This window comes from Salvelinus alpinus, chromosome 6, assembly GCF_045679555.1.
Source record: "Salvelinus alpinus chromosome 6, SLU_Salpinus.1, whole genome shotgun sequence".
In the NCBI taxonomy this organism is placed as follows: domain Eukaryota; kingdom Metazoa; phylum Chordata; class Actinopteri; order Salmoniformes; family Salmonidae; genus Salvelinus; species Salvelinus alpinus.
In genome coordinates this window covers 46172876-46244964 of record NC_092091.1, presented here as the reverse complement: position 1 = coordinate 46244964, position 72089 = coordinate 46172876, and the positions used below count along the sequence as shown (strand labels likewise).

The 72089-nt window shown below is 42.1% G+C and overlaps 1 protein-coding gene and 2 pseudogenes across 1 annotated transcript; 2 read left to right on the top strand and 1 right to left on the bottom strand.

The window, feature by feature from the left end:
• Positions 1 to 15450: 15450 nt before the first annotated feature.
• Positions 15451 to 29365, bottom strand: LOC139579697 (ceramide kinase-like; annotated as a pseudogene).
• Positions 29366 to 50317: 20952 nt separating this feature from the next.
• Positions 50318 to 51782, top strand: LOC139579696 (zinc finger BED domain-containing protein 4-like; annotated as a pseudogene).
• A 6940-nt stretch (positions 51783 to 58722) lies between these two features.
• Positions 58723 to 60912, top strand: LOC139579695 (general transcription factor II-I repeat domain-containing protein 2B-like). Its single transcript, XM_071408532.1, has 2 exons — positions 58723 to 60775; positions 60906 to 60912. Exons 1-2 carry the CDS (start codon positions 58959 to 58961, stop codon positions 60910 to 60912), a joined length of 1824 nt encoding a protein of 607 aa, XP_071264633.1. The 5' UTR covers positions 58723 to 58958.
• Positions 60913 to 72089: the final 11177 nt, after the last annotated feature.

Genomic DNA, 72089 nt, shown 5'->3' with positions numbered 1-72089 from the left:
CAGTGCAGATGAGAAGGATCCGCCAATCGTGAAGAAGAAACATTTCTTCAGGAAACTGGAAGACATGAAGAATGAAATGTTTGGAAAAATGAGAGTTGGAGGAGAGGATGATAAAGATGGGTTTGATCCAAGATGGCGTAGCAGTGTAGACGTGTCTGTTTAGTCCTATTTAGTCCTCTCGTGTACATTTTTTTCCGTATTTCTTGTATATATATATATATTTTTTTTAAATTCTATCTCTTTTTGATTTTTAATTCAATTATACCTTCCGGTAACCTACCTCACCCAATGTGATACGGAATCGCTATTATTTTTTAACTTTGGAACACATTCAAGAACCCCCAGTAGCTAACCAGCTAATCAGCTACAAGCTACTTAACCATTTTTAACCGCTGAAGATATGAGAAAAAGAGGACTGATACTGCAATTGTCAAACCAACCAAAGAGGTTGAGAAGGATCAGCCAATCGTGAAGAAGAAACATTTCTCAGATTAGAGAAGATATGAGAAAAAGAGGACTGTGATACTGCAATTGTCAAAACAACCAAAAAGGTTGAGAAGGAAAACAGTGCAGATGAGAAGGATCCGCCAATCGTGAAGAAGAAACATTTCTTCAGGAAACTGGAAGACATGAAGAATGAAATGTTTGGAAAAATGAGAGAGTTGGAGGAGAGGATGATAAAGATGGGTTCGATCCAAGATGGCGTAGCAGTGTAGACGTGTCTGTTTAGTCCTATTTAGTCCTCTCGTGTACATTTTTTTCCGTATTTCTTGTATATATATATATATATATTTTTTTTTAATTCTATCTCTTTTCGATTTTTAATTCAATTATACCTTCCGGTAACCTACCTCACCCAATGTGATACGGAATCGCTATTATTTTTTAACTTTGGAACACATTCAAGAACCCCCAGTAGCTAACCAGCTACAAGCTACTTAGCCATTTTTAACCGCTGAAGATATGAGAAAAAGAGGACTGATACTGCAATTGTCAAACCAACCAAAGAGGTTGAGAAGGATCAGCCAATCGTGAAGAAGAAACATTTCTCAGATTAGAGAAGATATGAGAAAAAGAGGACTGTGATACTGCAATTGTCAAAACAACCAAAAAGGTTGAGAAGGAAAACAGTGCAGATGAGAAGGATCCGCCAATCGTGAAGAAGAAACATTTCTTCAGGAAACTGGAAGACATGAAGAATGAAATGTTTGGAAAAATGAGAGAGTTGGAGGAGAGGATGATAAAGATGGGTTCGATCCAAGATGGCGTAGCAGTGTAGACGTGTCTGTTTAGTCCTATTTAGTCCTCTTGTGTACATTTTTTTCCGTATTTCTTGTATATATATATATATATATTTTTTTTTAATTCTATCTCTTTTTGATTTTTAATTCAATTATACCTTCCGGTAACCTACCTCACCCAATGTGATACGGAATCGCTATTATTTTTTAACTTTGGAACACATTCAAGAACCCCCAGTAGCTAACCAGCTACAAGCTACTTAGCCATTTTTAACCGCTGAAGATATGAGAAAAAGAGGACTGATACTGCAATTGTCAAAACAACCAAAAAGGTTGAGAAGGAAAACAGTGCAGATGAGAAGGATCCGCCAATCGTGAAGAAGAAACATTTCTCAGATTAGAGAAGATATGAGAAAAAGAGGACTGTGATACTGCAATTGTCAAAACAACCAAAAAGGTTGAGAAGGAAAACAGTGCAGATGAGAAGGATCCGCCAATCGTGAAGAAGAAACATTTCTTCAGGAAACTGGAAGACATGAAGAATGAAATGTTTGGAAAAATGAGAGAGTTGGAGGAGAGGATGATAAAGATGGGTTCGATCCAAGATGGCGTAGCAGTGTAGACGTGTCTGTTTAGTCCTATTTAGTCCTCTTGTGTACATTTTTTTCCGTATTTCTTGTATATATATATATATATATATTTTTTTTTTAATTCTATCTCTTTTTGATTTTTAATTCAATTATACCTTCCGGTAACCTACCTCACCCAATGTGATACGGAATCGCTATTATTTTTTAACTTTGGAACACATTCAAGAACCCCCAGTAGCTAACCAGCTACAAGCTACTTAGCCATTTTTAACCGCTGAAGATATGAGAAAAAGAGGACTGATACTGCAATTGTCAAACCAACCAAAGAGGTTGAGAAGGATCAGCCAATCGTGAAGAAGAAACATTTCTCAGATTAGAGAAGATATGAGAAAAAGAGGACTGTGATACTGCAATTGTCAAAACAACCAAAAAGGTTGAGAAGGAAAACAGTGCAGATGAGAAGGATCCGCCAATCGTGAAGAAGAAACATTTCTTCAGGAAACTGGAAGACATGAAGAATGAAATGTTTGGAAAAATGAGAGTTGGAGGAGAGGATGATAAAGATGGGTTTGATCCAAGATGGCGTAGCAGTGTAGACGTGTCTGTTTAGTCCTATTTAGTCCTCTCGTGTACATTTTTTTCCGTATTTCTTGTATATATATATATTTTTTTTTAATTCTATCTCTTTTTGATTTTTAATTCAATTATACCTTCCGGTAACCTACCTCACCCAATGTGATACGGAATCGCTATTATTTTTTAACTTTGGAACACATTCAAGAACCCCCAGTAGCTAACCAGCTACAAGCTACTTAGCCATTTTTAACCGCTGCTAGCAGCTTTTACCTTCACAGGTAGGTAAAAGATAGAAAAGAGGACTGTGATACTGCAATTGTCAAACCAACCAAAAAGGTTGAGAAGGAAAACAGTGCAGATGAGAAGGATCAGCCAATCGTGAAGAAGAAACATTTCTCAGATTAGAGAAGATATGAGAAAAAGAGGACTGTGATACTGCAATTGTCAAAACAACCAAAAAGGTTGAGAAGGAAAACAGTGCAGATGAGAAGGATCCGCCAATCGTGAAGAAGAAACATTTCTTCAGGAAACTGGAAGACATGAAGAATGAATTGTTTGGAAAAATGAGAGTTGGAGGAGAGGATGATAAAGATGGGTTCGATCCAAGATGGCGTAGCAGTGTAGACGTGTCTGTTTAGTCCTATTTAGTCCTCTCGTGTACATTTTTTTCGTATTTCTTGTATATATATATATATATATATTTTTTTTTATTCTATCTCTTTTCGATTTTTAATTCAATTATACCTTCCGGTAACCTACCTCACCCAATGTGATACGGAATCGCTATTATTTTTTAACTTTGGAACACATTCAAGTACCCCCAGTAGCTAACCAGCTACAAGCTACTTAGACATTTTTAACCGCTGCTAGCAGCTTTTACCTTCTGCACAGGTAGGTAAAAGATATGAGAAAAAGAGGACTGTGATACTGCAATTGTCAAAACAACCGAAGAGGTTGAGAAGGAAAACAGTGCAGATGAGAAGGATCCGCCAATCGTGAAGAAGAAACATTTCTCAGATTAGAGAAGATATGAGAAAAAGAGGACTGTGATACTGCAATTGTCAAAACAACCAAAAAGGTTGAGAAGGAAAACAGTGCAGATGAGAAGGATCCGCCAATCGTGAAGAAGAAACATTTCTCAGATTAGAGAAGATATGAGAAAAAGAGGACTGTGATACTGCAATTGTCAAAACAACCGAAGAGGTTGAGAAGGAAAACAGTGCAGATGAGAAGGATCCGCCAATCGTGAAGAAGAAACATTTCTCAGATTAGAGAAGATATGAGAAAAAGAGGACTGTGATACTACAATTGTCAAAACAACCAAAAAGGTTGAGAAGGAAAACAGTGCAGATGAGAAGGATCCGCCAATCGTGAAGAAGAAACATTTCTCAGATTAGAGAAGATATGAGAAAAAGAGGACTGTGATACTACAATTGTCAAAACAACCAAAAAGGTTGAGAAGGAAAACAGTGCAGATGAGAAGGATCCGCCAATCGTGAAGAAGAAACATTTCTTCAGGAAACTGGAAGACATGAAGAATGAAATGTTTGGAAAAATGAGAGTTGGAGGAGAGGATGATAAAGATGGGTTCGATCCAAGATGGCGTAGCAGTGTAGACGTGTCTGTTTAGTCCTATTTAGTCCTCTCGTGTACATTTTTTTCCGTATTTCTTGTATATATATATATATATATATATATATATTTTTTTTTATTCTATCTCTTTTTGATTTTTAATTCAATTATACCTTCCGGTAACCTACCTCACCCAATGTGATACGGAATCGCTATTATTTTTTAACTTTGGAACACATTCAAGAACCCCCAGTAGCTAACCAGCTAATCAGCTACAAGCTACTTAGCCATTTTTAACCGCTGCTAGCAGCTTTTACCTTCTGCACAGGTAGGTAAAAGATATGAGAAAAAGAGGACTGTGATACTGCAATTGTCAAAACAACCAAAAAGGTTGAGAAGGAAAACAGTGCAGATGAGAAGGATCAGCCAATCGTGAAGAAGAAACATTTCTCAGATTAGAGAAGATATGAGAAAAAGAGGACTGTGATACTGCAATTGTCAAAACAACCAAAAAGGTTGAGAAGGAAAACAGTGCAGATGAGAAGGATCCGCCAATCGTGAAGAAGAAACATTTCTTCAGGAAACTGGAAGACATGAAGAATGAATTGTTTGGAAAAATGAGAGTTGGAGGAGAGGATGATAAAGATGGGTTCGATCCAAGATGGCGTAGCAGTGTAGACGTGTCTGTTTAGTCCTATTTAGTCCTCTCGTGTACATTTTTTTCGTATTTCTTGTATATATATATATATATATATTTTTTTTTATTCTATCTCTTTTCGATTTTTAATTCAATTATACCTTCCGGTAACCTACCTCACCCAATGTGATACGGAATCGCTATTATTTTTTAACTTTGGAACACATTCAAGTACCCCCAGTAGCTAACCAGCTACAAGCTACTTAGCCATTTTTAACCGCTGCTAGCAGCTTTTACCTTCTGCACAGGTAGGTAAAAGATATGAGAAAAAGAGGACTGTGATACTGCAATTGTCAAAACAACCGAAGAGGTTGAGAAGGAAAACAGTGCAGATGAGAAGGATCCGCCAATCGTGAAGAAGAAACATTTCTCAGATTAGAGAAGATATGAGAAAAAGAGGACTGTGATACTGCAATTGTCAAAACAACCAAAAAGGTTGAGAAGGAAAACAGTGCAGATGAGAAGGATCCGCCAATCGTGAAGAAGAAACATTTCTCAGATTAGAGAAGATATGAGAAAAAGAGGACTGTGATACTGCAATTGTCAAAACAACCGAAGAGGTTGAGAAGGAAAACAGTGCAGATGAGAAGGATCCGCCAATCGTGAAGAAGAAACATTTCTCAGATTAGAGAAGATATGAGAAAAAGAGGACTGTGATACTACAATTGTCAAAACAACCAAAAAGGTTGAGAAGGAAAACAGTGCAGATGAGAAGGATCCGCCAATCGTGAAGAAGAAACATTTCTTCAGGAAACTGGAAGACATGAAGAATGAAATGTTTGGAAAAATGAGAGTTGGAGGAGAGGATGATAAAGATGGGTTCGATCCAAGATGGCGTAGCAGTGTAGACGTGTCTGTTTAGTCCTATTTAGTCCTCTCGTGTACATTTTTTTCGTATTTCTTGTATATATATATATATTTTTTTTTAAATTCTATCTCTTTTCGATTTTTAATTCAATTATACCTTCCGGTAACCTACCTCACCCAATGTGATACGGAATCGCTATTATTTTTAAACTTTGGAACACATTCAAGAACCCCCAATAGCTAACCAGCTACAAGCTACTTAGCCATTTTTAACCGCTGCTAGCAGCTTTTACCTTCTGCACAGGTAGGTAAAAGATATGAGAAAAAGAGGACTGTGATACTGCAATTGTCAAAACAACCGAAGAGGTTGAGAAGGAAAACAGTGCAGATGAGAAGGATCCGCCAATCGTGAAGAAGAAACATTTCTCAGATTAGAGAAGATATGAGAAAAAGAGGACTGTGATACTGCAATTGTCAAAACAACCGAAGAGGTTGAGAAGGAAAACAGTGCAGATGAGAAGGATCCGCCAATCGTGAAGAAGAAACATTTCTCAGATTAGAGAAGATATGAGAAAAAGAGGACTGTGATACTGCAATTGTCAAAACAACCAAAAAGGTTGAGAAGGAAAACAGTGCAGATGAGAAGGATCCGCCAATCGTGAAGAAGAAACATTTCTTCAGGAAACTGGAAGACATGAAGAATGAAATGTTTGGAAAAACGAGACTCTCTCTTTTCGATTTTTAATTCGATTATACCTTCCGGTAACCTACCTCACCCAATGTGATACGGGATCGCTATTATTTTTTAACTTTGGAACACATTCAAGAACCCCCAGTAGCTAACCAGCTAATCAGCTACAAGCTACTTAGCCATTTTTTAACCGCTGCTAGCAGCTTTTACCTTCTGCACAGACACCAGCCCTGTTATTAGCCTGGATATTACTCACCGATTTACCAGCATCGGACTGTCTCTCGACAACAACGCCGGATTCCTGCCGTAATCTTTGAGCCACTACTTCTGATCCTCACAGCTAGCCTGCAGCTAGCGCAGCTAGCGCCACTGCCAGGAAGCTAGCATTAGTTAGCAAACACAATTCTACAATCACAACCTCTCTTTCACCATCGCCATCCGGCTTGGATTCTCTGTCGACACGACCACGTCTGGTCTGCAGACGTATACCCCATCCGCTGTGCCCTCAACCGGCCTCCGTCTGAGCAGACCCCCTCCGTCTGAGCAGACCACCCCCCCGGGCTACTAACTTTAAACACCGCGTGCTAGCTTAGTGGCGGCTTCCCTGCTCCATCTACAGCTGCCCCCTGGACACTATGATCACTTGGCTACATAGCTGATGCCTGCCGGACTGTCCATTAATTCACGGTACTCCATTCTGTTTATTTGTGTTTTATCTGTCGGCTCTGTGTTTTAACTCAGGCTCTGTGTGTAGTTAACCCGACCCTCTCTGCCTAGTCGTCGCCATTTTTACCTGCTGTTGCTGTGTTAGCTGACTAGCTACTGTTATCTCGCCTGTTGTTTTAGCTAGCTCTCCCAATCAAGACCTGCAATCACTTTATGCCTTACTGTATGTCTCTCTCAAATATCAATATGCCTTGTATACTGTTGTTCAGGCTAGTTATCATTGTTTTGGTTTGCAATGGACCCCGTAGTTCAACTCTCCGTACCTCTGATACCTCCTTTGTCCCACCTCCCTCACATGCGGTGACCTCACCCATTGAGACCAGCATGTCCAGAGATACAACCTCTCTTATCACCCAGTGCCTGGGCTTGCCTCCGCTGTACCCGTGCCCCACCATACCCGTCTGCACATTATGCCCAGAATCTATTCTACCACGGCCATAAATCTGCTCCTTTTATTCCTTGTCCCCAACGCTCTAGGCGACCAGTTTTGATAGCCTTTAGCCGCACCCTCATCCTACTACTCCTCTGTTCCTCGGGTGATGTGGAGGTAAACCCAGGCCCTGCATGTCCCCAGGCACCCTCATTTGTTGACTTCTGTGATCGAAAAAGCCTTGGCCTCATGCATGTCAACATCAGAAGCCTCCTCCCTAAGTTTGTCTTACTCACCGCTTTAGCACACTCTGCCAACCCTGATGTCCTTGCCGTGTCTGAATCCTGGCTTAGGAAGGCCACCAAAAATTCTGAGATTTCCATACCCAACTATAACACTTTCCGTCAAGATAGAACTGCCAAAGGGGGAGGAGTTGCAATCTACTGCAGAGATAGCCTGCAAAGTTCTGTCATACTTTCCAGGTCTATGCCCAAACAGTTCGAACTTCTAATTTTAAAAATTAATCTCTCCAGAAATAAGTCTCTCACTGTTGCCGCATGCTACCGACCCCCCTCAGCTCCCAGCTGTGCCCTGGACACCATCTGTGAATTGATCGCTCCCCATCTAGCTTCAGAGTTTGTTCTGTTAGGTGACCTAAACTGGGATATGCTTAACACCCCGGCAGTCCTACAATCTAAGCTAGATGCCCTCAATCTCACACAAATCATCAAGGAACCCACCAGGTACAACCCTAAATCCGTAAACATGGGCACCCTAATAGACATTATCCTGACCAACTTGCCCTCCAAATACACCTCTGCTGTCTTCAATCAAGATCTCAGCGATCACTGCCTCATTGCCTGTATCCGCGGTCAAACGACCACCCCTCATCACTGTCAAACGCTCCCTAAAACACTTCTGCGAGCAGGCCTTTCTAATCGACCTGGCCCGGGTACCCTGGAAGGATATTGACCTCATCCCGTCAGTTGAGGATGCCTGGTCATTCTTTAAAAGTTACTTCCTCACCATATTAGACAAGCATGCTCCGTTCAAAAAATGCAGAACTAAGAACAGATATAGCCCTTGGTTCACTCCAGACCTGACTGCCCTCGACCAGCACAAAAACATCCTGTGGTGAACTGCAATAGCATCGAAGAGCCCCCGCGATATGCAACTGTTCAGGGAAGTCAGGAACCAATACACGCAGTCAGTCAGGAACCAATACACGCAGTCAGTCAGGAAAGCAAAGGCCAGCTTTTTCAAGCAGAAATTTGCATCCTGTAGCTCTAACTCCAAAAAGTTCTGGGATACTGTAAAGTCCATGGAGAACAAGAGCACCTCCTCCCAGCTGCTCACTGCACTGAGGCTAGGTAACACGGTCACCACCGATAAATCCGTGATAATCGAAGACTTCAACAAGCATTTCTCAATGGCTGGCCATGCCTTCCTCCTGGCGACTCCAACCTTGGCCAACAGCCCCGCCCCCCCCGCTGCTACTCGCCCAAGCCTTCCCAGCTTCTCCTTTACCCAAATCCAGATAGCTGATGTTCTGAAAGAGCTGGAAAACCTGGACCCATACAAATCAGCTGGGCTTGACAAACTGGACCCCCTATTTCTGAAACTGTCCGCCACCATTGTCGCACCCCCTATTACCAGCCTGTTCAACCTCTCCTTCGTATCATCTGAGATCCCCAAGGATTGGAAAGCTGCCGCGGTCATCCCCCTCTTCCAAGGGGGAGACACCCTGGACCCAAACTGTTACAGACCTATATCCATCCTGCCCTGCCTATCTAAGGTCTTCGAAAGCCAAGTCAACAAACAGATCACTGACCATCTCGAATCCCACCGTACCTTCTCCGCTGTGCAATCCGGTTTCCGAGCCGGTCACGGGTGCACCTCAGCCACGCTCAAGGTACTAAACGATATCATAACCGGCATCGATAAAAGACAGTACTGTGCAGCCGTCTTCACCGACCTGGCCAAGGCTTTCGACTCTGTCAATCACCATATTCTTATCGGCAGACTCAGTAGCCTCGGTTTTTCTAACGACTGCCTTGCCTGGTTCACCAACTACTTTGCAGACAGAGTTCAGTGTGTCAAATCGGAAGGCATGTTGTCCGGTCCTCTGGCAGTCTCTAGACTCTACCACAGGGTTCAATTCTCGGGCCGACTCTTTTCTCTGTATATATCAATGATGTTGCTCTTGCTGCGGGCGATTCCCTGATCCACCTCTACGCAGAGGACACCATTCTGTATACTTCTGGCCCTTCCTTGGACACTGTGCTATCTAACCTCCAAACGAGCTTCAATGCCATACAACACTCCTTCCGTGGCCTCCAACTGCTCTTAAACGCTAGTAAAACCAAATGCATGATCTTCAACCGTTCGCTGCCTGCACCCGCACGCCCGACTAGCATCACCACCCTGGACGGTTCCGACCTAGAATATGTAGACATCTATAAGTACCTAGGTGTCTGGCTAGACTGCAAACTCTCCTTCCAGACTCATATCAAACATCTCCAATCCAAAATCAAATCTAGAGTCGGCTTTTTATTTCGCAACAAAGCCTCCTTCACTCACGCCGCCAAACTTACCCTAGTAAAACTGACTATCCTACCGATCCTCGACTTCGGCGATGTCATCTACAAAATAGCTTCCAATACTCTACTCAGCAAACTGGATGCAGTTTATCACAGTGCCATCCGTTTTGTTACTAAAGCACCTTATACGACCCACCACTGCGACCTGTATGCCCTAGTCGGCTGGCCCTCGCTACATGTTCGTCGTCAGACCCACTGGCTCCAGGTCATCTACAAGGCTATGCTAGGTAAAGTGCCGCCTTATCTCAGTTCACTGGTCACGATGGCTACACCCACCCGTAGCACGCGCTCCAGCAGGTGTATCTCACTGATCATCCCTAAAGCCAAAACCTCATTTGGACGCCTTTCCTTCCAGTTCTCTGCTGCCTGCGACTGGAACGAATTGCAAAAATCTCTGAAGTTGGAGACTTTTATCTCCCTCAACAACTTTAAACATCTGCTATCTGAGCAGCTAACCGATCGCTGCAGCTGTACATAGTCCATCGGTATATAGCCCACCCAATTTACCTACCTCACCCCCCCCATACTGCTTTTATTTATTTACTTTTCTGCTCTTTTGCACACCAGTATCTCTACTTGCACATGATCATTTGATGATTTATCACTCCAGTGTTAATCTGCTAAATTGTAATTATTCGATTTATTGCCTACCTCCTCATGCCTTTTGCACACATTGTATATAGATTCAATTTTTTCCCCTACCATGTTATTGACTTGTTTATTGTTTACTCCATGTGTAACTCTGTGTTGTTGTCTGTTCACACTGCTATGCTTTATCTTGACCAGGTTGCAGTTGCAAATGAGAACTTGTTCTCAACTAGCCTACCTGGTTAAATAAAGGTGAAATAAAAAAATAAATAAATGGAAAGACAGCATGCAGAGAAGACCACGATGGAGGAGGAGAAGGAGGAAAGAAAGAGGGTGGAAGACACAGTGAGGATGAAAGAGCTAAAAAAAGACAGCCTTGGATGTTTGGGAATTTCACTTTGGAAGTCATAAATGTCCGAAGACTGACGATAGCAAAAATGGACATAAAAATATGCTTGTTGAGGAGAAGGTAGCTACAAATTACTGTCAGAATGATCAACCAGCAAAAGTCAAAGTTCAAAACGACCTGGCAGGTGATATAGACTGGTCAGAGAGTGACTACAGCGAGATTGAGGAAATAATCGACAGTGACACTGAGGACATTAGTGAAGAAATAAAGGAAACGGATGAGGAGGAGGAGGTTGAAGAAAAGACAGATATTGAGAGTGATGAGAGAACAGGAAGAAATGTGATAAGAAGTGAATGTGATGATGATAAGAGTGGGAAACCAAACATTAAGGCATGGTTGACAAAGACAATACGGACAACAACATTGAGAAAGACAAAACAACCCAAAGAGAGAGGAGGGTGAGAGAAAAGAGGGTCAAAGCCAAGACACAGAGACATACAAAACCAATGGAGCGACAGAATCTGACGATTAAGTTAGGTTGGTGCGTAAAACCTGTAAATTCAAATAAGTAAAACAGTGCGATGGTCTGCACTCGAAAAGATGTCACATAAAGCTTACGTCATTTTTTGATTTAAAAAATATATATTTTAACTGCATCAGGGATGGCGTACACAGATGTTTCGGCTTTGCAGCCTTCTTCAGGGTGGTTTAGCATCACATTGTACTCAGACGATGCCATCTTAATCCAAATGGGGAGGCTAATAAAACTATTACATTTAAGTAACAGCAGTGTATCTCACTAAGGTACTGAGTTATGTGTGACTGCAGTTTATTAACACAGTACTCCTCTAGTGCATTGAAACAGCTTATAGGCCTTAACTATACTTGTATTGCTGTGTGTTATTGTCCTATCAAATCTCCATTCATGTATATTCCTTTCTGTTCTTAGATTACTCTATTTTCACTGCATCGGGGCTAAAGAGCAAGGACCCGCATGATCAACAGCCAGTAAAATGCAAAGGTAAAACATGAAGGGGGATAGAGAGGGACAGACTTTTCACAAAATATTTGATGGCACAGTGAGGTACAGGTAAAAAGGATGAGAGATATAGAGAGAGGGAGACAAAAAATGAAAAGAGAGAGACACAGAGAGAGGCAGACAGACAGAGCAAGACATACAGACAGAGAGAGAGAGAGAGAGCCAGAGAGAGAGAGAGAGAGACCACACAAGCACACTATAGGCTCTGGTACTCAATTGGAATAGAACTGTTTTTCTTTTTTTCTTTGTGGGGTGGATCAGCTTAATATTGCGGAAAGAATGTTGCTTCCAATGTAATTGTCTGCATCATTTCCAATCCCCCATATTTTTTGGGGTAAATATATATATCCATACACGCATGCATACATATACACATATATACATACACATACCTATATAGACATACATACTTTTTTAAAGAATATACCTTTATTATTATTCCCCGCAACCCTACCACCGCTCCCCAATTGGAGTAAACTAATAAACACTTCTGCTTTTACCTTCAATTTATACATCTTATACCCATTTTACAGACACAGTCTACTTTATAATAGTTCTCTCTTGTTTGTTCTTAGTCCTTCCTCTATTTCTGTTGTCCATCCAATTTTATTTCCACTTGTAACTGTGCTATTTCACAAAAGCTCCGCACCTATACACATTTCACAGATCCCGTATGCCCTACATTGTTTCTCTTGTTATTAGTCCCACCCTTCAGTTCCACTCAACCCTTCCCATCTATCTTCCAACATCATCCATTTCGGATTTTTATTTGCCATATATTTTTCAACTGTGCTGTGATGCTTCACAAAAGATTTGAACCTTCCTATTCTCATAGCTTCTACAGATTGTAAATTAAAAATAAACATTTTTGCTAAAATAATTATTATATTATTGATTGATTGACTATGGCTTTTCAAATCCCCCAGTATTGCTATCTGTAGCGTTAGTTCTAGGCAAATGTTGCAATTCTTCAGCCATTCCTGGACCTGTGACCAAAAACGAGCTACATATGGACAATACCAAAATAAATGATCTAATGACTCTGCCTCCTCACAACAGAATCTGCAGAGCTGGGAAGAATGTATACCCCATATATATAACATTCTATTAGTTGCAAGAATTTTGTACAGTAATTTAAATTGAAAAATTCGAAGTTTTGAATCCGGCGTTGTTTTGCGTATCAATTCATAAACCATGTGCCATGGAATGGGTACATCGAAAATCTCTTCCCAACTATTTTGCAATTTATATGGCACAGCTGTCAGTTTTTTGGTCCTTAAATGAAATTGGTATATGTTTTTATTTATCACACTTTTCTTTAACCATTAATGTTCTTTAATACAGGGCCGACATACAAGTTCCTTACTTTTTCCCCTTCTACTTGCCTCTTCCATTTTTGTGGTAATGCTGCAATTAATTGGTTGTAATTTTGGGTAGAGCAGACATTTCCATATGTCTGTGTTAGCTGCATGTGTGACATAACTCCACCAGTCCTATTTATGATATCATTCACAAAAATTATACCTTTTTTTAAAATTTCTTCGATAAATACAGTTTTTTTATCAATTACTATATTTGAATTTAACCACAGAGACCACACAAGCACACTATAGGATCTGGTACTCAATTGGAATAGAACTGTTTGATGTTTACTCAAGTCTATTTTAGGAAACATGGCTGATGTTTGTTCTGGATCATTTTCTTTCTTTCTATATATATATATCTCTCACTCTGTCTCTCTCTTACACGCGTATGTGACAGGTTAAAGGAAATACTAATAGCCTGTTATGCATTAAAAAGTATTAGTAAGTTCATAGTATGTGAGGATCTTAAAACATCTAAGGTTAAGAAGATCATGCATTCAGTATTAGTTGAAAGAGATTGATAACATTCACATAATTGTGTTAAAATCCGTCAAGCGTACAAAGGGTACGAATTGTGAGAGGAATGTGTAAATGTTATGTTGATTACTTTATTTTGTCGTGGGTAAAAGTGTTAATCTGTGATCTACTAAATGCTCTTAATCTATGAGCCTGAGATCGATTGCTCTGGTCTCCACTGAAGGTCCCAGAGAAATCGCGGTCTTTTTCTCATTGCACTAAAGTTTTCATTGAAGAAACAATTCCGTATCACATTTCATTTCTCCCCTTTTTCAGGTACGTTATTGATGATAAAAAAGAGTAATTTAAATGTAATAACTCGCTAACATGTCAAGAGTGTTTAAGGTGTGTCTTAGTAACATATTGAGGAAGTTAGTTAAGTTTGCAGAGAGTAATATGAGCCCTGCTCGGTTGCAGCGAAGAATAGCTTCATACTGCTACGTAGCTGCCATTTAATGTCGATTGTGACTGGACATGTGCGTTGTTAATAAGATATTTTGCGGTGTTATTTGTGTAATGGTTTTTCAAACGCTTTATTGCCTGTTGATAAATTGAGTTATGGTTTACTGAGTTAAAGCTTTGTGCTTGACAGTTATATTGAAAATAGTATTTGTTTCAGTGATATACAGTGTATACTGTTGTGACTTGAATAAGCCTTGTACCCTACAAAACTATCTATTTCCTGTAGATCTGTTATTCTGTAAAATGAGTTACTTATGTAAAGATTGCACTAAACTTTTCATTGAAGAAACAATTCCGTATCACACTCGTGATAATTTCTCCCATTTTTCAGGGGCGTAACAGGTACGCATGCACACACGTTCACTCTGTTTCTCTCTCTCTCTCTCAGATTACTCCATCTTCTCTGTGGGCCAACAGGGGGTTGCACAGTCCCCTCCAGCCCAGCAGAATAAGACAACCTCCCCCTGCAAAGGTAATAACAAGAGCAGTTTGATTCATTGCCTCATCAATAAGAATGTATAAGAGCAACCAGTTTTAATAATCTTCAAAAACCCCAGTCTATTCCCCCTTATCCCCCGTCTCTCTCTCAATTCAATTAAAATGGATTTATTGGCATGGGAAACATAAGCAAGTGAAATAGATAATAAACAAAAGTGAAATAAACAATAAAAAATGAACAGTAAACATTACGTTCACAACAGTTTCAAAGGAATAGAGACATTTAAAATGTCATATTATGGCTATGTACAGTGTTATAAGTACAAAAGGGAAAATAAATAAACATAAATATGAGTTGTATTTACAATGGTGTTTGTTTTTCACTGGTTGCCCTTTTCTTGTGGCAACAGGCCATATATATTGCTGCTGTGATGGCACGCTGTGGTATTTCACCAAAATAGATATGGGAGTTTATCAAAATTTGATTTGTTTTCGAATTCTTTGTGGGTCTGTGTAATATGAGGGAAATATGTGTCTCTAATATGGTCATACATTTTTCAGGAGGTTAGGAAGTGCAGCTCAGTTTCCACCTCATTTTGTGGGCATTGTGCACATAGCTTGTCTTCTCTTGAGAGCCAGGTCTGCCTACGGCGGTCTTTCTCAATAGCAAGGCTATGCTCACTTAGTCTGTACATAGCCAATGCTAATCTCTCTCTCTCAGATGTCTCTATATTTGCAGCTGGGAAAAATCGTTTGGCTAAAGTCTTGAAACCCCTTATATGCAAAAAAATGAAGGCAGAATGCATAGGTAAGAGAGGAGAATGTTAAAACTGATAAGTGAAGTTTATTTGACACAGTATTACATGATTCTAACAGTGATACTTGTTTTGTCTTTTTTCAGTTCCTGACGTTTTCCTTGCGAAGAAGTGACCTCTGCAATTTGACAAATATTTTCTGAAATTCATTTTCATTCTTTCCCTTGTTTTCTATATACATTTTTAAATTCTTCAAGCATTATAAAATAATAAAATCATTTTAGCATCAATGGTTTGTGTGTGCACATTGTTTTTAAGGGTCAGGTCAAGACCAATTTTGTGTTGTGTGTTTTGCTAGAGAGAAACAGTACGGATATTAGCCCAGATTCCTAACCACTAGGGTTTGCAAAGTCTTTAAAAAAAACATTCACCAGCCTTAGATTCTCCACAACTTTTGTCACATTAGACTTGAAAGATATGCTAACAGAATTGAGCGTGCCAGAGAAAATGGCCTCTAATGGTCTCTAATGTACCCACAGTTTTGTACTCAAAGCATTCGTTCTCTCTTTAGATTGTCACAGATGGTTGTGGCCATAGAGCTTGCCAGTTTGTAGTCCTAAAAACTGGAAATGAAACCTTGTGGTACAGATAGGGGTCTACCTGTGCCTGAGCACCTTAGTTTAAATATCAACAGTACTGCCCCAGCAGCATACCATTTGATTAACACTTGATTTACATCATCATCAATTCTCGGTCTGGTTGGACTACATGCAGCAGAGAGGCAGAAAGACATAGAGAGGAGCGGTTGCATCTCCGACCCATGTCCACCCCTTCTTCAGTCGGGAGTTGCACATGTGTGTCAGGGCAGCAGCAACACAGGTAGTCTACACTCTAGCAAACCATCATATACTAACATATCTCATAGTAAGAGAACCACATCAGACTCATCCTTTCATCTCCTAGTGAGAGAACCACACCAGACTCATCCTTTCATCTCCTAGTGAGAGAACCACATCAGACTCATCCTTTCATCTCCTAGTGAGAGAACCACACCAGACTCATCCTTTCATCTCCTAGTGAGAGCACCACACCAGATTCATCAAGCATTTCTCAGCCTTGACGTACAGGTCATGCTCCAACAGTCACCCAAGTACCTTGCGCACCAGAGACACATGCGCGGCGCGTGTAGTGGAATAGACCAGAATGTCATGATATAAACCACCACACCTGCCCGTGCAGGTCCCTGAGAATCTCGTCTACAAAAGATTGCTGGAGCATTCTTCAACCCGTACGGCATGACGAGGTACTCATAATGGCCGGATGTGGTACTAAACGCTGTCTTCCACTCATCTCCCTCCCGGATACGTTATACGCGCTCCTGAGATCCAGTTTTGTGAAAAAGCATGTCCCGTGAAATGACTCAATCACCATGGCAATGAGAGGTAGCGGGTAACTGTACCCCACCGTGATGGAATTTAGACCTCTATAGTCAATGCACGGACGCAAACCTCCCTCCTTCTTTGGCGATAGCCAAATTGGCATATTCTGAGAGAATGCGCACGGTGGAGATTTGATCTGGACTTCCCACCGTCGTTGCACCGATGGAAACACCTACACACCTGCCTGAGCACTCCTCTGACTACCCCTTTCTGACCACCCCTTTTTTTTTTTTATCCCGCACAAACCTAGACAGGCAACAGGGTAAATATCTACACACAGAAATGAAGGCAAATGAAACCAGGTGTGAAATAACCAAAGACTAAACTAACAGAAAAGGAAAAAAGGATCGGTGATGGCTAGTAGGCCGGCGACGCCGACCACCGCCCGAACAGGGAGAGGAACTACCTACGGTGGAAGTCGTGACAGCTGCGCCACTCGGGAGCCCCTTGTTGTTGGCATTTCCTGCTTAAGTTTGCCCACTTTGCCAATGAAATAATAATTAAAATGATTGGCAACATCAAATGGTTTTGTGATGAATAAGCCATCTGATTCGATGAAAGATGGAGTTGAATTTGTCTTTCTGCCCATAATTTCATTTAAAGTACTCTAAAGTTTTTTCCCTACATTATTTATATTATTGAACTTAGCTTCATAATACGGTTTCTGATTCTTTTTGTTGAGTTTAGTCTCATAATTTCTACATTTGCAGGAAGTCAGCCAATCAGATGTGCAGCCAGACTTATTAGCCACTCCTTTTGCCCCATCTCTTTCAACCATACAGTTTTTAAATTCCTCATCAATCCATGGAGCCTTAACAGTTCTAACAGTCAGTTTCTTAACAGGTGCATGTTTATCAATAATTGGAAGAAGCAATGTCATAAATTCATCAAGTGCAGCATCTGTATGCCCCTTACTGTTCACATCAAACCAACAAATATTTTTAACATTATCCACATAAGAATCACAGCAAAAGATTTTGTATGATCTCTTATACACTATTTTAGGCCCAGAAATTGGAATGTTGTCTTTCCTGGATATAGCCACTATATTGTGATCACTGCATCTAAATGTGTATGGATACCGCTATAGAACAAATATAGAACAAAGAGTGCTGTGTACAGTTGAAGTCGGAAGTTTACATACACCTTAACTGAATTTAAATGTATTTGGCTTTCACAATTCCTGACATTTAATCCGAGTAACAATTCCCTGTTTTAGGTCAGTTAGGATCAACACTATTTTAAGAATGTGAAATGTCAGAATAATAGTAGAGAGAATGATTTATTTCAGCTTTTATTTCTCTTTACATATACTCAATTAGTATTTGGTAGCAATGCCTTTCAATTGTTTAACTTGGGTCAAACGTTTTGGGTAGCCTTCCACCAGCTTCCCACAATAAGTTGGGTGAATTTTGGCCCATTCCTCCTGACAGAGCTCGTGTAACTGTGCGAGCAAGGAGGTTTGTAGTCCTCCTTGCTCGCACACGCTTTTTCAGTTCTGACCACAAATCTTCGAAGGGATTGAGGTCAGGGCTTTGTGATGGCCACTCCAATACCTTGACTTTGTTGTCCTTAAGCCATTTTGCCACAACTTTGGAAGTATGCTTGGGGTCGTTGTCCATCTGGGAGACCCATTTGCGACCAAGCTTTAACTTCCTGACTGATGTCTTGAGATGTTGCTTCTGTATATCCACATAATATTCCTTCCTCGTGATGCCATCTATTTTGTGAGGTCCACCAGTCCCTCCTGCAGCAAAGCACCCCCACAACATGATGCTGCCACCCCCGTGCCTCACGGTTGGGATGGTGTTCTTCGGCTTGCAAGCTTCCCCCTTTTTTCTCCAAACATAACGATGGTAGTTATGGCCAAACAGTTCTATTTTTGTTTCATCAGACCAGAGAACATTTCTCCAAAAAGTACGATCTTTGTCCCCATGTGCAGTTGCAAACTGTAATCTAGCTTTTTTATGAAGGTCTTGGAGCAGTGGCTTCTTCCTTGCTGGTCGGCCTTTAGGTTATGTTGATATAGGACTCGTTTTACTGTGGATATAGATACTTTTGTACCTGTTTCCTCCAGCATCTTCACAGGGTCCTTTAATGTTGTTCTGGAATTGATTTGCACTTTTCGCACACAAGTACATTCATCTCTAGGAGACAGAACGCGTCTTCTTTCTGAGTGGTATGACGGCTGCGTGGGCCCATGGTGTTTAGACTTGCATACTATTGTTTGTACAGATGAACGTGGGTACCTTCAGGCATTTTGAAATTGCTCCCAAGGATGAACCAGACTTGTGGAGATCTACAATTGTTTTTCTGAGGTCTTCGCTGATTTCTTTTCATTTTACCATGATGTCAAGCAAAGAGGCACTGAGTTTGAAGGTAGGCCTTGAAATACATCCACAGGTACACCTCCAACTAACTCAAATTATGTCAATTAGCCTATCAGAAGCTTCTAAAGCCATGACATAATTTTCTGGATTTTTCCAAGCTGTTAAAGCCAGTCAACTTAATGTCTGTAAACTTCTGATCCACTGTAATTGTGATACAGTGAATTATAAGTGAAATAAACAATTGTTGGTAAAATTACTTGTGTCATGCACAAAATAGATGCCGTAACTGTCTTGCCAAAAGTATAGTTTGTTAACAAGAAATTTGTGGAGTGGTTGAAAAATGAGTTTTAATGACTCCAACCTAAGTGTATGTAAACTTCCGACTTCAACTGTATATGGTGTTGAGGGACAATGGGGGTGTTTGTGCTGGAGAATGCAACTTCATTACACTTGTATTGAGAAAGCTTACTAGACAGAGTTGATCTGCGTCATGCAGTGTTGGGCTTCATTAGGCCTCCTCTGCCATGCTGTGGCTGCGTTTACACTGTACTTCCCACAGTTCTGCATTTGCACCACACATACCAAAGTCCGTAGGGGTGATGGATAGGGCCCCACAGCTCCTAGTGGAGTAATGGCCTCTTATACACACACACACACACACACACACATCCCACTCCGTAGGGGTGACGGCTAGGGCCCCACAGCTCCTAGTGGAGTAATGCACAATTGTGTTCTACATCACCCACTTAGTATGATATGTTATATCCTTTTTTGGGTTTGTCAACAAAATGGGTCACAGGCCAGCGTTTGGTGTCATTGAAGGTCCTTTCAGATAACAAAAGAGAACACACTGGCTTGGGTGACAAGTCTGTATTGATAATAGAGTTTCCATTATTGGAAATTGATGGAAAAAATGTATCACTAGCCACTTTAACCTGTCTAGGACACACGTTCCCGCTAATGGAACACCCCCCCCAACATCCATATCTTACTGGGATGTGAATAGGCGATGAGGTGAAAATCAACCAGCCCCAGAATTTCCACTTCCTGTTTGGAAGTTTGCCTGCCCTATGAGTTCTGTTATACTCACAGACATAATTCAAACCGTTTTAGAAACTTCAGAGTGTTTTCTATCCAATAGTAATAATAATATGCATATATTAGCATCTGGGACAGAGTAGGAGGCAGTTCACTCTGGGCACGCTATTCATCCAAAATTGAAAATGCTGCCCCCTATCCCTAAAAGGTTTTAAACAATGCCACTTAATATAATGTTTACATACCCTACATTACTCATCTCATATGTATATGTATATACTGTACTCTATATCATCTACTGCATCTTATGTAATACATGTATCACTAGCCACTTTAAACTATGCCACTTTGTTTACATACATTAGTCATTTCATATGTATATACTGTATTCGATACCATCTACTGCATCTTGCCTATGCTGCTCTGTACCATCACTCATTCATATATCTTTATGCACATATTCTTTATCCCTTTACACTTGTGTGTATAAGGTAGTAGTTGTGGAATTGTTAGGTTAGATTACTCGTTGGTTATTACTGCATTGTCGGAACTAGAAGCACAAGCATTTCGCTACACTCGCATTAACATCTGCTAACCATGTGTATGTGACAAATAAAATTTGATTTGATTTGATTGAGTTGATTTTGAGCTTTGGAGACATGCTGCTACTGTAGCTTTCATCGACTTGGTAAAGCCCTGAATCGAGGTCATTCCTCCCACTAAGTTAATAGACTTGCTTTTTCAAATATATTTTACACTAATAAATTGCTTTCATTTGTGGCCCAAAATACTTTTATGTTTGTGGTGATTTAAACTGATACATCCTTTCCAATAGTAAAGTCTTACTGATTCCCCCATTTTTGTGTAAGCTTCAGCTAGTAGCCTAGCGGTAAAAGAGGTGAGCCAGCAACTGGAGGGTTACCAGTTCGAATCCCGGGTCAGACGCAAAGAAGTGAGCTAGTAACCGGAGGGTTGCTGGTGTGAAATCCTAGATGCCATATCCTGCCTTTGTGCTCTTGAGCAAGGCACTTAATCCCCCACAACAGCAGCGCCCAGTGTGGCAGCCTCCTGCACCTCTCCTAAACCTGTGTATGTACACTGAGTATACCAACAATTAAGAACACCTTTCTAATATTGAGTTGCAACCCCCTTTTGCCCTCAGAACAGCCTCAATTTGCTGGGGGAGGACTCTACAAGGTGTTGAAAGTGTTCCACAGGGATGCTGGCCAATGTTGACTCCAATGCTTCCCACAGTTGTGTCAAGTTGGCTGGATGTCCTTTGAGTGGTGAACCATCCTTGATACACACAGGTAACTGTTGAATGTGAAAAACACAGCAGGATTGCAGTTCTTGACACAAATCGGTGCACCTGCTTGGCACCTACTACCATACCCCGTTCAAAGGCACTTCAATCTTTGGTCTTGCCCATTCACCCTCTGAATGGCACACATACACAATCCATGTCTCAGTTGTCTCAAGGCCTAACAATCCTTCTTTAACCTGTCTCCTCCCCTTCATTTAGACTGATTGAAATGACATCAATAACGGATCATAGCTTTCACCTGGTCAGTCTGTCATGGAAATAGCAGGTGTTCTTAATGTTTTGTATACTCAGTGTTTGTATTTCGGAGGGCTTGGGTTAAAAGCGGAGGTCAAATTTCAGTTGGACCTTGTGTGTAATTGCTCAATAAAGTGGAGCAGTCTTGGATTGCTCTGGGGAATCCCCTGAATACAGCTGCCCGATGTGCTGGCATATGAAGCACCTGGAAAGCAGGAATGGAGTTGGCTAGCCAAGTGAGCAATCTCCTTTGCACCATCTAGACAAACATGTAATACTAAACTACACAACAGGTGGTACGTGTACAGTATTACATACCCAGCTCTACACCTGGTCTTGTCTAGCGGGGTTCCCAGTATGTCAGTTGCTGGTAGAAAAGACACAGCCCCTTCATAGTGGTGATGTGTCAGGAACGTCTTAAAACCTGCACAAAGCGACATCATGCCATATCACTAGCAACAGACTACCGTAACAGTCCCAATGGTTGTATTTCCTAAAACAGCTAAAGCTACTCCTCTGACCCACCTGAAAAGTCATATCTGGCTGGTCCCATCCAGCGTTTCCTCTCGCTGTCTGCCAGCACGTCACCGTAGAAACCGTATCCAAGCAGGGAGATGGAATACCTCAAGAATGTGTTGTGATGGACCGAGCACGCGTCCATTGGCTGGAAGTCTCCTGTGAAGACACGAGTCTAGTATGAGTGATCCTCCACAGATACTGTGTGTGTGGGGTACAGTGTCTTAAAGAGGTGTGATGACACACTATGTGCTTTTACTATAAAAAACACACCTGCACACCCATCCACCCACACTGACCTCCAGCAGTTTCCTCTTATCTCAAAAGCTTTGAATAAGTAGGTCACGGCTGTCACTTGTTGGTCAGCTGAGTGTGCCATACCGATAACATAGAAGTGACAAACACGAGACATTTCTATTCACAATGAATCTCCAGGAGTGACCTGGAACAGTGATAAAGAATGCTTATGCTACTAGTCTGTGCTGTATAAAAATGTCAGTTACACTATTTTTAAAGGCAATTTAATTGCCTGCACCCACCCACTATGACATGTAAAGCTGAGGTCACAGGGTCATTGATGCCGGCAGTGGCATAGCAGATGCAGTCCGTTGAACCTGGATACCACACAAAACAAGACAATGATACATTATGTTCCTGCCTACACAGACAAAAGCTAGCAGTGTGTGTGTTTGTAATAATAATAATTTGGTGGGTGCTTATAATTGTCCCCTCTCATACATGTACAAGTGTGTACTAATATGCATGTATTGGAAATGTTTATTGCATATCCCAACACCCTTGGAGAGTGGGATCACGGCCAGGGTGTGTGTGTAAGATGGAAAAATGGAATGCGGAAATCAACATAGATAGTGTAGTGTACATGAAATGGACCTCATGGTTGACATTAGTTTGTAAACTTACGCAGTCAGGTCATAAACTGAGCTATTGATGTGATCATTGCTATGTAAACATAGTGGTGTGTGTTTTTTAAAACTTTATTAGGATCCCATTAGCTGTTGCACATGCAGGAGCTACACTTCCACATAAAACAAATTATACGACAGAGTACAGAATAGCTATAGACAAGAACATTGTTACATTAAATCCAAAATATTAAATATAAATAAGAGGATCACGTGACCCCTGAACGAGATGGCCGCATGAACTAGGAGCTCCGCACAAGTAGTTTCCAATTCCTAATCTTACCCCCACTTCAAGTTTAAACTCATTTAGCTTTAGTCAAAAAGTAATGGCGGCTACAAAAGGCGACACTACAGGTGACATGTTTCCCCCGGACTCGAGCATTAGCGACGGAAAAAGCCTCCAAGAAGCAGCTAGCTTCAGAAAAAGCTAGCGCAAGAGGACCCTTAAATCTATTGACATGGAACTGCCATGGTCTAGGTCATGCAATAAAACGGAAAAAGATACGATGTGCTCTAAAAAAGGAAAAAGCAGACATCGCGCTATTGCAAGAGACACACCTCTGTGATGCTGAACATGCCAAACTCCGCAGAGCTTGGGTGGGACAGGTGTATTTCTCATTCTTTCAAATCCAACAGTAGAGGTACGCCTTTGTCCACCTCCGCTTTGACCTCTGCAAAAACATTGAGGTCACAGAGCTGGAAATTCAACACCTCCATGCTATCAAACGAAGCATTCCATACATTGGTAACTACATGGATAGACAACTACACACAAGACAACAAAGAATCTCCTGTTTCTCCGGCGACAATGTGGGACGCTGCTAAAGCCACACTAAGAGGTCATCTAATTGCATATGCTTCCTCTAAGAAAAAAGCAATGGAAGCACACAGGCTAGATCTGGAGGGGGAGCTGGAACCCTGTGAAAAAGTACATAAACAATCCCCAGACAGCACCTCCTGGAGTCAACTTAAAGCAGCCAAAGCCAACCTGAATTTGGACTATACTCGGGAGATAAAAAAAAAAAGGTTTTCTTTACTAAACAGAAATACCATGAGTAAAACAATAGGCCTTGTAGATTACATGCTTATCAATTAAAAAAAGAGCAGTCAGAGCGTACAATTATGGCTATCCAAACAGCAGAGGACGAGGTCACATATGACCCAAAAAATATCAATTTAACTTTTCATGATTTTTACTGCAAACTATATACCTCTGAGAGAAAACACACGGAGGCAGAACTCCACTCCTTCCTAGAGGGAATCTCGCTACCTAAACTATCAGAGACCGACCAAGAAGATCTCAACTCCCCCTTCACTCCTGAGGAGGTCCAGGAGGCAATCACCTCCATGCCACCTAACAAGTCCCCAGGCCCAGATGGATTCCCCAGAGAGTTCTACAAAGCTTTTTAGCCCCAGCGTAGCCCTATTTTCATGCCAATGCCGGAGGATTTTTGCAAAAACGGAGTTCTCCCAGAATCAATGCACACAGCTCGCATTACAGTGTTGCTCAAAAAAGACAAGGACACCCTATCCTGCTCCTCCTTCCGGCCCATAAGCTTGTTGGATTTCGACTACAAAATAATTACCAAATTGCTCGCCAAAAGACTAAACACTCTTCTTCCCAAAATAATAAAAGTGGACCAAACTGGATTTATTAGAGACAGATACTCTTCTGATAACATTCGCCGTCTTTTTGATATTATTGATCAAGTAAACGCACAGAAGACCCCTGTCCTGCTGGCTTCACTGGATGCCGAGAAGGCGTTCGACAGGATGGAGTGGCGCTTTCTGTTCTCAGTCTTAGAAAAGTTCAATATGGGCCCAAACTTTATTAAATGGATCAAATCACTATACTCTCATCCAAATGCCATGGTGACTACTAACGGACTGAACTCTGACAGATTCCATTTGGCATGGGGCACAAGACAAGGGTGCTCGCTGTCCCCCCTGCTCTACTTGTTGGGGGCGGAGCCTCTGGCAGAGTTGATAAGGAGCAATCCAAGTATTATAGGTGTTCCTGCAGGCGGCCTGCAGCACAAGATTTCGCTTTACGCGGATGATGTCTTGCTCTACATATCCAACCCTGAGAAATCCCTTCCTCCCATTTTAGACACAATTGCTCAGTATGGCACGTTTCCAGGTTGTAAGATTAATTAACAAATCCACTGTCTGCCCTCTCAATATTACACTCACCAGTTCTATGAAGACACTATGTCCACTCCAATGGAAGACACAGGGGTTTCAATACCGTGGGATATTCATAACACCAGATCTGAATAGGCTTTTCAAGGAGAATTATCTTCCACTCCTGGATCGAATCAGGAACGATCTCCAAACCTGGATCTCCCTCCCAATTAGCTTAGTAGGAAGAATTAATGTCATCTGTATGAACATCCTCCCTAGACTGAACTATTTATTTCAGATGCTACCATGCTATCTCCCAGCTTCCTTTTTCAAAACAATTAACCAAAGCATCACCAAATTTATATGGGGCAATAAAAAACCTAGGATCAAGCTCTCCACTCAATCGAAAGCTGAATCTAAGGGCGGTCTTGCCCTTCCCTCCCTTTAATTGTACTACTGGTCTGCCCAAATCCGCAACATGCTAACATGGATCACAACAGACAAGCGTCAACGTGGATCCAGATAGAAGCCCAATCCTGTGGTTCATTGCCACTAAGCTCAACTATATTGATTAATAACTTTAGTGAAGTGGGCAACATAGCCAAAACCTTTGTGATTTACAGCACCCTACTAGCGTGGAAGGACTGTAAGAAATACCTGGGCATTTCCTCCCAAAAATGTTCTCACTCGCCTATAGTAGGCAACCCAGACTTGCCAAAAGCCCTGAGGGATGCCAACTTTAATCTTTGGCATACTCTAGGAATCAGGACCTTTTCAGACCTATTTCATCAGAAGACCACTACACTGAAATCCTTTCAAGAGCTCTGCAGTGAATTCAATGTGCCAAGATCTCTTTTTTTAATATCTTCAAACTAGACATGTCATTTCCTCATTTACTTCCAAGAGGGGGTTTAGAACTCAGTTGAATGAAGTTGAAACCCTTCTTGTCACAGCACAATCCATTAAAGGCAAAATATCTTATATCTATAGACTCCTTTCTGAGAAAGGAGGCTCCTCCTTTGAAAATAATTTGGGAAAAGGACCTTGGTCTGACTATCAGTGATGAGTTATGGGCGGAGGTTTGCGACAGGGTATACTGCTCCTCTACTAATGTAAAAATGAAAGAATCTAATTACACATTTTTGTACAAATTTTATTACACTCCCTTGAGACTCCATAGAATGAAAACAGACATTTCTCCTAACTGTAAAAGATGTACCTCTGAAAGTGGAACCTATATGCATGTATTTTGGAGCTGTAGAGAGATTGTCAGATTTTGGCAATCTATACATGCTGCACAGAAAATACTAGATGTACAGTTTGATATGACCCCGTGTATCTATCTTCTTAATGCCCAGCAGGACTTTGTTCTTGATCCTGACAGAGAAAATTTGCTTATGACCATTACATACTTTGCTAAGAAATGTATTCTTCTATTATGGGCCTCTAGTACCTCTCCTACATTTAAAATGTGGATTGACCAGATTGTTGACTTTCTCCCTCTTGAAAAGCTCACTTTTGACCTCCACAAGAGACAGCCCAAGTTTGATAGACTCTGGTCTCCACTACTCAACTATATTTCAAATTGGACAGAGTGAATGGGGTGATCAGGGAGATGAGCAGATGCGTGTTGTGTAAGGTGCTGTAAAATCTAAAAACTAATTATTGGCGTCATCTCAGCTAAGGCTGGAAATAGCTAATAAAGAACCTTGATAGTGCTGCTGCAAGTTCTATATTTTAAATTTTGTAATAATTATTCTTTGTGTGTGTGTATATATATAACAATTTTTTATTATTATTTCTTCTTTTTTTTAAGTCTGTCTGGTAGGTGGATTGAAAAACAAACTTTAAATTGAAAAATATATATATATAAATAAGATTCTATATTGTCAAGACACCAAGAGAGGAGAATGCTTGCAGATGGCATGTATAGAATGTGTACATGCATGTGCTTGTGAATGTCTGCGTGTGGTCTTGACAAACCTGCGGATATAATGCCGATGCGGAGACTACAGGGTACCAGCTTCTCCTCCGGGCTGTTCTGGTCCACTCAGTTATCCCTCTGTGTTCGAGAGACCAGGCCGTGAACTATCTCGCTGAACATGCCGTCCCCGCCCACACACTACTCTGCATAGAGGTCAAAGGTCATGTAACACAGAGGTCAGAACAACAAAACTCATCTTTTTGTTTGTCGTTTGAGATTAATATACTTGACCAGGGGTGTTTTTAGTTCAACTGTGATTGGTTGAATATGATTTAGTGACGGTTGAGCTGAAAACCAGACTACAAAGAGGTCTTTAAAACAGACCTTTGATTACTATAGCGACAATGACATTGAGAACATCTCCATCCTCGACTCACCCATCATATTTCTTTAACTCCGCCTCTGTCTTCAGGTGGTCCCTGGCATGATTGGCATGCTCTGTAACTATGACAACAAATGACCAGGAAAGAGTTAGACGTCTCAGCATGCTTCACGTTTGTCTTTCAAGTGCTTCCTGTAGTTGGGATACACTTGAAATGTCAACTTGAACAGGTTTACAATTAATTAATTTATATCGCATGATGTTTTCCTAATTTGTTGCATAAATCGATATTTTGGACTTAAGGCGTAATCATTCACTCGCTTGGAGCAATATATCGACTAAGCATTTTCCATAAAGAAGTCTGAGATTGCAGAAGTCCTAAAGTAGACATTTTCTCTTCTCTAATTGTTAGACATTGAAACAAATTGAAGCTAAAGGAAAAGTTTGATTTTATGTGCAAACATTTTCACACCCACCTTAGATTTTTATATATATATATATATATATATTTTTTTTTACAATTGTTCAAATACTGTATCAATATTTTGATATCAACCCAAGCAGCTGTATAGTTAAATGCAATTCGTCAAAATATATGACTTTGACAAATGTCCACAGTCTTTCGCTAGTCTGAGAAGTAAACGGGATGTAAAGGAATCAAGTATTCATCGACCATCATCCTTTCCAATGAGGAACTAGGATGATAGATGGCGGCCGTAAATTATGTCATATTCCTGTGCGGCCTGAGAGAGCTTGTGCCCATTTGCCTAGAGTGAACAATTTGACTTGGCCCATAAAGACTCATATTTTATTAAAGCATGTTTAATGTCTTTGGCAGGAACTCACCAATCACGTCCGTGGAGATGGAGGCACAGGCGAAGAGAGGCGCGACTTTCTGCTCATAAATGCACTTGCTGCTTGCCCCCATAAGGGTTGATGTACACCAGCAAATGCTTGGGTCTGCTAGCTGCAAAAAGTCAAGTGAAAGCAATAGTACTGAACAATTAGTGCTCTTTGAGGTCGGTTCGGTTAGATTATTGAAAAAATAATCACGGTTTTCACTAATGTATTTAATGCTTTAAAAATGAAATAACTGCCAAAACATTGAACATATTCCATCGTCTCTGTCAGGTCCACATTGGTAGACATCAATAGAAAAATAGGAAATGACTATGAAATCAAATATCAGTTGTGTATATTAATTCCTTATTTTTCATTTCTTAAAGTAATCTCATCTCTACTCAGGTAGTAGCAGTCAGCGAGCCAAAACTAACGTTCTCTGTGCTCCCCATACTGTACTGTCTAGTCATTCTATTTAGGTAGCCTATGTTGCAGAGCTGTCTGACGAAATCATTTAACTAGTTCTTCAAAGTAGATAAGGCATACTTTCAAAATGTCTGTCACTCAGCATTTTTTTCTTCTTCATCCAGGATGAAATAGCAGTCAGACGTCTTTTTGTCCTGTATTGTCGTGTCCCGTATATATATATATATATATTTACACCTATCTTTTATATATATATTTTTCCCAAAAACTCAACTTCAAAACGCTTTCCTGCAACCCGCCTCACTAATTACAAAAAAAGTATTATTTACCTCAAATCTGAAAATCCACAATAAATCCAGATTACTGGCTAACGTTAGTATTTCAGCTAACCACGGTTTGTGGTCATCAGCTATTCCTTTAGCTCTATCGCCACTTTTGTACAACGCGACTCAGACCAGAACATACCGAACCTATTTTTCTCCATATCCCCGGGTTTCAACCGCAAGCTCTGGACATTTACACCTGGATCTTGCAGCTAGCTAGCTGCAAACCGTGTGTCTATTGGCTTACGTCGATCCCGGAGCTAACATCAATTATTCCGGAGCTAGCCAGCTGAAGAGTTCCATCAGCCACTCCAGGGCTACAATCACCTATCGGGACACGTTTTACTGCCAATGCGGAGCCCCACAGGGCCTTCACGACTGACTACCGACGTTATCTGCCCGAGGGAGTTAACCAACTGGCACCTCCGTCGCGACGTTACCTGAACGCTCATCTGGGGCCCGCTAATCATTAGCTGTCTTATCGGCTGCTATCTGAATAAGTCTACCGGACAATTTTTTTGGGGTCACTATATAACTATATCGATTTTGCCAATTGGATTGATCCCCTCTACCACACAGAACCCCACTAATCTACCGACGGAAACGCACGAGGCGGCAAAAAACAGACCTCCATCCTATGCTAGTGTAGCGTGGTTCATTCTGCGTTGTGTACTTTTAATTGGGACGCTGCCACAACTGACGGTCTGCTAGTTGAAATCTTTTTATTTGCCCTGCACACGAAGAGACAACACACATTATGTTAACCCTTGGCGCAGTCACAGCTCTCAGGCACCTTGCTAGCCGAAGGTCAGGCAAAAGAGCGCCAAAAGGAAATAACAGGTGCTGCGTGTACACATTCGATGCACAACAGCACACCATACAATACAAGTAAAATTATACAGAACATAATTCGGACAAAATTAAAGACATACCTGCACACGAAGAGACAACACACATTATGTTAACCCTTGGCGCAGTCACAGCTCTCAGGCACCTGCGCGACCACATGGACACTCACTCAAACACGTCCCAAGTACTCACAAGTTACAATAGATACCCTAGTTAGCGAGCTTTGTGAAACTTGTTAACATAAATCTTTATATTATCCACATTGTAACAAACTTATGGTTGCAAAACAGTACATTGTGTAACATTATGACGGTTTTATATTAAACAATTTCGGAGCCAAAGACAACATACCTTGCTAGCCTAAGGTCAGGCAAAAGTGAACAATAAAGTGGTATGGAAATACAGATAACCCGCGATGGGCCAAACCAAAATATACAAAACTTTTACAATCACATGTATGTACAATATTGATATGAAAAAGTGTTTGTACACCAAATAAAAACATTAGCTATGCAGCTGTAATTAAAAAAAAAAAAAAACTGAATTATTATTATTATTATCAAATTATTAACATCCCCTCTTGACCTGGCCTATTTGAATTGGTCCTTGTGTGCAACTTGGTGCATAATCTAGGGGAACAACATCACACTGCTACACTAGCTTGCTACGGATAGCCAGCTACCCGGCCAGCAGTCTGAATCGCCGTGACCCCAACCAACCTCTACTCACTGGACCCTTATGATCACTCGATTAAGCATGCCTCTCCTTAATGTCAATATGCCTTGTCCTTTGTTCTGTTTAGTGTTTATTGGCTTATATAAAATAAATGCAAATTAATTACTTAAATCATACAATGTGATTTTCTGGATTTTTGTTTTAGATTCCGTCTCTCACAGTTGAAGTGTACCTATGTTAAAAATTACAGACCTCTACATGCTTTGTAAGTAGGAAAACCTGCAAAATCATCAGTGTATCAAATACTTGTTCTCCCCACTGTACATACACACACAGATTTTCCAACAATTGTTGACAGACCGATTATTTAATTTATAACTCCCTGCATCACAATTCCAGTAGGTCAGAAGTTTACATACACTAAGTTGACTGCATTTAAACAGCTTGAAAAAATCCCGAAAATTGTGTCATGGCTTTAAAAGTTTCTGATAGGCTAATTGACATGATTTGAGTCAATTGGAGGTGTACCTGTGGATGTATTTCAAGGCCTATCTTCAAACTCAGTGCCTCTTTGCTTGACATCATGGGAAAATGAAATCAGCCAAGACCCCAGGAAAAAAATGTTAGACCTCCACAAGTCTGGTTCATCCTTGGGAGCAATTTCCAAACGCCTGAAGGTACCCCGTTCATCTGTACAAACACCATAGGACCACGCATCCGTCATACCGCTCAGGAAGGAGACGCGTTGTCTCCTAGAGATGAATGTACTTTGGTGCGAAAAGAGCAAATCAATTCCAGAACAGCAAAGGAGATGCTGGAGGAAACAGGTACAAAAGTATCTATATCCACAGTAAAACTAGTCCTATATCAACGAACCTGAAAGGCCGCCCAGCAAGGAAGAAGCCACTGCACACGGGACAAAAGTGTTACCTTTTGGAGAAATGTCCCCTGGTCTGATGAAACAAACATAGAACGGTTTGAACGTAATAACCATAGTTATGTTTGGAGGAAAAAGGGGGAGGCTTGCAAGCCGAAGAACACCATCCCAACCGTGAAACACTGGGGTGGCAGTGTCATGTTGTGGGGGTGCTTTGCTGCAGGACGGACTGGTGCAATTCACAAAATAGAGGGCATCATGCGGGAGGAAAATTATGTGGATATATTGGAGCAACATCTCAAGACATCAGTCAGGAAGTTAAAGCTTGGTCACAAAGTGCTGTACAAATGGACAATGACCCCAAGCATACTTCCAAAGTTGTGGCAAAATGGCTTAAGGACAACAAAGTCAAGGTATTGGAGTGGCCATCAAAGCCCTGACCTCAATCCTATACAAAATTTGTGGGCAGAACTGAAAAGATGTGCGAGCAAGGAGGCCTACAATCCTGACTCAGGTACACCAGCTCTGTCAGGAGGAATGGGCCAAAATTCACCCAACTTATTGTGGGAAGCATCCAAAAAATGTACCAAAGTTAACCTGTTTGGGCTAGGGGGCAGCATTTTCACTTTTGGATGAAAAGTGTGCCCAGAGTAAACTGCCTCCTACGCAGTCCGAGATGCTAACATATGCATATTATTATTAGTATTGGATAGAAAAAACACTGAAGTTTCTAAAACTGTTTGAACGATGTCTGTGTATAACAGAACTCATATGGCAGGCAAAAACCTGAGAAAAATCCAAACAGGAAGTGGGAAATCTGAGGTTTGTAGTTTTTAAACTCAGCCCCTATTGAAAATACAGTGGGATATTTGTTATGTTGCACTTCCTAAGGCTTCCACTAGATGTCAACCGTCTTTAGAACGTTGTTTGATGCTTCTACTATGAAGGGGGGCTGAATGAGAGGGGAATGAGTCAGAGGTCTGCCAGCAGTCACGAGCTCAGTCACGCGCATTCACGAGAGGTAGCTCTCGTTCCATTGCTTTTCTACAATTCTCCGGTTGGAACATTATTGAAGACTTATGATAAAAACATCCTACAGATTGATTCTATACATAGTTTGATATGTTTCTACGACCAGTAATATAACTTTTGGAATTTGTCCGACCTTTCCGCTGGAAGTTGCACACGCGTTTCAATTTGTTTACCAAACGCCCTAACAAAAGGAGGTACAGTGGGGAGAACAAGTATTTTATACACTGCCGATTTTGCAGGTTTTCCTACTTACAAAGCATGTAGAGGTCTGTAATTTTTATCATAAGTACACTTCAACTGTGAGAGACGGAATCTAAAACAAAAATCCAGAAAATCACATTGTATGATTTTTAAGTAATTAATTTGTATTTTATTGCATGACATGAGTATTTGATCACCTACCAACCAGTAAGAATTCCGGCTCTCACAGACATGTTAGTTTTTCTTTAAGAAGCCCTCCTGTTCTCCACTCATTACCTGTATTAACTGCATCTGTTTGAACTCGTTACCTGTATAAAAAGACACCTGTCCACACAATCAATCAAACAGACTCCAACCTCTCCACAATGGCCAAGACCAGAGAGCTGTGTAAGGACATCAGGAATAAAATTGTAGACCTGCACAAGGCTGGGATGGGCTACAGGGCAATAGGCAAGCAGATTGTTGAGAAGGCAACAACTGTTGCCGCAATTATTAGAAAATGGAAGAAGTTCAAGATGACGGTCAATCACCCTCGGTCTGGGGCTCCATGCAAGATCTCACCTCGTGTGGCATCAATGATCATGAGGAAGGTGAGGGATCAGCCCAGAACTACACGGCAGGACCTGGTCAATGACCTGAAGAGAGCTGGGACCACAGTCTCAAAGAAAACCATTAGTAACACACTACGCCGTCATGGATTCAAATCCTGCAAAGCACGCAAGGTCCCCCTGCTCAGGCCAGCGCATGTCCAGGCCCGTCTGAAGTTTGCCAATGACCATCTGGATGATCCAGAGGAGGAATGGGAGAAGGTCATGTGGTCTGTTGAGACAAATAGAGCTTTTTGGTCTAAACTCCACTTGCCGTGTTTGGAGGAAGAAGAAGGATGAGTACAATCCCAAGAATACCATCCCAACCGTGAAGCATGGAGGTGGAAACATTCTTTGGGGATGCTTTTCTGCAAAGGGGACAGGACGACTGCACCGTATTGAGGGGAGGATGGATGGGGCCATGTATCACGAGATCTTGGCCAGCAACCCCCTTCCCTCAGTAAGAGCATTGAAGATGGGTCGTGGCTGGGTCTTCCAGCATGACAACACACAGCCAGGGCAACTAAGGAGTGGCTCCTTAATATTTTGAAGTGTACCTATGATAAAAATTACAGACCTCTACATGCTTTGTAAGTAGGAAAACCTGCAAAATCGGCAGTGTATCAAATACTTGTTCTCCCCACTGTATATGGACATAAATGAACTTTATCGAACAAGTCAAACATTTATTGTTGAACTGGGATTCCTGGGAGTGCATTCTGATGAAGCTCATCAATGGTAAGTTAATATTTATAATGCTATTTCTGACTAATGTTGACTGCGCAACATGGCGGATATTTATTTTGGCTGGTTTGGGCTCTGAGCTCCGTACTCAGATTATTGTATGGTATGCTTTTACCGTAAAGTTTCTTTGAAATCTGACACAGCGGTTGCATTAAGGAGAAGTTTATCTAAAGTTCCATGCATAACACTTGAATTTATCAACATTTATAATGAGTATTTCTGTGAATTGATGTGGCTCTCTGCAAAATCACCGGATGTTTTGGAAGCAAAACATTACTTAACATAACACGCCAATGTAAAATGAGATTTCTGGATATAAAGATGCACTTTATCGAACAAAACATACATCTATTGTGTAACATGAAGTCATCTGATGAAGATAATCAAAGGTTAGTGATTAATTTTCTCTCTATTTGTGCTTTTTGTGCCTCCTCTCTTTGGCTGGAAAAATGGCTGGGTATTTCTGTGACTTGGTGGTGACCTAACATAATCGTTTGTGGAGCTGTCGCTGTAAAGCATTTTTGAAATCAGACACTGTGGCTGGATTAACGAGAATTGTATCTTTAAAATGGTGCCTAATAGTTGTATGTTTGAGAAATATGATTTATGAGATTTCTGTTGATTTGTATTTGGCGCCCTGCAATTTCATTGGCTGTTGGCGAGGGGATCAGCTAGCGGAACAGGGTTCCGCAGACAGGTTAAACAATTTAAAGGCAATGCTACCAAATACTAATTGAGTGTATGTACTGTATGTATGTAAACTTCTGACCCACTGGGAATATGATGAAAGAAATAAAAGCTGAAATAAATTATTCTATTATTATTCTGACATTTCACATTCTTAAAATAAAGTGTTGATCCTAACTGACCTAAAACAGGGAATTTTTACTAGGATTAAATTTCATGACTTGTGAAAAACTGAGTTTAAATGTATTTGGCTAAGGTATGTAAACTTCTTTTTTTTTTTTTTTTTATACTTTGTTTTTATTGTAGGAACACAAAGAAAGTACAAATAAAGTAAAATAAAAGAACAAAAATGTTCTGGCAGTTACAGTGCACTTCATACCTTCATCATCATATCATCATATTAGTTACATTAGCATCTTTGAATTAGGCCTTTTCCAAGTATGAAACCCATTTCTCCCAGTATTCCTGACCTCTCTCCTGTTGAGTTCTTAAAGCAAAGGTCATACGCTCCATGTGGTGTATTTCTTCTACAACGTCTATCCATTGTGTCACTGTGGGAGGGTCTTTTTGTAGCCATTTCCTAGTGATAGCCTTTTTACTGGCTGCCAGTAGGACCTTCAAGAGGTACTTTTCTCTATTGTGTAAGTTATCTGGTATTTCACCCAAGTACAAAGAAATGAATGTGTGTTCTATGTCAAATCCCATTATTTTTCCAATGTTAGATCTTATTTCTCCCCAGTAAGTTTCGATTGCGGGGCAGGACCAAAAGATATGAGAGTGGTCCGCCCTCAATAGACCGCATTCTCTCCAACAAGGGTGTGGTGAGCCAGTCTGTTTTGATTTCAATTTAGGTGTTATGAAGAAACGTATAACATTCTTCCAACAGAATTCTCTCCATGACCTTGAGTTGGTGGAGCTTTGTTGAGTCTCTAATATGTTCAACCATGTTTCATCAGTTATTTCAATGTTAAGTTCCTCCTCCCATTTCTTTTTAATATAGTTTGTAGAATGTTTCTTTGAGGATTGAATACCCAAGTAGAGATTTGAAATAGTTTTTTAGTTACTCCCCAAGTTGTATGCGTTAGTGAATACTTGGATTAATTTTGGAGGTGCTCGAGGGTCAGTCACTTTTATCTCCCTTAAGAAATAGTGTCGGACTTGTAGGTATCTGTAAAAATCTTGTTTATCCAAGCCATGTTTTTTTACTTAAGTCCTGGAAGTTATCTAGGTTCCCATTCCTTATAATTGTACTGAATGATGTGATGCCTTTCTGCGTCCATTGTTTAAATCTGCTGTCCTGAGTTGCAGGGATGAAGCTGGGGTCGTATGCGGGCCAACTCAGCAGTTTGATCTCTCTGTCTAAATTATTTTGCTTAACTACCCTAAACCGGGGCCTCCCGGGTGGCGCAGTGGTCTAGGGCACTGCATCGCAGTGCTAACTGCGCCACCAGAGTCTCTGGGTTCGCGCCCAGGCTCTGTCGCAGCCGGCCGCGACCGGGAGGTCCGTGGGGCGACGCACAATTGGCATAGCGTCGTCCGGGTTAGGGAGGGTTTGGCCGGTAGGGATATCCTTGTCTCATCGCGCTCCAGCGACTCCTGTGGCGGGCCGGGCGCAGTGCGCGCCAACCAAGGGGGCCAGGTACACGGTGTTTCCTCCGACACATTGGTGCGGCTGGCTTCCGGGTTGGAGGCGCGCTGTGTTAAGAAGCAGTACGGCTGGTTGGGTTGTGCTTCGGAGGACGCATGGCTTTCGACCTTCGTCTCTCCCGAGCCCGTACGGGAGTTGTAGCGATGAGACAAGGTAGTAATTACTAGCGATTGGATACCACGAAAATTGGGGAGAAAATGGGATAACATTTAAAAAATTTAAAAAAACTACCCTAAACCATGTCTTCAGAGAGAAATTAATCCACTGATTTTGTCTATTGTATATTTTTTTTACCATGTCCTTATTTCCCAAAACTGACTGTATGGGTATCCCTGTCAAAGTAGTCTCGATGTCTTTCCATTTGGATTCGTATTCTGAATTGCACCAACAAACCAGGGGTCTCAATTGGGCTGACACATAATAATCTTTTAGGTTTGGTAAGGCCATACCCCCACAGTTTTTTGGTAATTGTAATGTTGTATATCTAGTTCTTGGTCTCTTACTGTTCCAGATAAACCTTGATATCCGTTTATCCCATTCCCTAAACTGTTTAGGTGGGATTTCTATGGGCAGTGATTGGAACAAATACAATAACCTCGGCAGGATGTTCATTTTGATTGTTTCAATTCTACTACTAAGATCTAAGGGAAGAGAGTTCCACCTGTCTAGGTCATCATATATTTTCTTGTTGATGTGATCGTAATTCATGCAATAAAGTTTGGGTGTATCTTTTGGTAGGTATACTCCAAGATATTTAATGGATGAAGAGGTCCAGGTGAAGTTATACCTATTCTTCAGCTCTTCCTGTGGGGTATAATTATATACTAGGGCTTGGGTCTTGTGTACGTTAAGCACATACCCTGAATATGTTCCAAATGTTTGTAGAACATCCATCAATCTAGGTACGCTTGAGCCTGGGTCTTTAAGGAATAACAGAACGTCATCCGCATACATGCATATCTTATGTTCACTGTCTCTTATTGTTATTCCCTCTAAGGTTGGGTCCTGTCTTATTGCCTGTGCTAATGGTTCGAGGTACAAGGAGAAGAGCGTGGGTGAAAGATTACAGCCTTGTCTTGCACCTCGCTCTAATTTTATCGTTCGTGTCAAATGTCCATTTATCTTTATTCTAGCGGTCGGACATGAATACAGTGTTTTGATGCACTGTATCACTTCTTTGTTGAAACCAAATCTTTCCATAACTTGGAATAGGTAATCCCATCCCACTGAATCAAATGCTTTTTCTGCATCTAGACTGATTAATATTGCACTTGTCTTATTCTGAGTAATGTGGTCCATGACATGTAGTGTTCTCCTTATATTGTCCTGTGTCTGCCTATTTTGTATGAAACCAGTTTGATCTCCGTCAATCAATTCTGGGATTATGTTCTCCATTCTTTTGGCTATTATTGATGCATATAGTTTATAATCTGTGTTAAGAATTGCGATAGGTCTATATGAACTGCATTCTTTCTTATCTTTACCCTCTTTTGGGATTACAGATATGATGGCCTCTCTCCATGACGGTGGGAGACCACCCTCCCTCAGTGTCCAGTTAAAACAGGCCTTAAGTAGAGGTGTTAGTTCTCTGAAGGTCTTGAACCATTCTGAAGGGAAGCCATCAGTGCCTGGAGACTTGTTGACTTTTTGTTGAGATATTGCTTTATTCATTTCTTCGGTGGATATTTCTAAAGTTAGTCTATCATTTTGCTCTGTCCCAATTGAGGGGAGATCAAGTGAGTTCAAAAAGTGCTCTATTGTCTGTGCATCTGCCTTCTCTGGTTGTGTTACGGCTTTCAAATTCCTCGGACGAGGACGAGGAGAGGCGCGAAGGATCAGACCAATATGCGGAGTGGGTAGTGTCCATAATTTATTATCAATGAACTGAACACTATACATGAAACAAAATAACAAATCGAAAACCGACAAACAGTCCCGTGTGGCACAACGACTACACGGAAGACAAACACCCACAAACACACACGTGAACCCTGGCTGCCTAAGTATGATTCTCAATCAGGGACAACGATCTACAGCTGCCTCTGATTGAGAATCATACCCGGCCGAACACAAACAACCCCACATAGAAAATGACACAGACAACCCACCCCAACTCACGCCCTGACCAACTAAATAATACAAACACAACAGAAAACAGGTCAGGATCGTGACAGGTTGCTTGTACAGATTTGTGTAATATGATTCAAATGCATTCTGTATTTCATCTAATTTGCATGTGATCTTTTTTGTTTTGGGGTCTTTTATTTTAAAAATGGTATTCTGTGCTTGTTGTTTCCTGAGTCTCCATGCTAGTAATGTGGTTGCCTTTGAGCCTGCTTCATAATATCGTTGTTTCAGGAACCTAAGCTTTTTCTCTACTTCTTCTCTATAAATCTGGTCAATTTCCTGTTTACCTTTTGAATCTCTCGTAATATAAGAGGGTCTTTGTATTGACTATGAGATCGTTCTAAGTTTCTTAGGGTTTCCTGTAATTTCAGCAGTTTCTGTGCTTTAATCTTTTTCTTGAGAGACGATGTGGCTATGATTTTTCCTCTAATAACCGCCTTAGCTGCATCCCACAATATAGCAGGAGATACTTCCCCATTATCATTATTCTCCAGATAGATGTTCAATTCTGTCTTTATTGATTCCTTGAATGCTGGATCATTCAGCATGCTTCTATTAAGTCTCCATGTAGTATTTCTTGGTTTGCTATCAAGGTGTAGAGTGAGGTAAACTCCATTATGATCTGATAAGTCGCTCTGCCCGATCCTACAATCTTTAAGCCTGTGTCTATCTGCACTGTACATAAAAAAGTAGTCTAACCTGGAGTATTCAGTGTGGCGGGCTGAGTAAAAAGTATATTCCTTATCGGTCTTGTGGGTGTCACGCCATACATCGAGCAGTCCTAGATCCTGCAGTATCCTATTGATCTTTTTGGCAACTAGGCTCATTTTCCTATTTTGATTTGTGCTGTCCAATTTTGAGTTTAGAATTGTGTTAAAATCCCCTCCACAGATAAGAGTGCCAGTGGTTTCTGTGTCAATTAAATCAAACACCTTCCTATAGAAGACCATGTCACTCCCTGGGGGTGCGTATACATTAAATAATGTAACTTCCTTGTTATCCAGTTTACATTTAACAAGTATAAATCTACCCTCTTTGTCTTTTATTTCTGACATAAACTCAAAATTAACTGAATTTGGGATCAAGATTGCAACTCCCCTTCTACCCATTTTGTAAGAAGAAAAAAAAGTGTTCCTATATCCCATTTTCTTGAGTTTCTCGTGTTCAGGTGTGGATAAGTGAGTTTCCTGCCAGAATAGTATGTCAACTCTCTCCCGTTTCATCTTTGCTATTATCTTACTTCTCTTGATGGCACTCCCCAGTCCGTTTACATTGAGACTTTTGACCTTAAATTCCCGATGATGCATCGATATAAATAAAAAAAACTGTGCACCATTTCTGCCTGCTTATCATGAACCTAAAAATGAACGAAAATTCAAGAACGATAATAAAGTAAACCAAAGTGGGAAAGTACTTTGGTATTTGGACTCCCATGTCAGAGGACTGTCTCTTGCCTCTGGGGTTTGAGGGGATGAGCCTGTCCGCAGGATGGGCCCCTCGCTCAGATATGAAAATGCGTGACGTAGTCACAAACAAGACCTGGTGGAAGCGAAAATAATAAGGGCGCCTATTTCGTCGCTTATACACATCGGTTAATTACAAGTGAAAACTATATCGGTCATGCGTGCATATCATGAATCCTCCCCTTGATATGCCCCCTTCTGTCGCCCCGTTGTCAATGTGTCATTAATCCTTAGCTAATATATATGTTATTAACGTGACGCTACTTAATGTGTTCATAAAGAACACATGCTTTTGGGTACTCACCCTTGTTCAGCATTGGGGGAAAATAGGGGAGATATTTTATCTATTGCAATGTCAACCGTAACAACCCAAAGTCTTAACAGCTGCAGCAACTATTAATTCTGTTAAATCCGATTCAGTGTCTTTCATCTTCCCGTTGGAAATGCCTGAGTCTCTCTCGGATGTGAACGTCCTCTCGCCGAGATGGTTTCCCTCTTTCTCCATGACCTTGCTTGTTGACAACGATCCATGGGAGAGCCTGCTCCAGTCTTTCCGCAGGTGATGTCGCCTTTCTCCGGGCGGAATACTCCACTGGGAAGCCCCTTGACTTCAGGTCCTCAGCCGCCTCGTCTGCATGCTCGTATGTAACCGGGCCATTTTTCAGAAATACCCGCATTTTTTGCCGGGTATGGTGTTTGGAAGCGAATACCCTTCTCTTTAAGTGCTTTCTTAATGGGGGTGCATTCTTTCCTTCTTTTCAGTATCTCTCCCGCGTAGTCATGATCAAAGAACACTCGTTGGCCTTGGAAGTTAACAGGTTTTTGTCCAGGTAGCATGTAAAACTTTCTCTTTGACTGAGAATTTTAGGAACCGTATTACTATGGATCTTGGTGGGGCGCCGCTGGGGGGTTTTGAGGCAAAGGGAACCCCGTCAAATACAGCTGGCAAAAGCATTTCAAACTAGTCACTCTAGTGAGCTCCAAAAGTATTGGGACAGTGATACGTTGTTTTGGCTCCGTACCCCAGCACTTTGGATTTCAAATTAATATGACTACTAGGTTAAAGTTTGAGGGTATGTTCATCCATATCGGATAGATTTGTTCGAAATTACAATACTTTTTGTACATTGTCGCCCCATTTTAGGGGACCAGAAGTATTGGGATAAATTCACTAATATGGTCCCATATTCCTAGAATGCAGTGATTAAATCAATCTTGTCAACACTACAAACTTGTTTGATGCATTTGCTGTTTGTTTTGGTTGTGTTTCAGATCATGTTCTGCACAATAGAAATGAATAGTAAACAATGTAGTGTCATTTTGGAGTCACTTCTGTAAATAAGAATAGAATGTTTCTAAACACGACATTACTGTTAATGCTACCATGAATATGGATAATCCTGAATATTGATGAGAAAGTTAGAGGCATAAATATCAACCCCCCCCCAAAAAAACCCGCAAATCTCCCATTATTATAATGGTGAGAAGTTAGCATGTTTTGGTGGTATGATATTTGAGCTGCAAACATTGTCACTCATCATATTTCACAATTTATTCAGGACTATCCGTAATCATGTTAGCATCTACATTAATGTAGAAGTGTTTAGTAACATTCTATTCTTATTTATAATAAAAGTGACTCTTGATGTAATCATTGTGTGCTAGCAATATGGAAACAAATACTAAACCCTTGACTACTCTAATACAAGCGAATCGCTCTCAATACGTTTGGTCCCCTAAAATGGGGGGACTATGTACAAAAAGTTAACCCGATATGGATGAAAATACCCTCCAATAAAAGCAGTCTAGCTCCTGCTTGCAGGGATGTCATGTGTCCTCCTTATTATGAAACTTCTATTCAATCAAATAAACCTCACGTAACAAATAAGCCATTCATTTCTTTGTTGGTCAAATTCGACACTCATTGACCTCCAGACAAAAACTCCTTGCTTGGTGGGCAAAATGTTTAAAAAAAAATATATATATATATATATAAATTCCACCTGCAGGAAAGGAGACCGATTTCAGGATAGTTGGGCCTCTCACTTTACCTCTTCCTCTCAGTCTTAGTTCAACGTGCGTTTCTCTCAGATGCAGCAGATTTTGGCACTGAAGACAGTGGAGCCCGCTTTCAATCTACTCTGAGATAAGGTCTTGCGTAATTTGATCCCTTTTAGCTAGAGAATGGAAAATAATAATCTTATGAGAAATAAGTAGAAACTAATTGACCCTTTAAGCCTGAAAAAAAGTGTTTTTATCAAAGACTATTCCCCTTTCATCTGGAGAGATGATTATTTCAACAACGCTGCTTTTGATTGCTCATTTTCCAGACTTTTGTCCTTGGAACATCAGATATCTCTGAATTTAATGGACTTTTTCCAGCTCCTGAAATGAATAGGTTCGACGCCAAAGCACATCCATTCTGAAATAAATGAAGAGACCTTTGACAGCCTCAAGATGAAAGAACTAACGACACAGGGAGGTCACTAGTCCGTTTTATCTCTAGACAGATATATTGTCCACATGGGAAGCCACCACATATGTACGACAGGATAATTTCATTTTGTTATGACAATTTACAGCTATAACAATGTCACTGTAAGAGATATAGGTCTTAACATTGGCCTGCTGAATGTACACCATTGGTCCTTTGTAGCCGAGGACATTATAATGGTTAGTCATACCATATTTGATCGCAGGCCTAAATGCTACATAACACACTTGATTCTCAGATACTTAGTTGGCTAATGTTATCAACTCCTTGGGTCATGGTTTACTAATTTCAACAATCATCTTTCTAGTGATAAACACTGAGTAGACAAAACACCTGCTCTTTTCATGACAGACTGACCAGATGAAAGCTATGATTCCTTATTGATGTCACCTGTCAAAACCACTTAAAATCAGTGTAAATGAAGGGAAGGACACAGGTTAAAGAAGGATTTAAGCCTTGAGACATGGATTGTGTATGTGTGCCATTCAGAAGGTGAATGGGCAAGACCAAAGATTTAAGTGTCATTGAACAGGGTATGGTAGTTGGTGACAGATGCACCGGTTTGTGTCAAGAACTGCAATGCTGCACCATTGCAGGTCCACCACCTAAAGGACATCCAGCCAACCTGACAACTGTGAGAAGCATTGGAGTCAAAATGGGCCAGCATCTCTGTGGAATGCTTTTAACACTTTGTCGTGTCTTTGGCTATGCCAGATTAATTGCTATGACATGCTATTCTATAAAATAATTTCTCCGTAATTAATATTACCTGATTGAACTAATCATGTAAATGTAATTAACTAGAGAGGGACACCACGAAATAATATTTATAGAGCTGTTATCTTCCGAATAAACTCTTAAAGATTTAGTAATATTTTACATCCATAATCGTCATTTTATTCAGTCTCATCTGAAAGTTGTAAATCCTTGGTTATCTGCAAGAATCCTGGCTAACATTCAACTATGTTTTCTTTACATAGTTGAATGTGCTGACTACAAAATCACAACAATTATCAATGGAAATCAAATTTATCAACCCATGGAGGTCTGGATTTGGAGTCACACTCAAAATTAAAGTGGAAAACCACACTACAGGCTGATCCAACTTTGATGTAATGTCCTTAAAACAAGTCAAAATGAGGCTCAGTAGTGTGTGTGGCCTCCACGTGCCTGTATGACCTCCCTACAACGCCTGGGCATGCTCCTGATGAGGTGGCGGATGGTCTCCTGAGGGATCTCCTCCCAGACCTGGACTAAAGCATCCGCCAACTCCTGGACAGTCTGTGGTGCAACGTGGCGTTGGTGTATGGAGCGAGACACGTTGTCCCAGATGTGCTCAATTGGATTCAGGTCTGGGGAACGGGCGGGCCAGTCCATAGATTCAATGCCTTCCTCTTGCAGGAACTGCTGACACACTCCAGCCACATGAGGTCTAGCATTGTCTTGCATTAGAAAGAACCCAGGGCCAACTGCACCAGCATATGGTCTCACAAGGGGTCTGAGGATCTCATCTCTGTACCTAATGGCAGTCAGGCTACCTCTGGCGAGCACATGGAGGGCTGTGCGGCCCCCCAAAGAAATGCCACCCCACACCATGACTGACCCACCTCCAAACCGGTCATGCTGGAGGATGTTGCAGGCAGCAGAACGTTCTCCACGGCGTCTCCAGACTCTGTCACATGTGCATGTGAACCTTCTTTCATCTGTGAAGAGCACAGGGCGCCAGTGGCGAATTTGCCAATCTTGGTGTTCTCTGGCAAATGCCAAACGTCCTGCACGGTGCTGGGCTGTAAGCACAACCCCCACCTGTGGACGTCGGGCCCTCATACCACCCTCATGGAGTCTGTTTCTGACCGTTTGAGCAGACATGCACATTTGTGGCCTGCTGGAGGTAATTTTGCAGGGCTCTGGCAGTGCTCCTCCTAATCCTCCTTGCACAAAGGCGGAGGTAGCGGTCCTGCTGCTGTGTTGTTGCCCTCCTACGGCCTCCTCCACGTCTCCTGCTGTACTGGCCTGTCTCCTGGTAGCGCCTCCATGCTCTGGACACTACGCTGACAGACACAGGAAACCTTTTTGCCACAGCTCGCATTGATGTGCCATCCTGGATGAGCTGCACTACCTGAGCCACTTGTGTGGGTTGTAGACTCCGTCTCATGCTACCACTAGAGTGAAAGCACCGCCAGCATTCAAAAGTGACCAAAACATCAGCCAGGAAGCATAGGAGCTGAGAAGTGGTCTGTGGTCACCACCTGCAGAACCACTCCTTTATTGGGGGTGTCTTGCTAATTGCCTATAATTTCCACCTTTTGTCTATTCCATTTGCACAACAGCATGTGAAATGTATTGTCAATCAGTGTTGCTTCCTAAGTGGACAGTTTGATTTCACAGAAGTGTGATTGACTTGGAATTACATTGAGTTGTTTAAGTGTTCCCTTTATTTTTTTGAGCAGTGTAGTTCATTTCCCCCCAACTTCTGATGTTCCCAGAATCTCTATGTTAACCCATTGGTTTTCTTATGTCACATTAGTTATAATAGGGAGAGGGAAAAAGGGGGAAAGAGGTATTTATGACTGTCATAAACCTACCCCCAGGCCAACGTCATGACAACTTTATAGAGTCCATGCCCCAATAATTTGAGGCTGTTCCGAGGGCCGGGGGTGTAACTCAATATTTGGAAGGTAATCCATAGTCACAGAATAAGCCAACATGATATTGTGCCGAGCTAAGAATAAAAGGTCTGTAGATACCGATGTTGACCGACTCCCTTTAGCTCGAGACATACAAGACAAACAACGAAAATAAAGGCTAACCTAGCTATCTGGATATGGGTCGGGCATGAAATATTCACAACACTGAAGGGAGGGAGGGACGCCAGTGATTGTGAAGTGAAGGGGGGAGGGCCTTTGCTCCAGTGCTCTGGGTCATTATGTCAACTCCTCTCTGTTGTCAATGAAAATGATGTCATTAAGGCCAGGAGTCAATATGATCATGCCAGTAGACAAGGCAGCTTTTAAAAGGTAATGTGACCGTGTTAGCAGAGATCGCATTCATGGTAAACGCTGCAGGTAACGAGCGTTGTTCTCTACGTACTTTTGTTTGGCTCAAATTTTAGAACGGACCGTATACGGCGCTCCATCGTTCTGTTTGAGTAGGGTGTGCAGCGGCCTTTAAATGGCGTTATTTCAGATTGAATCCCAGCCTGAGTCATCACAGACAAACTGTACTCATCAAGGCCTACCTAAACCATAGGTTCTCATTTGACAGTTTCTCCATTGAATGAGAAGATAAATACAATTGATATTTTGAATGTTTGAAGATAATCTTCTCTCCTTTGAAATATACTGACACAGCACACACACACACTCGCTAATAAACAGCCATAGAAAGAAAGTTGGGTTGGGGGATGAGGAGCGGGAGAAATTCAAACCCTTGGTAGGTCATGGGCCTGCTTTGCAGGACACATGTTTCTGCCTACACCAAATCAGACTAGCTAGCATTAGCCCTCCATGGAAATGTCAAAGAGCCAAGCAAGCAGAAGGAAAATGTCAACAGAACAGCAGGCCCTTATCCATCATAGTGTGGTCATAGAGTGACATCATGAGTGAATGCCCTTCTCAGCTCTGATTCAGAGTGTTCACCGTTGTTACGAATCCCTTTTGGCCCGACAGTCTAGGGGGGATGGTAATGGGACCCGTAACATAACTCACGCAAAGTGTAATAGTGACAAAGTAATGGTGAAAACGAAATAACCACAGACAACTAAATTCTACCGTCAAACTCAGGGTTTATTAGTAAACACACGGTAATGGGGGGTGAAAAGGGGCTGAGCTAGACCCAAGGAAAGAAAGAATAAGCATCCAAAAACACCCCTAAGCTAGACTAGCCTATTTCAACAACAGCTAACTAACTAACCAAAAATACAGTGGGTGGTCCGCCCAGTTCTAACAAATGTATTTAACAAAGTTTACCTACGGGTAGTGTATGCCCATGGGCGACCTGTCTGGTTACCCCCTTTTCCCGCCATCAAACACTCAAACACCATAACCAAAAACAATACTCACAGGTGCGGACAAAGTGACATGTAGATGCTAAACCACACAAGAGATCTACAAACATATGGCATTTACAGAGAGATTGCTACACAAAAAGATCGAGCTCCAGAGAAAACAACTGACAGGGTTTTTAAACCAAGGGAAAGGGAATGTGATTGGGTAGGAGAAAAGGAGCAGGTGTCTTCTGATTAGCGACTGATTGATGACTGATTGGGGAATGATGATTGTCACCTGTGAGTAGGGGAGAAGGAGAGAAAAGAAACACACAGGATACACACAGAATACTTGTATCCGTAACAACCGTTCATCTTTATACAAATATGGATGGGTTTGCATTGGACTGTTTGAAACATTACAACATCTGATGGAAACATGTGCCAGGAACTACATTGTGGAAGACCCGTGCTAGGCCTTCCTCTATCCCTTGACAGTGAAAGTGATGGGTGTGTTTGCTTTTGGTGAGGCTGTCCTGTCCGTTGTTAGAATGAGAGAATCTGAATGGCACAGGGTCTACTACAGAATTAGGTTACTGCAACTCAATCTGTGATAGCGATCGACTAAACTGCAAAGGTGATACTGTTCGAGCTACTGGGGGGTGGTTTAACTTCTTGAGGGCAGGGGGCAGCTTTTTCACTTTCGGAACTGCTTGCTACTCATCCCCAGAATATAAGATATGCATATTATTAGTAGATTTGGATAGAAAACACTGAAGTTTCTAAAACTGTTTGAATCATGTCTGTGAGAATAACAGAACTTATGTAGCAGGCAAAACCCTGAGGACAAACCATTCAGAATGTATTTTTTTGATGTCACTGTCTTTTCAATTAGTTTTTTAAGAGACACCAGATTTCTAATGGACTTGCTTGCAGTTTCTACCGCTTCCACTGGATGTCACCAGTCCTTGGAAATCGGTTGAGGTTATTCCTTTGTGTACTGAAGAAGTAGGGCTATCGTAAATGAGGGTCACATGAAGTACATTTTTGGAGAGAATCACGTTATGAAAAAAGTTGCGTCAGGTTGGTTTCGTTTTGTATTGAACACAGATCACCCCGTCTTCAAATTGATCGATTATTAACGTTTAAAAATTCACAACGATGTATGACAAAAGTATTTTGAAATGTTTTGGTAAATTTACATGTACCTTTTGAAATATTTTGTAGTGACTTGGCGAAAGTTGGAAGCTGTGTTTTTCTGGATGAAACGGTCCAAATAAATTGACTTTTTGGATATATATCGACGGAATTAATCGAACAAAAAGGACCATTTGTGATGTTTATGGGACATATTAGAGTGCCAACAAAAGAATTTCGTCAAAGATAAGGCATGATTTATATTTTATTTCTGCGTTTTGTGTCGTGCTTGCAGTGTTGAAATATGCTACTCTGTTGTTTACTGATGTGCTATCATCACATAATAGCATCTTATGCTTTCGCCGAAAAGCTTTTTTGAAATCTGACATGTTGGCTGGATTCACAACGAGTGTAGCTTTAATTTGGTATCTTACATGTGTGATTTAATGAAAGTTAGATTTTTATATCATGTTATTTGAATATGGCTCGCTGTATTTTCCCTGGCTATTGGCCGGTGGGATGTTTGCGTAAATAATAAACAGAGACTGCTGTCAGACTGTGGGATAAAAATCATAGAATTCCGTAATATTTTTAGATAAGTTATTAAATATCCAAATTAGCATCAAACGTGTTATATTGTTGATTTCCTGACTTGGAAATCTAAATTGTTTGGATTGGTTGACAACAATTGTCCGTGGATTCCTATAGATTCTACGTGGCCTATCATTGACCATAAGGAGCGTGAACTAGAGGCCGACCGATTAATATGAATGGCCGATTTCAAGTTTTCATAACAATCGGAAATCTGTATTTTTGGGCGCCGTTTTTACACCTTTATTTAATCTTTATTTAACTAGGCAAATCAGTTAAGAACACATTTTTATTATCAATGACGGCCTAGGGGCAGAACGACAGATTTTTAACCTTGTCAGCTCGGGGGATCCAATCTTGCAACCTTGTAGTTAACTAGTCCAATGCTCTAACACCTGATTACATTGCACTCCACGAGGAGCCTGTCTGTTACGCAAATGCAGTAAGCTAAGGTAAGTTGCTAGCTAGCAGTAAAGTTATCTTATAAAAAACAATCAATGACTGTCATCGCTCCAATGTGTACTTAACCATAAACATCAATGCCTTTCTTAAAATCAATACACAAGTATATATTTTTAAACCTGCATATTAACTAAAAAACATCCAGGTTAGCAGGCAATATTAACCAGGTGAAAGTGTCATTTCTCTTGCATTCATTGCACGCAGAGTCAGGGTATATGCAACAGTCTGGCTCTTTGCGAACTAATTATGACATAACTGTCACGTTCCTGACCGGTTTTCTGTTATTTTGTATGTGTTTGACGGTCAGGGCGTGAGTTTTGGGTGGGTAGTCTATGTTGTGTGTTTCTATGTTTGTATAAGGGTGACCTGATATGGCTCTCAATTAGAGGCAGGTGGTTTTCATTTCCTCTGATTGAGAGCCATATTAAGGTAGGTGTTTTCACACTGTTTGTTTGTGGGTGGATGTCTCCTGTGTCTGTGTATGTTACGCCACACGGGACTGTTTTCAGTTTTGTTTGTTTGTTCGTTTTATGTAGTCAGTTTTCCTGTTATTGCGTTCTTCGTGTTTCATGTAAGTTCGTCGTCCAGGTCTGTCTACGTCGTTTATTGTTTTGTAATTATTCAAGTGTTCGTCGTGTTTTCTGTTTTGTTTAATAAATAATGTGTCGAACTACAACGCTGCATTTTGGTCGAATCACTACTCCTCCTTTTCGGATGAAGAGGAGGAGGAACGCCGTTACAATAACATTGAAGGTTGTGCAATGTAACAGGAATATTTAGACTCATGGATGCCACCCGTTAGATAAAATACGGAACGGAATAAACGTTTTGTTTTCGAGGTGGTAGTTTCCGGATTAGTCAAAGGTATATGGTTTAGAGAGAAATAGTCGACGCGTTATAATTTCTGTAATAACTTGCGGCTGAACTTGAAAGGGGTTCCTTCGTTATTTTACCGTTCATGTCTTCCATAGAGAATGTCTTGATCTACTTCAAATAAGGTCTGTGTTTCGTGCAGGCTTAAACCGCCTCGGCGTTTTGATACCCGTGTAAATCTCACTAGGATAAGGTAACGTTTGTCAACATATTTTCATAAATCCACTCTACAAAAAAATGCATCTTCGCTTATATTTAGCCAATATTGATCAGAGTTACCTTGTCCTATGGATATCTACACAGTTATAAAATTGGCGGTGTAAGCCTACACGAAACACAGACCTTATTTTAAGTGAATCTAAAAATATTCTATGGAATAAATGAAGGAACCGCTTTTCAGATTTTGCTAGGTGTCATGGGTATTATGACTCTCACTTTGGTCGTCAATTCTTACCATGCCCATTATTAAAATAGGATTTCCTGCATATAGAAATGACAGTTTTTGTTTTCAACATTCATCACAGGTAACTTAAACTCTATTTTTATTCAAACAGTTGAGAGTATTTGTCTCCTAAGCAGACTCTTCAGTATCATTGTCACTTCAGAGCTGTGTGTGTGTGTGTGTGTGTGTGTGTTTTACAGATGACAGAAAAAAGCAGAGCACAAGTGTGGGACCATTACATGGAATTAGCACCAGGGAAAGCAAGGTGTCTTATTTGTGATAAAGATGTAAGCATGGGGTCAGCAACGGCTAAATCAGAAAATACCACCAACTTGTGGAATCACCTTAAGAACATCCATCCAAACGCCCATAAGGAAGCAATGATGAAAAAAGCAAATCCTACAATCTTACAACTGTTTAATAAACAAGCAAAATGGCAGGACAAAGACCCAAGGGCCAAGAAGATGGATGTAGCAATTATTGAGATGATTGCCACTGACAACCAGCCATTCACAGTGATGTCTGACGTTGGTTAAAGTGGCTGGTTAGTCTTGCTGAACCCCGGTACAGGATCAAAGATGAAAAATTATTTCGCACAGAAATGCTAGATAAAACATATGAAAGAGTTGTGATGAAAGTGAAGAATCTGGTGGCAGCAGGGAACGCTCCACACATGGCATTCACAACTGACTGCTGGTCAGGCACTACAGAGTCCCTGATGAGCCTTACTGGACATTTCATTGACAATGTTTGGACAAGAAAGCAGGTTGTGCTAAATGTCAAGACTATGACTGGACCACACACAGGAAACTACATCAGAGAGATGTTTCTGACCATGTTGGAATACTGGGAAATCCACACAGAACGTGTAGTGCTGGTCCTCAGGGACAGTGGGGCAAACATGGTGAATGGTATGAGACTGGCGGAGCTTCCAGACTTCAGCTGCAGTGCACACACCCTACAGCTTGTAATCAATGATGGCCTATCCAGTCAGAGCTGTGCTAGACATTATTGCCACGTTGAAGAGCTGTGCAACTCACTTTGACCACTCTGTACTGGCCAAACAGAGGCTGAGGGCCATTCAGGAAGAGCTTGGCCTTCGCAAACACAGCATCGTCCCAAGCAGTTCAAACTCGCTGGAACTCAACACTACACATGTTGCAGAGGATGTTTGTACAGAGGCGTGCACTGAATGTGTATGCAGGTGAATACGGACACATCAGCAGTTTGTCTGCTGCACAGTGGGACATTGTCTCTAACCTAATTGAGACTCTGGCACCTATGGAGGAGGTGACACTGGAGAAGAGCCACTCCAACTCTACAGCAGCATGCATCATCCCCAGTGTGTCGGTGCTGAAGCTGATGCTACAGCAGGAGGGTTCTTCTACTCAGGGCATCAAAACTTTATGGAAGACCATGTTGGACAGTCTGACAAGGAGGTTCTTCAAGGCCGAGGAGACAAAGTGCCTGGTGCTGGCAACTGTCCTGGATCCACGTTACAAGAGCTATGCCTTCACCTCAGGAACAGCACTAGAGAAAGCAAAAGAGTGGCTGAAGGAGGAGCCTGAACTACTAAGGAAACCAAATCCCAGAGCCACAGCAGATGGGACAAGTGAAGAGGAGGACACAGATCCAGGTGCAAAAAAGCAAAGAGTCCAAGTAGATAGATCAGCCACCCAGTCTGGTGGACAGCCTCTACGCTAGAATCCTTGGAAGCCAAGAGGGCAGGGCTGAAGTCCAGTGCAGTTTTGAAATTGAGTTGGAGCGTTACCTCACAGAGCCTGTCATTGACAGAAAGAGCGGCTTGCCTTTGGAGTGGTGGAAGCAGAATGACGACAGACTTCAATCACTTGCTCCATTGGCAAAGAAGTTTCTGTCCCCCACCTTCCTCGGTCCCAATCGAGTGTTCAGTGAGGTGGGGATTATTTATGATAAGCAGACTGACAGGGGACCAAGCAGACAAGCACTGCTTTCTGCACTACAACCTAAAACTTGAAGGAAAACAGTGCAGATGAGAAGGATCAGCCAATCGTGAAGAAGAAACATTTCTCAGATTAGAGAAGATATGAGAAAAAGAGGACTGTGATACTGCAATTGTCAAAACAACCAAAAAGGTTAACTGGGAAGAAATTAAGAATGAAATGTTTGGAAAAATGAGTTGGAGGAGAGGATGATAAAGATGGGTTCGATCCAAGATGGCGTAGCAGTGTAGACGTGTCTGTTTAGTCCTCTCGCGTACATTTGTATTTTTTTTTCGTATTTCTTGTATGTATATATATATTTTTTTTTTTTTATTCTATCTCTTTTCAATTTTTAATTCGATTATACCTTCCGGTAACCTACCTCACCCAATGTGATACGGAATCGCTATTATTTTTTAACTTTGGGACACATTCAAGAACCCCCAGTAGCTAACCAGCTAATCAGCTACAAGCTACTTAGCCATTTTTAACCGCTGCTTGCAGCTTTTACCTTCTGCACAGACACCAGCCCTGTTATTAGCCTGGATATTACTCACCGATTTACCAGCATCGGACTGTCTCTCGACAACAACGCCGGATTCCTGCCGTAATCCCTGAGCCACTACTTCTGATCCTCACAGCTAGCCTGCAGCTATCGCAGCTAGCGCCACTGCCACGAAGCTAGCATCAGTTAGCAAACACAATTCTACAATCACAACCTCTCTTTCACCATCGCCATCCGGCTTGGATTCTCTGCCATCCGCTGTGCCCTCAACCGGCCTCCGTCTGAGCAGACCACCCCCCCGGGCTACTAACTTTAAACACCGCGTGCTAGCTTAGTGGCGGCTTCCCTGCTCCATCTACAGCTGCCCCCTAGACACTATGATCACTTGGCTACATAGCTGATGCCTGCCGGACTGTCCATTAATTCACGGTACTCCATTCTGTTTATTTGTGTTTTATCTGTCGGCTCTGTGTTTTAACTCAGGCTCTGTGTGTAGTTAACCCGACCCTCTCTGCCTAGTCGTTGCCATTTTTACCTGCTGTTGCTGTGTTAGCTGACTAGCTACTGTTATCTCACCTGTTGTTTTAGCTAGCTCTCCCAATCAAGACCTGCAATCACTTTATGCCTTACTGTATGTCTCTCTCAAATATCAATATGCCTTGTATACTGTTGTTCAGGCTAGTTATCATTGTTTTGGTTTGCAATGGACCCCGTAGTTCAACTCTCCGTACCTCTGATACCTCCTTTGTCCCACCTCCCTCACATGCGGTGACCTCACCCATTGAGACCAGCATGTCCAGAGATACAACCTCTCTTATCACCCAGTGCCTGGGCTTGCCTCCGCTGTACCCGTGCCCCACCATACCCGTCTGCACATTATGCCCAGAATCTATTCTACCACGGCCATAAATCTGCTCCTTTTATTCCTTGTCCCCAACGCTCTAGGCGACCAGTTTTGATAGCCTTTAGCCGCACCCTCATCCTACTACTCCTCTGTTCCTCGGGTGATGTGGAGGTAAACCCAGGCCCTGCATGTCCCCAGGCACCCTCATTTGTTGACTTCTGTGATCGAAAAAGCCTTGGCCTCATGCATGTCAACATCAGAAGCCTCCTCCCTAAGTTTGTCTTACTCACCGCTTTAGCACACTCTGCCAACCCTGATGTCCTTGCCGTGTCTGAATCCTGGCTTAGGAAGGCCACCAAAAATTCGGAGATTTCCATACCCAACTATAACACTTTCCGTCAAGATAGAACTGCCAAAGGGGGAGGAGTTGCAATCTACTGCAGAGATAGCCTGCAAAGTTCTGTCATACTTTCCAGGTCTATGCCCAAACAGTTCGAACTTCTAATTTTAAAAATTAATCTCTCCAGAAATAAGTCTCTCACTGTTGCCGCATGCTACCGACCCCCCTCAGCTCCCAGCTGTGCCCTGGACACCATCTGTGAATTGATCGCTCCCCATCTAGCTTCAGAGTTTGTTCTGTTAGGTGACCTAAACTGGGATATGCTTAACACCCCGGCAGTCCTACAATCTAAGCTAGATGCGCCCTCAATCTCACACAAATCATCAAGGAACCCACCAGGTACAACCCTAAATCCGTAAACATGGGCACCCTAATAGACATTATCCTGACCAACTTGCCCTCCAAATACACCTCTGCTGTCTTCAATCAAGATCTCAGCGATCACTGCCTCATTGCCTGTATCCGCTACGGGTCCGCGGTCAAACGACCACCCCTCATCACTGTCAAACGCTCCCTAAAACACTTCTGCGAGCAGGCCTTTCTAATCGACCTGGCCCGGGTACCCTGGAAGGATATTGACCTCATCCCGTCAGTTGAGGATGCCTGGTCATTCTTTAAAAGTTACTTCCTCACCATATTAGACAAGCATGCTCCGTTCAAAAAATGCAGAACTAAGAACAGATATAGCCCTTGGTTCACTCCAGAACTGACTGCCCTCGACCAGCACAAAAACATCCTGTGGCGAACTGCAATAGCATCGAAGAGCCCCCGCGATATGCAACTGTTCAGGGAAGTCAGGAACCAATACACGCAGTCAGTCAGGAAAGCAAAGGCCAGCTTTTTCAAGCAGAAATTTGCATCCTGTAGCTCTAACTCCAAAAAGTTCTGGGATACTGTAAAGTCCATGGAGAACAAGAGCACCTCCTCCCAGCTGCTCACTGCACTGAGGCTAGGTAACACGGTCACCACCGATAAATCCGTGATAATCGAAGACTTCAACAAGCATTTCTCAATGGCTGGCCATGCCTTCCTCCTGGCGACTCCAACCTTGGCCAACAGCCCCGCCCCCCCGCTGCTACTCGCCCAAGCCTTCCCAGCTTCTCCTTTACCCAAATCCAGATAGCTGATGTTCTGAAAGAGCTGGAAAACCTGGACCCATACAAATCATCTGGGCTTGACAAACTGGACCCCCTATTTCTGAAACTGTCCGCCGCCATTGTCGCACCCCCTATTACCAGCCTGTTCAACCTCTCCTTCGTATCATCTGAGATCTGAGACCACCTCTACGCAGACGACACCATTCTGTATACTTGTGGCCCTTCCTTGGACACTGTGCTATCTAACCTCCAAACGAGCTTCAATGCCATACAACACTCCTTCCGTGGCCTCCAACTGCTCTTAAACGCTAGTAAAACCAAATGCATGCTCTTCAACCGTTCGCTGTCTGCACCCGCACGCCCGACTAGCATCACCACCCTGGACGGTTCCGACCTAGAATATGTAGACATCTATAAGTACCTAGGTGTCTGGCTAGACTGCAAACTCTCCTTCCAGACTCATATCAAACATCTCCAATCCAAAATCGAATCTAGAGTCGGCTTTCTATTTCGCAACAAAGCCTCCTTCACTCACGCCGCCAAACTTACCCTAGTAAAACTGACTATCCTACCGATCCTCGACCTCGGCGATGTCATCTACAAAATAGCTTCCAATACTCTACTCAGCAAACTGGATGCAGTTTATCACAGTGCCACCCGTTTTGTTACTAAAGCACCTTATACGACCCACCCACTGCGACCTGTATGCCCTAGTCGGCTGGCCCTCGCTACATGTTCGTCGTCAGACCCACTGGCTCCAGGTCATCTACAAGGCTATGCTAGGTAAAGTGCCGCCTTATCTCAGTTCACTGGTCACGATGGCTACACCCACCCGTAGCACGCGCTCCAGCAGGTGTATCTCACTGATCATCCCTAAAGCCAAAACCTCATTTGGACGCCTTTCCTTCCAGTTCTCTGCTGCCTGCGACTGGAACGAATTGCAAAAATCTCTGAAGTTGGAGACTTTTATCTCCCTCAACAACTTTAAACATCTGCTATCTGAGCAGCTAACCGATCGCTGCAGCTGTACATAGTCCATCGGTATATAGCCCACCCAATTTACCTACCTCACCCCCCATACTGCTTTTATTTATTTACTTTTCTGCTCTTTTGCACACCAGTATCTCTACTTGCACATGATCATCTGATGATTTATCACTCCAGTGTTAATCTGCTAAATTGTAATTATTCGATTTATTGCCTACTTCCTCATGCCTTTTGCACACATTGTATATAGATTCTATTTTTTTCCCTACTATGTTATTGACTTGTTTATTGTTTACTCCATGTGTAACTCTGTGTTGTTGTCTGTTCACACTGCTATGCTTTATCTTGGCCAGGTTGTAGTTGCAACTAGCCTACCTGGTTAAATAAAGGTGAAATAAAAAAATAAATAAAAAATGGAAAGACAGCATGCAGAGAAGACCACGATGGAGGAGGAGAAGGAGGAAAGAAAGAGGGTGGAAGACACAGTGAGGATGAAAGAGCTAAAAAAGACAGCCTTGGATGTTTGGGAATTTCACTTTGGAATGCATAAATGTCCGAAGACTGACGATAGCAAAACTGGACATAAAAATATGCTTGTTGAGGAGAAGGTAGCTACAAATTACTGTCAGAATGATCAACCAGCAAAAGTCAAAGTTCAAAACGACCTGGCAGGTGATATAGACTGGTCAGAGAGTGACTACAGCGAGATTGAGGAAATAATCGACAGTGACACTGAGGACATTAGTGAAGAAATAAAGGAAACGGATGAGGAGGAGGTTGAAGAAAAGACAGATATTGAGAGTGATGAGAGAACAGGAAGAAATGTGATAAGAAGTGAATGTGATGATGATAAGAGTGGGAAACCAAACATGAAGGCATGGTTGACAAAGACAATACGGACAACAACGTTGAGAAAGACAAAACAACACAAAGAGAGAGGAGGGTGAGAGAAAAGCGGGTCAAAGCCAAGACACAGAGGTGTCAAATCCAACCAAGAGAAAGAAAAGGATGACCAAAAGGACAAAGGACAGTTAGAGAGTCAGGAGGAGAAGGAGGACAGGATACTTGCTGGAGCAGAGGGAGACTCAGCATCCTCAGGAAGACCAATCGGAAACGTGCAAAGGTAAAAAATACAGTTGTTTGACAGCATATGTAAATTATCACTGATCTGTCATTAAATGTAGTGAACTCCACTGATATCAATGACACTTACCTTTTCACACCTTTGTCATCTCTTTCAGATTTTTCCATTTTCGCAGCGGCAACGGTTAAGACTCAGGGCCCAGGTGAGGATCAACTAGCAATTGAAGGAAAGACTAACGACACTCAGACAGACCAGGCAGCAAAGGTCAAAGGTGAACAGGACCTGGACATTGACTGCTCAGAGAGTGACTATGATAGTGAGGGAACAATGGATAGTGACAATGAGTACATAGGTAAAGACGAATGGACAAAGTGGAGAGTGGACATTGAGGAAAAGAAAGCGTGTACACAACTCCAACATGATGGAAATACAGCTGAGAGAGACGACATAAACCAAGAGAAGAAAAAGGTCCAGCCAGCAAAATGCAAAGGTGAGAGAGAGAGACCACTAGATGATAAGGAGAAGTTCAGATTGTGAAGTGAGCATGAATTCCCTCAGTATGTTTATCTATCTTTCCTCTTGCCCACCTCTCTCCCCCGAAAGATTTATCCATCTTTTCAGCTGGTGCTCAGACTCAGCAGACCCAGCAGTGCAAAGGTAAGAAAGAGGGGTGCAGCATTATGGCAACAACAAAGGTCAAAGGTGAACAGGACCTGGACATTGACACAGACTGGTCAGAGAGTGACTATGATAGAGACGATGAATTCATGGCAAAAGTGGAAAGAGAACAATGAGAAGAAAAGACAAAACAAAGATTACACAGTTACACCATTACCGAATACAGATAGGATTGATGGAGAGATCTCAAGAGAAAAGATTGGAAAGATAAACCAAGAGCAGAGGGCTGCAGCGGAGAGAAAGACTCAGAACCCTCAGACATATCAGCCAGTAAAGGTCAAAGGTGAAAGTGACCTGACAAGTGGGGGAATGAACCAAGAGAAGACAGAGATAGAGGTCCTTCAGAGGTCTAGTCAGGAACAGCCAGCTAAGTGTAAAGGTCAGGAGGGTTGGAGGACCATGCTATAACCAGTAGAGCTGTCTTTTTACATTTAACATTTACATTTTAGTCATAGAGCAGATGCTCTTATTCAGAGCGACTATACTGGCCCCCTGTGGGAATCGAAAACACAACCCTGGTGTTGCAAGCACCATGAAATACCAACTGAGACACACTAGGCTCTAAATAACAGCGATGATGTTTATTTCCAATTCTCTCTCTCTCTCAGATGTCTCTATATTTGCAGCTGGGAAAAATTGTTTGGCTAAAGTCTTGAAACCCCTTGTGTCCAAAAAAATGAAGGCAGAATGCATAGGTAAGAGAGGAGAATGTTAAAACTGATAAGTTTTCCTTGCTAAGAAGTGACCTCTGCAATTTGACAAATATTTTTAGGGTTTGCAAAGTCTTTCAAAAAAACAATCACCAGCCTTAGATTCTCCACAACTTTTTTTGTCACATTAGACTTGAAAGATATGCTAACAGAATTGAGCCTGCCAGAGAAAATGGTCTCTAATGTACCCACAGTTTTGTACTCAAAGCATTTGTTCTCTCTTTAGATTGTCACAGATGGTTGTGGCCATAGAGCTCGCCAGTTTGTAGTGCTAAACACTGGAAATGAAACCTTGTGGTACAGATAAGGGTCTACCTGTGCCTGAGCACCTTAGTTTAAATATCAACAGTACTGCCCCAGAAGCATACCATTTGATTAACACACTAGTCCACATGTGTCAAACTCAAGGCCCGCGGGCCAGATGTGGCCCGCCAGGTCATTTTATGTGGCCCGCGAGAGCTTAAAAGTTTTGAGTGTCTAAAAATAAATACCAAAAAATAAATTAAGAGCGTGCTTTGACCAAAAACTACATTCCCACAATGCCTTTCGACTACGCTAGCCACGGCAGTGTCCATGCCAACGAGTGGAATTGAGATATAAATAATGATCCCAAAATGTCCAGAAAGAGAAAAGTTGATGCAGACGGAAGACTGTTTCAAGAAAGATGGGAAGGCGAATACTTGTTTGTGCTTCAAGGAGAAAGACCGGTATGTCTTTTGTGTTACGAGGCGGTGTCGGTTGTCAAAGAGTACAATCTGCGTCGACATTTTGACACCAAACACGGAGCTAAGTACGCTAAAGCTAGCCTTCAAGAAAAGCAACAAATTGCCCAAGAATTAAAAGGCAAACTGCGGTCGCAGCAGAGTTTGTTCATGAAATCCACAGCCAAAAACGAGGCCGCGGTGAAAGCTAGCTTCATTGTGGCTGAAGAAATCGCCCACGCTTCCAAGTCTTTTTCAGAGGGAGCGTTTTTGAAGCAGTGCATGCTGAAGGTCTGTGAGCAGGTGTGTCCCGACCAGTTACAGACTTTTAAAAATGTCCGTTTATCAAGAGACACCATCGCCGACCGAGTGAAGGAACTAGCAGAAAATCTTACAACACAGCTGGCCGAGGAGACACGCAGCTACACAGCTTTTTCATTAGCTGTTGATGAAAGCACAGATAACACGGATACAGCGCAGTTATCAATTTTTATTAGAGGCGTAAAGTCGGACCTCTCTATCACTGAGGAGCTGTTGGATGTGGCTGCAATGCATGGGACCACGACGGGACAGAACATTTTTGATGCGGTAGAGAAGTCCGTAAGTAAAAATGCATTGCAGTGGGAAAACTTGGTAGGATTAACTACAGACGGTGCACCGGCAATGTGTGGAGGAAAAGTGGGCTTGGTTGGACTAATGAAGGGGAAAATGCAAAAAATGAACTGTCACACGCCTTTGATAACGTATCATTGCATTATCCATCAAGAAACTTTGTGTGGGAAGGTGCTGGGGATGGAGGACATTGTGACCACAGTCATGAAAACAGTGAACTTCATTCGGGCGCGTGGCCTGAATCACCGTCAGTTCCAGCAGTTTTTGCTGGAGATGGGCTCGGAACACGGGGATGTGCTGTACCATACAGAAGTGCGGTGGCTGAGTAGGAGCAAAGTCCTCAAGCGATTTTTCGAGCTCAGGAAAGACATTGCTCTTTTTATGCAGAGTAAAGGAAAACTCATGTCTGAACTATCAGATCCAAAGTGGATGTGTGACTTTGCTGTGTTGTGTGACATAACCGACCATCTCGCCCAGCTGAATCAGAAGCTGCAGGGACGCAAACAAGTCATCACGCAGATGTCCGACACGATCACGGCTTTCCAGCGTAAATTGGACTTATGGATGTGGCAAGTGAAACAGGACAATCTTGTTCACTTTCCTGTTTGTCAGAGCATGTCAGCCTCATTTCCCGAGACTTTTTCATGTGCTCAGTTGGCTACCAAACTGAGCTGGTTAAAGACTGAGTTTGATCGGCGCTTCTCTGACTTCAGAGCACAACAGTCTGGCTTTGACATCTTTGCCAATCCTTTCACCACCGATGTCTGCACTGCACCCCAACACCTTCAGATGGAGCTAATTGAGCTTCAAAGCGACAGTGGCCTGAGAGCAAAGTTTCAGGATGCTACAATCCAGGACTTTTACCGTCTGCTGCCTCCTGGTTTGATGCCACAGCTTCGACTTCATGCTGCCCGTGTTCTGTCCATGTTTGGGAGCACCTATCTGTGCGAACAGTTTTTTTCCATAATGAATCTGAACAAAAACAAGCACAGATCACGCCTCACGGATGACAACCTCCATGCTGTTCTACGCATTGCCTCAGCACAGGACCTAAAACCAGACATTGGCACACTGGTAACGGGAAAACAGTGTCAGACATCTGGTCAGAAAACACACAGGCAAGCATTTTTTTTTTTTTAAACTTAATTAAAATATAATAAAATGTAATTCAACCAAGAAGAAGAACAGTTAAACTGTGTGCAATTTAATGATTGTGCTTGCATTTTGTTTTGTGTTTATCATTTTCAGAACATGATCAATCGATAGTAGAGAGAGAATCCACTTGGTGTGTTCAAGGACAGGCAGCATCTCCTCATCAAAGACTAACCGAAAAACTTGACCAATATAGTTGTGAACTGAGTCAACCTTTATTTTGGTATTTTTAGTTGATTATATTATTTATGTGTAGCTGCTGTAGTAATTATTTAATGTTTGCAGGTTTATGTGTGTATGCAGACAAATTGTTGTCATCAAACCATCAGTTGGGTGCAAGGCTGTGTGCAGCCTTTTTTTGTAAAATGCTACATGTGTCATACATGTTCTTTGCAGCTCAGTTTTATGTTATTTTTCTTTATTCACTTGGACAGTTTGATCCTTCATTAATGGAGTTATGTGGGTTTTCATAAGCTGACAAAATGTAAAAGGATTTATGTTAGAGCTACAAGCAAACATATATTTTCTATGCAACTGTAATTGTCACTTGAATAAGTTATAATAAATAATGAGTTATTTAACATTAAGGAGGAGTTACATTTATTTTACATTACATTCGATTACATTTATAAGTTACATCTGGCCCTTTGAGGACAGCCATTATGCTGATGTGGCCCTCGGTGAAAATGAGTTTGACACGCCTGCACTAGGCTCTAAATAACAGTGATGATGTTTATTTCCAATTCTCTCTCTCTCAGATGTCTCTATATTTGCAGCTGGGAAAAATCGTTTGGCTAAAGTCTTGAAACCCCTTGTGTGCAAAAAAAATAAAGGCAGAATGCATAGGTAAGAGAGGAGAATGTTAAAACTGAAAAGTTTTCCTTGCTAAGAAGTGACCTCTGCAATTTGACATATTTTTAGGGTTTGCAAAGTCTTTCAAAAAAACATTCACCAGCCTTAGATTCTCCACAACTTTTTTTTTGTCACATTAGACTTGAAAGATATGCTAACAGAATTGAGCCTGCCAGAGAAAATGGTCTCTAATGTACCCACAGTTTTGTACTCAAAGCATTTGTTCTCTCTTTAGATTGTCACAGATGGTTGTGGCCATAGAGCTCGCCAGTTTGTAGTGCTAAAAACTGGAAATGAAACCTTGTGGTACAGATAGGGGTCTACCTGTGCCTGAGCACCTTAGTTTAAATATCAACAGTACTGCCCCAGCAGCATACCATTTGATTAACACTTGATAACACTTGATTTACATCATCATCAATTCTCGGTCTGGTTGGACTACACGCAGCAGAGAGAGGCAGAAAGACAGAGAGGAGCGGTTGCATCTCCGACCCGCCGACCCATGTCCACCCCTTCTTCAGTCGGGAGTTGCACATGTTTCAGGGCAGCAGCAACACAGGTAATCTACACTCTAGCAAACCATCATATACTAACATATCTCATAGTGAGAGAACCACACCAGACTCATCCTTTCATCAAGAATTCATCAGCCTTGACGTACAGGTCATGCTCCAACAGTCACCCAAGTACCTTGCGCACCAGAGACAAATGAGTGGCGCGTGTAGCAGAATAGACAGGAATGTCATCAATATAATCCACCCTGCCCGTGCAGGTCCCTGAGAATCTCGTCTACAAAAGATTGGAAGACTGCTGGAGCATTCTTCAAGCCGTACGGCATGACGAGGTACTCATAATGGCCGGATGTGGTACTAAACGCTGTCTTCCACTCATCACGTTATACGCGCTCCTGAGATCCAGTTTTGTGAAAAAGCATGTCCCGTGAAATGACTCAATCGCCGTGGCAATGAGAGGTAGCGGGTAACTGTATCCCACCGTGATGGAATTTAAACCTCTATAGTCAATGCACGGACGCAAACCTCCCTCCTCCTTCACAGAAAAGAAACTGGAGGAGGCAGGTGATGTGGCAGGCCCGAATGTACCCCTGCCCCAGAGATTCAGAGACATATGTCTCCATAGCCACCGTCTCCTCCTGTGACAGGGGATACACGTGACTCCTGGGAAGTGCAGCGTCTACCAGGAGATGTATCGCACAATCCCCTCGTCAATGAGGTGGTAATTGGGTCGCCGCCTTTTTACAGAAGGCGATAGCCAAATTGTCATATTCTGAGGGAATGCGCACGGTGGAGATTTGGTCTGGACTTCCCACCGTCGTTGCACCGATGGAAACCCCTACACACCTGCCTGAGCACTCCTCTGACTACCCCTTTAGAGCCCTCTGTTGCCACAATCTTGGGGTTGTAACGGGCCAACCAGGGCATCCCCAGCACCACCGGAAACGCAGGAGAATCAATGAGGAAGAGACTAATTCTCTCCTCATGACCCTCCTGCGTAACCATTCCCAGTGGAGCCGTGGCCTATCTAAGGCGTGCACTGGGAAGGGTTTATCAATCGGAACAAAAGGGATCCCTACACTATGTGCAAAACTGCGGACATTAAAATTCCCTGCTGCGCCTCAATCTACTAGCACCTTATGCCGGGAATGAGGGGAAAATTCAGGAAAATAAATTAACACATACATGTGACCAACAGGGGGATCTCGGTGAGCCTGGTGCCGACTCACCTGGGGTGTCCGAGCAGTGCTCGGCCTGACATCTCGACTCCCCGAAGGACCCCTCCAGCACCGGTCAGCAGTGTTCCCTATACGACCATAGCTGGTACAGGAAAGGGCTCCTCCTCCGGTCGCCCTCGCTGCAGCACCTCCTAGCTCCATGGGCATTGGAGTGGAGGGGCTGGGGGATGAAACTGACAGGACCCGATCCGGACGTCCGCGGGTCGCCAGCAAGTTGTCCAACCGAATGGACATGTCTATCAGCTGGTCCAAGCAGAGGGTGGTGTCTCTACAGGCTAGCTCCCTACGGACGTCCTCGCGCAAACTGCACCTGTAGTGATCGATCAGGGCCATGTTGTTCCATCCCGCTCCAGCGGTCAAGGTCCGGAACTCTAGGGCAAAGTCCTGTGCTCTCTTCTCCTGCCTTAGCTGGAAAAGCCGTTCACCCGCCGCTCGGCCCTCAGGTGGGTGGTCGAACACGGCCCGAAAGCGGCGGGTGAACTCTGGGTAGTGGTCCCTCGCCGAGTCTGGATCGTTCCATACCGCGTGCTTTGCCTGAGAGGCAGGAGACAAGCTCTCACCTCCCGAAGCCGTCCCATCGTACTCCCTCGGGAGTGAGAGTCGAATACCACTGGGACCAGGCAATGAAGGAGAGGGTTGTGGTACTGGTTGGAGTGTGGCTGGTGGAGGTGTAGGAAGGCCACCTCTCTCCTATCTTTCCATCGTCACCATCACTTGATCCATCGCGGTACCCAGCCGGTGTAACACTGCCATGTGGTGTTGAATGCGCTCCTCCATAGATGTTGGGAGTTCAGCTCCTGCTGACTCCATCGATCTGGTGTGGGATTCTGTGACCATGTTGCGTTAGGTGATAGGAGTCAGGAGCAGGAGAGCAGAGATGTCTGAGATGCGTACTTTTAATAGGCAAGTCCACCAAATACAGGTATGGCACAATCCAAAAGTCAAACGCCCTCGACAACAGAGACACCCGTTACTCACACGGAGGAACAAACAAAGCTCCTAAATAACACACTCTTATTCAATGCGTGAAACAAAATATAGGTCACAACCTCACCGAGCTACATCACGAAATAAAACAATCCCGCACAAACCTAGGCAGGCAACAGGGTAAATATCTACACACAGAAATGAAGGCAAATGAAACCAGGTGTGAAATAACCAAAGACAAAACAAACACAAAAGGAAAAAAGGATCGGTGATGGTTAGTAGGCCGGCGACGCCGACCGCCGAGCGCCGCCCGAACAGGGAGGAACTACCTACGGTGGAAATCGTGACAGCTGCGCCACTCGGGAGCCCCTTGTTGTTGGCATTTCCTGCTTAAGTTTGCCCACTTTGCCAATGAAATAATAATTAAAATGATTGGCGACATCAAATGGTTTTGTGATGAATAAGCCATCTGATTTGATGAAAGATGGAGTTGAATTTGTCTTTCTGCCCATAATTTAATTTAAAGTACTCAAGTTTTTTCCCTACATTATTTATATTATTGAACTTAGCTTCATAATACGGTTTCTGATTCTTTTTGTTGAGTTTAGTCTCATAATTTCTACATTTGCAGGAAGTCAGCCAATCAGATGTGCAGCCAGACTTATTAGCCACTCCTTTTGCCCCATCTCTTTCAACCATACAGTTTTTAAATTCCTCATCAATCCATGGAGCCTTAACAGTTCTAACAGTCAGTTTCTTACCAGGTGCATGTTTATCAATAATTGGAAGAAGCAATGTCATAAATTCATCAAGTGCAGCATCTGTATGCCCCTTACTGTTCACATCAAACCAACAAATATTTTGAACATTATCCACATAAGAATCACAGCAAAAGATTTTGAATGATCTCTTATACACTATTTTAGGCCCAGAATGTGGAACGTTCTCTTTCCTGGATATAGCCACTATATTGTGATCACTGCATCTAAACGTGTATGGATACCGCTATAGAACAAATATAGAACAAAGAGTGCTGTGTACAGTTGAAGTCGGAAGTTTACATACACCTTAGCCAAATACATTTAAACTCCGTTTTCACAATTCCTGACATTTAATCTGAGTAAAAATTCCCTGTTTTGGCCCATTCCTCCTGACAGAGCTGGTGTAACTGACTCAGGTTTGTTGGCCTCCTTGCTCACACACGCTTTTTCAGTTCTGCCCACAAATTTTCTAGGGGATTGAGGTCAGGGCTTTGTGATGGCCACTCCAATATCTTGACGTTGTTGTTCTTAAGCCATTTTGCCACAACTTTGGAAGTATGCTTGGGGTCATTGTCCATTTGGAAGACCCTTTTGCAACCAAACTTTATCTTCCTGACTGATGTCTTGAGATGTTGCTTCAGTATATCCACATAATATTCCTTTCCTCATGATGCCATCTATTTTGTGAGGTCAACCAGTCCCTCCTGCAGCAAAGCACCCACACAACATGATGCTGCCACCCCCGTGCCTCACGGTTGGGATGGTGTTCTTCGGCTTGCAAGCTTCCCCCTTTTTTCTCCAAACATAACGATGGTAGGTATGGCCAAACAGTTATATTTTTGTTTCATCAGACCAGAGAACATGTCTCCAAAAAGTACGATCTTTGTCCCATGTGCAGTTGCAAACTGTATCTAGCGTTTTTATGGCGGTTTTGGAGCAGTGGCTTCTTCCTTGCTGAGCGACCTTTCAGGTTATGTTGATATAGGACTCGTTTTACTGTGGATATAGATACTTTTGGACCTGTTTCCTCCAGCATATTCACAAGGTCCTTTAATGTTGTTCTGGAATTGATTTGCACTTTTCGCACCAAAGTACGTTCATCTCTAGGAGACAGAACGCGTCTCCTTCCTGAGCGGTATGACGGCTGCGTGGTCCCATGGTGTTTATACTTGCAAACTATTGTTTGTACAGATGAACGTGGGTACCTTCAGGCATTTTGAAATTGCTCCCAAGGATGAACCAGACTTGTGGAGGTCTACATTTGTTTTTCTGAGGTCTTGGCTGATTTCCTTTTGATTTTCCCATGATGTCAAGCAAAGAGGCACTGAGTAAGGTAGGACTTGAAATACATCCACAGGTACATCTCCAATTGACTCAAATTATGTCAATTAGCCTATCAGAAGCTTCTAAAGCCATGACATAATTTTCTGGATTTTTCCAAGCTGTTTAAAGGCATAGTCAACTTAGTGTATGTAAACTTCTGACCCACTGGAATTGTGATACAGTGAATTATAAGTGAACTAAACAATTGTTGGTAAAATGAGTTGTGTCATGCACAAAGTAGATGCCCTAACTGACTTGCCAAAAGTATAGTTTGTTAACAAGAAATTTGTGGGGTGGTTGAAAAATGAGTTTGAATGACTCCACCCTAAGTGTATGTAAACTTCCGACTTCAACTGTACGTGGTGTTGAGGGGCAATGGGGTGTTTGTGCTGGAGAATGCAACTTCATTACACTTGTATTGAGAAAGCTTACTAGACAGAGTTGATCTGTGTCATGCAGTGTTGGGCTTCATTAGGCCTCCTCTGCCATGCTGTGGCTGCGTTTACACTACACTTCCCACAGTGCTGCATTTCCACCACACATACCAACATCCGTAGGGGTGACAGCTAGGGCCCCACAGCTCCTAGTGGAGTAATGCACAATTGTGTTCTACATCACCCACTTCGTATGATATGTTATATCCTTTTTTGGGTTTGTCAACAAAATGGGTCACAGGCCAGCGTTTGGTGCCATTGAAGGTCCTTTCAGATAACAAAAGGGAACACACTGGATTTGTGTGGCAAGTCTGTATTGATAATTGAGTTGTGAGCCTTGGAGACAGGCTGCTACTGTAGCTTTCAACGACTTGGTAAAGCCCTGAATCGAGGTCATTCCTCCCACTAAGTTTATATACTTGCTTTTTCAAATATATTTTACACTAATAAATTGCTTTCATTTGTGGCCCAAAATACGTTTATGTTTGTGACTGATACATCCTTTCCAATAGTAAAGTCTTACTGATTCCCCCATTTTTGTGTAAGCTTCAGCTAGTAGCCTAGCGGAAAAAGAGGTGAGCCAGCAACTGGAGGGTTACCAGTTCGAATCCCGGGTCAGACGCAAAGAAGTGAGCTAGTAACCGGAGGGTTGCTGGTGTGAAATCCTAGATGCCATATCCTGCCGTTGTGCTCTTGAGCAAGGCACTTAATCCCCCACAACAGCAGCGCCCAGTGTGGCAGCCTCCTGCACCTCTCCTAAACCTGTGTATGTACACTGAGTATACCAACAATTAAGAACACCTTTCTAATATTGAGTTGCAACCCCCTTTTGCCCTCAGAACAGCCTCAATTTGCTGGGGGAGGACTCTACAAGCTGTTGAAAGTGTTCCACAGGGATGCTGGCCAATGTTGACTCCAATGCAGTTGTGTCAAGTTGGCTGGATGTCCTTTGAGTGGTGGACCATCCTTGATACACACAGGAAACTGTTGAATGTGAAAAACACAGCAGCGTTGCAGTTCTTGACACAAATCGGTGCACCTGCTTGGCACCTACTACCATACCCCGTTCAAAGGCACTTAAATATTTGATCTTGCACACTCACCCTCTGAATGGCACACATACACAATCCATGTCTCAGTTGTCTCAAGGCCTAACAATCCTTCTTTAACCTGTCTCCTCCCCTTCTTTTAGACTGATTGAAGTGACATCAATAACGGATCAGAGCTTTCACCTGGTCAGTCTATGTCATGGAAATAGCAGGTGTTCTTAATGTTTTGTATACTCAGTGTTTTTATTTCGGAGGGCTTGGGTTAAAAGCGGAAGTCAAATTTAATTGGGACCTTGTGTGTAATTGACCAATAAAGTGATCTCCATCTTAATTGCTCTTGGTACTGATTCTAAATGAGCAAGTCAATCTCAAATGGATTTGGCACATTGCCTACTTTAATACATTTATCAGATATGACCCAAATATAGCTTGTGTTTTTCAGAACACTGCTGGTAATTTTGCACATGGAGCATTTCTTTAGCGGAGGCTCAATTCAATTTCCAATTCCCGAGAACATCTGACCACAGAACCCTGCCACCAGCAGGGCCTGGGGTCTTGAATTCTCTCAGGTCAAATTACCCTACATTGACTGACTCTACAGTCTTGCTTGACAGGTCATCTTTTTCCAGAGGCAGCGCGGTGAAAAAAGCCGCTCAATCTATTACCTTGAGGTCCATGTCACAACCTTTCAAATGCTCTGGTCCCTCCACTTTATTAGGTTAGGCATCATTATTTTAATGCAGGTGTCCATTTTCTCTCAGGTGTATTAAAGTTCCCTAACCTTTGTTTCCTTCTGACCGTCTCAGTAAGCTGGAAGTTAATCAAGTCCAGTCACAATGACACGGGTAAGACAAATATCTTCCAACCCAACAGCATTTTATACAGATTGACATTGTGAATGATCAACTGCATTTCCAATGTATTTAACTGAAATTGATAATCATAGGTTCCTGTGTGTGTTATTAGTGGGATTTGATTATGCCTAATCAAGTTACTTAATCTCTTTCAACTGCTGCCTGAAAGAGAGCCTATCTTCTATGTAAAACTACCTCATCACCCGACAACAAATTTATTAGATTTTTTATTTTACCTTTATTTATACAGGTTTTTTCTCATTGAGATAATCTCTTTTCCAAGAGAGACCTGGTCCAATAGCAGCAGAAGGAATGTTTCAGACAAAACAACTTACATACACTAACACAACATTAAACAAAACTATAAACACACATACAGTACAACAAACATTTTACATTAAAAACACAAACATCTTGTCTAAAAACAGCTGGCCTAAAACAATTACACTCTTCTATGATATATACGTCAATCAAGTGTTTAAACTCCACCAACAAAACTAGATCATCACATTTTAAAATGTTCAGGAGAGAATTCCAGGACCACGGTGCTAAGTAACTGAAACTATTTCTACCATGACCTGTTCTAATTTTTGGTACTGTTAGAAGCAAATCAGAATGGGACCGTAATTTATATTTATTTACTGACCTGACTAAAAAAGAACAGAGATAAAATGGCATTTTACCCAATATGGCCTTATAAATCAGTGTATACCAGTGTTTAAGCCTACGCAAGGTCAATGACGAGCAGCCAACAGCGCTTGTAGAGATCACAATGATGTGTTAGACGTTTCTGATTTGTAATGAACCTGAGGGCTGCATGATACACTGAATCAAGTGCTCTCAGGGTAGTGGCTGAGGCCTGCATATATATAACATCACTCAAATCTAAAACCGACAGTAATGTACATCGTACCAGCTCCTTCCTGGCCTCAAAAGAAAAACAAGCCTTATGCTGGTAATAAAATCCTATTTTCAGCTTGAGCTTCCTTATCAAGTTCTCTACATGCACAGTGAAGCTCAGCTTATCATCAACCCACACACCCAAATATTTGTACACTTTAACTTGCTCTATAGTATGTCCAGTCAATGTAGCAATGACATGATTTGTAACATGCCTGGCATTTGAAAATACCATGCATTTTGTTTTACCCAAATTTAGACTCAGCTTTAAATCATACAGATTATGTTGTATGATGTTAAATGCTCTTTGGGCATTTTCAAAAGCTAAAGATAAACTACTACCACTTGAATAAAGAACAGTATCATCTGCATAAAAATTAACATCTGCTGTTTCAATAAGATCCCCAATGTTGTTGATATACAAAATGAACAACAGTGGGCCCAAATGCATTATTGCATCATAGTGTTGGAAATGAATGTCTGGCAAACCATCCTTACATTGGCCAATTGCACCAGGCATAGCTGTATAATACAGGGCACGTTTGAAAAAGAGACCTAGGTCTCTGTCTCCCTGTTAAAATGAAGGTTAGAAATAACATGAGATTACAACTGAGACCCTGATATAGTACGTTTTCACCAATTAAACCTCAAACAAATGTACAACAGAAAGCCAGCTCCCTTATTGATCTTGCAGGTTTCAAGATGTTACAGATCGTCATGAAGAATGATGTGGAGATTCGTCTGTTTTGGTTGACAGTGTAATATTCTGAGTACATGACTGTATAAATAGTATTTAAACTTCTGAATAAATGTGTGGACTTCTTATTGACTTTAAATGTTATTTTTAACCTTCATTTTAACAGGGAGACAGAGACCTAGGTCTCTTTTCAAACGTGCCCTGTATAATACAGCTGTGCCTGGTGCAATCGGCCAATGTAAGGATGGTTTGCCAGACATTCATTTCCAACACTATGATGCAATAATGCATTGTCTATTCAAGTCTAAATTTGTTGTCGGGGGATGAGGTAGTTTTACATAGAAGATAGGTTCTCTTTCAGGCAGCGGTTGAAAGAGATGAAGTAACTTGATTAGGCATAATCAAATCCCACTAATTCACAATAAGACACACAGGAACCTATGATTATCAATTTCAGTTAAATACATTGGAAATGCAGTTGATCATTCGCCAGCAGCATACCACCCTGCATACCACTACTGGCTTGCTTCTGAAGCTAAGCAGGGTTGGTCTTGGTCAGGCCCTGGATGGGAGACCAGATGCTGCTGGAAGTGGTGTTGGAGGGCCAGTAGGAGGCACTCTTTCCTCTGGTCTAAAAAATATCCCAATGCCCCAGGGCAGTGATTGGGGACACTGCCCCAGGGCAGTGATTGGGGACACTGCCCTGTGTAGGGTGCTGTCTTTCGGATGGGACGTTAAACGGGTGTCCTGACTCTCTGAGGTCATTAAAGATCCCATGGCACTTATCGTAAGAGTAGGGGTGTTAACCCCAGTGTCCTGGCTAAATTCCCAATCTGGCCCTCAAACCATCATGGTCACCTAATAATCCCCAGTTTAAAATTGGCTCATTCATCCCCCTCCTCTCCCCTGTAACTATTCCCCAGGTCGTTGCTGCAAACTTACCTGGTAAAATAACGGTAAAATAAAAATAAATAAAAAAAATAAAAAAATTCACAATGTCAATCTGTATAAAATGCTGTTGGGTTGGAAGATATTTGTCTTACCCGTGTCATTGTGACTGGACTTGATTAACTTCCAGCTTACTGAGACGGTCAGAAGGAAACAAAGGTTAGGGAACTTTAATACACCTGAGAGAAAATGGACACCTGCATTATAAAATAATGTTCCCTAACCTAATAAAGGGGAGGAACCAGAGCATTTGAAAGGTTGTGACATGGACCTGAAGGTAATAGAATGAGCAGCTTTTTTCACCGCGCTGCCTCTGGAAAAAGATGACCTGTCAAGCAAGACTGTAGAGTCAGTCAATGTAGGGTAATTTCACCTGAGAGAATTCAAGACCCCAGGCCCTGCTGGTGGCAGGGTTCTGTGGTCAGATGTTCTCAGGAATTGGAAATTGAATTGAGCCTCCGCTAAAGAAATGCTCCATGTGCAAAATTACCAGCAGTGTTCTGAAAAACACAAGCTATATTTGGGTCATATCTGATAAATGTATTAAAGTAGGCAATGTGCCAAATCCATTTGAGATTGACTTGCTCATTTAGAATCAGTACCAAGAGCAATTAAGATGGAGATCACTTTATTGGTCAATTACACACAAGGTCCAACTGAAATTTGACTTCCGCTTTTAACCCAAGCCCTCCGAAATACAAACACTGAGTATACAAAACATTAAGAACACCTGCTATTTCCATGACATAGACTGACCAGGTGAAAGCTATGATCCGTTATTGATG

What these genes read in the sequence shown, in the direction of transcription:
- LOC139579695 (XM_071408532.1), top strand. Translation starts at nt 58,959, where the DNA reads ATGTCCAGAAAGAGAAAAGTTGATGCAGACGGAAGACTGTTTCAAGAA.